Source organism: Panthera leo, chromosome A2 (assembly GCF_018350215.1).
Source record: "Panthera leo isolate Ple1 chromosome A2, P.leo_Ple1_pat1.1, whole genome shotgun sequence".
Lineage (NCBI taxonomy): Eukaryota > Metazoa > Chordata > Mammalia > Carnivora > Felidae > Panthera > Panthera leo.
In genome coordinates, this window is record NC_056680.1 from 155,832,464 (window position 1) to 155,901,716 (window position 69,253).

At 50.7% G+C, this 69,253-nt stretch overlaps 2 protein-coding genes across 3 annotated transcripts; one reads left to right on the forward strand and one right to left on the reverse strand.

The window, feature by feature from the left end:
• Positions 1 to 11,301: 11,301 nt before the first annotated feature.
• ZYX (zyxin) lies at positions 11,302 to 20,294 on the forward strand. The gene is made up of 10 exons (XM_042926922.1): positions 11,302 to 11,404; positions 11,555 to 11,774; positions 12,270 to 12,469; positions 12,622 to 12,714; positions 12,811 to 13,335; positions 17,323 to 17,443; positions 17,594 to 17,763; positions 17,899 to 18,077; positions 18,960 to 19,080; positions 19,703 to 20,294. The coding sequence occupies exons 2-10, from the start codon at positions 11,567 to 11,569 to the stop codon at positions 19,805 to 19,807; spliced, it is 1,722 nt and encodes a 573-aa protein (XP_042782856.1). The 5' UTR covers positions 11,302 to 11,404; positions 11,555 to 11,566; the 3' UTR covers positions 19,808 to 20,294.
• Positions 20,295 to 20,507: 213 nt separating this feature from the next.
• Positions 20,508 to 36,913, reverse strand: EPHA1 (EPH receptor A1). 2 transcript variants are annotated; one of them, XM_042926910.1, is made up of 18 exons: positions 36,786 to 36,913; positions 35,650 to 35,717; positions 30,951 to 31,232; positions 28,594 to 28,996; positions 28,196 to 28,351; positions 27,565 to 27,909; positions 27,284 to 27,411; positions 26,876 to 27,026; positions 25,880 to 25,976; positions 25,599 to 25,657; positions 24,711 to 24,836; positions 23,696 to 23,881; positions 23,473 to 23,534; positions 23,145 to 23,351; positions 22,806 to 22,955; positions 22,358 to 22,551; positions 20,816 to 20,971; positions 20,508 to 20,726 (listed from the first exon to the last, which is right to left on the reverse strand). In XM_042926910.1, exons 1-18 carry the CDS (start codon positions 36,865 to 36,867, stop codon positions 20,648 to 20,650), a joined length of 2,931 nt encoding a protein of 976 aa, XP_042782844.1. In that variant the 5' UTR covers positions 36,868 to 36,913; the 3' UTR covers positions 20,508 to 20,647. The 2 variants fall into 2 exon arrangements, with proteins under 2 accessions (XP_042782844.1, XP_042782845.1); XM_042926911.1 differs by lacking the exons at positions 20,508 to 20,726; positions 20,816 to 20,971 and having other exon boundaries at positions 22,438 to 22,551; positions 22,806 to 23,019.
• Positions 36,914 to 69,253: the final 32,340 nt, after the last annotated feature.

Sequence of the window (69,253 nt, forward strand, 5' to 3'; positions counted from 1 at the left end):
ATTCAAGGGAGTGCATTAATTGCGAGAGCAACAATCCTAGGGCAGGTGAGAATGAATAGAATCTAGGGCAAGAGTGGTGATGGCAGCTGAAAAATGACTGTTGGGGGGTGTGTGCCTGGGGGCCTCAGTGGGTTAAGTGTCAGATTCCATCCAGGTCATGATCCAGTGAGTTCAAGCCCATGTTGGGCTCTCAGCTGTCAGCATGGAGCCCACTTCAGATCCTCTGTCTCCCTCTCTTTCTGCACCTCCCCTGCACTCTCTCTCTCTCTTTCTCTCTCTCAAAAATAAATAAACGTTTATTTTTTTTAAATTTTTTAATGTTTATTTATCTTGAGAGAGAGAAAGAGAGCGAAAGAGAGACAGTGTGAGCAGGGGAGGGGCAGAGAGAGAGGGAGACATAGAATCGGAAGCAGACCCCAAACTCTGAGCTGTCAGCACAGGACCTGATGTGGGGCTCGAACTCGTGAACTGTGAGATCATGACCTGAGCCAAAGTTGGATGCTCAACTGACTGAGCCACCCAGGCGCCCCTAAATAAACATTTAAAAATGACTATGGGTGGGGCGCCTGGGTGGCTCAGTCGGTTGAGCAGTTGAGCATCTGACTCTTGATTTCAGGGAAGATCATGATCCCAGGGACACTGGATTGGGCTCCACACCAAGTACCGAGCCTGCTTAATTCTCTCTTTCTGTCTCTCTCTCTCTGCCCCTCCCCTTCCCAGCTCTCATGCACATGCATATGCACTCTCTAAAATAAATTTTCTTTAATGTTAAAAAATAACATAAAAATGACTGTGGGGAGTCCACTTTAGTAAGGGGGAGGAAGGCAGAGTGCAGCAAAGCAGACTCAGGTGGGAGGGTGGATGTCAGGGGAGCCTGGGCAAGATCTTTTCAATTTCTTCAGTTTTCTCAGTACAACAGGAAGCAAGGAAGCAAGGTCATCAGCTATGGGTGTGGATGGGGAAGAAGTTGAAGAGAGGGAAGATCTAGAAGTCTTTCAAAAGAGTGGGAAGTGAACGGGTAAGAGAAATTGCTATGCTTACCGGGAAGTAGAATTACTGAGTGGCACCTAAAGGCTTGTCATGAACTTCAAAATGAGACTGGTCAGAAGGGCTGTGTGCTTCCCTCCAGCCCCCCTGAGCTGCCCGGCTGCAGGGGTGCCTTTGGTAGAGCTGGGTGGAAGCCAGGTTTGGGTTTTGCCCAGTGAGTACCACAAAGTGAGAGGGAGGGACAAGGGAGTTGAGGGCAGGTGCAAGGGACTAGCTCTCATGATTGCCCAAGGCATTTCTTTTTCTTTCTTCCTTTCTTCCTTTCTTTCTTTCTTTCTTTCTTTCTTTCTTTCTTTCTTTCTTTCTTTCTATGTTTATTTTTGAGAGACAGAGAGATAGAGCATTAGCAGGAGGGGCAGAGAGACAGAGAGAGAGAGGGCCCGAAGAATCCGAAGCAGGCCCCAGGCTCTGAGCTGTGAGCACAGAGCCTGATGTGGGGCTCGAACTCACAAGCCATGAGATCATGACCTGAGTAAAGTCAGATGCTTAACTGACTGAGCCACCCAGGTGCCTCCCAAGGCTTTTAAACTGGGTAGGGAGGCAAGGGATACAGGAGTACTGATGCACAGGGGCACTTGTACCCCAATGTTTATAGCAGCACTCTCAACAATAGCCAAATTATGGAAAGAGCCTAAATGTCCATCAACTGACAAATGGATAAAGAAATTGTGGTTTATATACACAATGGAGTACTACATGGCAATGAGAAAGAACAAAATCTGGCCCTTTGTAGCAACGTGGATGGAACTGGAGAGTGTGATGCTAAGTGAAATAAGCCATACAGAGAAAGACAGATACCATATGTTTTCACTCTTATGTGGATCCTGAGAAACTTAACAGAAGACCATGGGGGAGGGGAAGGAAAAAAAAATGGTTAGAGAGGGAGGGAGCCAAAACATAGGAGACTCCTAAAAACTGAGAACAAACTGAGGGTTTATGGGGGGGGGGAGGGAGGGGGGGTGGGTGATGGGTATTGAGGGTACCTGTTGGGATGAGCACTGGGTGTTGCATGGAAACCAACTTGACAATAAATTTCATATTAAAAAAAAATCAACTGGGTAGGGAGGGCACGATGCAGGGGGAGGTAAAGAGAAAAGCTGACATAAACTGTAGTTCCCGGTGGGTCCAAGGATTGTTAAGGTAAAAGAAGGGAGTAAACTGGAAAGATAGAAGGAGCTGGTGGGAGAGAGGGTTGCTTTAAGCGGTTATTGCAAAGGGCTGCCACATGGTCTTCTAGAGCTGGGTTGTCCCCTGCATAGTCAGGAGTCATTAGTGACCTGTGGCCACTGAGCACTGAAATGGGCCTCATCCGAGTCCAGATGTGCTGTAAGGGTAAAATGCATGCCAAATCCCCAAGACTTAGTAGCAAAACAATAAAAAAGAGTGTAAAATATTTTATTAATAATTTTTAAAATATTGATTACATGTTGAAATGATAATCTTTGGATATGCTACATTAAATCTATTATTGAAATTACTGTCACCTGTTCCTTCTTTTCTTTCTCTCTCCTTCCTTCCTTCCTTCCTTCCTTCCTTCCTTCCTTCCTTCCTTCTTTTTTAATACTGCTGCCCAGGCTCTACCCTCAGAGATTCTGCTTGAATGTGTCTGGGGTGAGACCTGAGCATCATACTTTTTGTTTTTTTAACATTTATTTTTGAGAGACAGAGACAGAGTGCAACCAGGGGAGGGGCAGAGTGAGAGGGAGGCACAGAATCGGAAGCAGCCTCCACGCTGTGAGCTGTCAGCACAGAGCCTGACAAGGGGCTCAAACTCACAAACCGTGAGATCATCACCTGAGCCGAAATCAGATGCTCAACCTACTGAGCCACCCAGGCGCCCCAGTTTCTTTTTAAATTTTTAAAAAATATTTACTTATTTTTGAGAGAGAGTGAACGAGCAAGAGCACATGCAGGGGAGAGGGAGACAGAGGATCCAAAGCAGGCTCTGCGCTGACAGAGCCCAATGGGGGGTTTGAACTCAGAAACCTTGAGGTCATGACCAGAGCTGACGTCGTCGGATGCTTAACTGACTGAGCCACACAGGCACTCCTTTCTTTTCTTTTCTTTTTTTTTAATGTTTTTATTTATTTTTGAGACAGATAGAGACAGAGCATGATCAGGGAAGGGGCAGAGAGAGAGGGAGGCACAGAATCTGAGGCAGGCTCCAGGCTCTGAGCTGTCAGCACAGAGCCCGACGCGGGGCTCAAACTCACAGACTGCGAGATCATGACCTGAGCCGAAGTCGGATGCTCAACCGACTGAGCCACCCAGGTGCCCCTAGTTTCTTTTTAAATTAAATATATGGCTCACATCACATTTCTGTTGGTCAGTATTGGTTTAGGGTATTACCATGGGGATAGTGGTTAAGGCAGAGCAAAGAGAGAAGTTCATCTTTGTGATGTTGAAATGACCAAGACTTACTGGCAAAGTTGTTTTGGAGAAAGTGCCAGTGAGCTAGGACAGAACAGTGTTTGAGAAATGAGGATGAATGGCCCAGGGCAATAGCCGGCTGTGCCTCTCAGAGGGCAGTAGGTGGTGTAGTTTGATGACAGGATATTCAAAGCTGGGACTTTAGGGAGGAGGGAAGGAGAATAGTGTGGAAGTAGTAACGGGGATCAAAAGGGATATCCGTGCCACATCCAGGGCTCCTGGTAAGAAGTCCAGGGGGACACATTTTGCTGCCACCTGACAGGGCTGCAAAGGGAGATGTGTCCTCAGAGGGGATCCAGGTTAGAGCAGGTGGGGAGAGTTGCGGGAAGAACAGGCACATTTGCTGGCAGTGTCTGTGAGTTCTGGTTTCCGGAGGTGGGCAGAGGAGCAAAATGTGGGGGGAGCTGGGCATCTGGGGCTTCCTGCGGTGACTGACATATGGGGTGAAGGGGCTTAAGCAATCAGAGCAAATGGAGGCCAGGTGCTGAGTGTGGGAAGCGCAGGGGAGGAGGGGGTCTTTCTTCACTCCTATTGGAGGGGCGGAGGGGGCCGGGGGTGGGGCTTCCTTCCAGGGAAAGCACGCCTCCCTGTCCCCCTGCCCCACAAGTGCTGTAATGCATCAAAACCCAGCCTAGGCCCTCTCAACCACTCGCTAGGTGATTTTTTTTCAGCCAGTAACAGCTTCAGATTACTACTTGGAGGCAGACGACTTGTAAATGTGGGTACTCAGAGTTCTCTGCCCTCTGCTCCGGGTCGGGATGGCCCACTGCCCACCGTACCCCCTCTCATTCTTGGCAAGTCCAAAGCAAAGCACACAGCCTCACTCCCAGACCTGCACCTCACAGCCCTGAGCACCACACTCTGGGTAGGTACCAGCCAGAAGCTGGGCTGGGTCCATGACTCTTTCTCCTCAGCACCCGCCCTGCCCCCGCCCTCCTCCCCCCCATGAAATGCAAACCATCCCTAGGTTCTGCCGATGATTTCATGCCTGAACAGCCCTCAGTCTGTCCACTTTCGTCCGTCTCCACAAGCCTCTTCCTCGTGCATGAGTCTGTCCACATCTGTGCTCTTGTGTTCTTCTCCACATTGCCCCTACAGTGAGATTTTCAACATTCCCACCTTTTCATGCATTCTTTTCAACCTGAAACCCTGCAGTGGCTCTCCACTGCTCTCAGGACAAAATATGGTCTGCATTTCTGCACCCCCCCACCCCCCCCCCCATCTTCCCAACCCCCCCCCCCCACCTCCAGCTCTCCCAGGTCACGCTTCTGCCTCACCCTCAGTGGTCCCCCACGCCGGGCCTCCCTCTTCTCACGTGGCCAATAGCCATCAAGGGCTTTGCACTTGCTACTACCTCTGCACAGAATGCCTTCTCCCTCCGCTTCACCTCATTAACTCCTACTTCTCTTTCAGATCTCAGCTCAGCCATCCCTTTCTTAGGCTCCCCCACCAGATCACATCTCCTTTGGGCATCACATATCTTTCCCTTTACCTGCAGTTTTGCATTTATGGTTATTTGATGGGTATTTATCTCCCCTAGTAGAGTACCCAAGGACGTGGCCCCTTCATAAGGGCTGGCATCATGTCTGTTACTGCTCAGTATTATATCCCCAGCACCTAACAAAGTCCTGCACATAGTAGCTACTCAATAAATGTGTGTTAAATGGATGAATGAATGATTCAACATGATTCAAAAGCCCTTAAACACAGGGCCTTTCTGATCTAGTATGAGATTTCCACGGCTCTGAACTCAGCCGCAGTCAGTAAGTGTGTTCATCGCCCTGGGTTGGTGGCAGGCACTGGCTAGGCCGCCTACGCCCTGCTGCCACAGAGCATACGGACGCCTTTGCTGGAATTGGCTAGGTTGCTTGTAGCCTAGGCGAGTCCTCTGGTAGCATCTCACACTTGGGTACAAAGACTTATCTCTCGGCTAGCTCCAGCAGGTGGAGAGGTCTCCACAGGAAGACCTCAGAGTTCTGGGCGGATCCCCTCTTTCCGAGACTGAGGGTCCATCTGCCATGTTCAGCGTGGCTCTGGATGGGCAGGTAAATAGCGACAAGCCCAGGGGGGAGAAGGCGCCCCAGGAAGCGCCAGCACGCTCTGTGGCTTTGCTCCGGAGCTCAGAGCTCGTGCTCCCTTTGTCGGTGTGGCCTGGTACGGTTTTTTTTTTTTTTGTTTTTTTTTTTTTTTTTAATTTTTCAACGTTTGTTATTTATTTTTGGGACAGAGAGAGACAGAGCATGAACGGGGGAGGGGCAGAGAGAGAGGGAGACACAGAATCGGAAACAGGCTCCAGGCTCCGAGCCATCAGCCCAGAGCCTGACGCGGGGCTCGAACTCACGGACCGCGAGATCGTGACCTGGCTGAAGTCGGTCGCTTAACCGACTGCGCCACCCAGGCGCCCCAGTACGGTTTTTCATATTAGGCCCATCTTATTAAAGGGGGCGGGGGCGGTGGGAACCACCAGAGAAACATCGTGCTTCTTGTCTGGAGCAGCTAGGTTCTCTCTCTATAGTTCACCCCCCTGGCCCCTGAAATGTTTACTCCCTACAGTCAATCTGCAAGGTACAGTGACGAAGACTCAATCTTCGAGGCTAGACTGTCTCCGATTTTGGCTTTCCTGGGTTCAGGGAGAAGGAAGGCAGCAGACGCTCCACTAGGAGCTGCCTTGGTGCCAGCAACCCGCCTGTGCTGCTGTTGGAGCCCTGGGTCTCCTTTCCTGTCTGCCCTTCCCAGTTCTCTCGGCTGCTGACTCCTCGCCATCTGACCATCTGCTTACTCTGCCCCCACAACCACCGCGCATTTCTGCCTTGCTGATGCTCGCTGTGCTGTTGGGGGCCCATCTGGCTTAGACCTTGGGATGTACGGAGCCCTGCCTCCCTCCTGCTCCTCTGACCTCTGCTCCCTGGATGCCCCCTGCAGGCTCTGCTCGCTGCTGCTTTGGACCTGGCAGGATGAGACTTAAGGGGCGCCAGGGTGGCTCAGTCGGTTAAGCATCTGACTTTGGCTCAGGTCATGATCTCATGGTTCGTGAGTTTGAGCCCTGCCTCAGTTTCCATGCTGACAGTAAGGATAGAGCATGCTTGGGATCCTGTCTCCCACTCTCTGCCCCTCCCCTACTTGATCTCTATCTCTCTCTCTCAAAAATAAATAAATAGGGGCGCCTGGGTGGCTCGGTTGGTTAAGCATCCGACTTTGGCTCAGGTCATGATCTCACAGCTCCTGAGGTCGAGTCCCATGTCAGACTCTGTGCTGACAACTCAGAGCCTGGAGTCTGCTTCAGATTCTGTGTCTCCCTCTCTCTCTGCCCCTCCCCTGCTCACGTTCTGTCTCTGTCTTTCTCAAAAATAAACATTAAAAAAATTTTTTTTTCTAAAGTTACACTACCAAGATATATCTTTTTTTTTTTTTTTAATGTTTATTTATTTTTGAGACAGAGAGAGACAGAGCATGAACAGGGGAGGGTCAGAGAGAGAGGGAGACACAGAATGTGAAGCAGGCTCCAGGCTCTGAGCTGTCAGCACAGAGCCCGACGTGGGGCTCGAACCCACAGACCGTGAGATCATGACCTGAGGCGAAGTCAGACGCTTAACCGACTGAGCCACCCAGGCGCCCCTAAAAAACATTTTTAAAAAACACTTAAGAAAAGAGCTGGATGCTTAACCTCCTGGAAATGTTCTATTATACAAAAGTATGCTTATATATGAAATACATATAATTTCATATATAATCTCCAGAAGAATGTAGATGTAGTGTGTGTGTGTGTGTGTGCGTTACATATACAAAACATGTGTATATACACACATGCAGATGGACAGACAGCTAGGATTTGATGGCATCATGTGATGGAGAAGAAAACAGTGGCCCCAGTACTCAAGGTGAGGGATGGAGTCGGCGGCTGGCCTGCAGAGGGTGTTTGATGCACCAGCCTGGGGCTCTTAAAGGGAAGAAATGATAGATGCAAGGGTGTAAGTGGAGGGCAGGAGTGTCTTCAGATAATAAAGTATTTGCATTGCAACTTTTTTTTTAGTTTTGAAAGTCAACAAAATCCAACATCCAGTTGGCTTCAACTTCCTTAACTGAAAAATGGGATAATAATGTACATTCCTCATGGGTTTATTGTAAGAATAAAATGGGGTGATATGTTTAACATTTATTATTGAGAGACAGAGAGAGACAGAGCATGAGCAGGGGAGGGGCAGAGAGAGAGGGAGACACAGAATGTGAAGCAGGCTCCAGGCTCTGACCTGTCAGCACAGAGCCCGACTGGGGCTTGAACTCACAAACCGTGAGCTCGTGACCTGAGCCGAAGTCGGACGCTTAACCCACTGAGCCACCCAGGCGCCCCAGGGGGGATATGTTTAAAGTGCTTAGTTTTGTGCCTAGCTCCACATACTGAGTTTTATCCAAGTGAGCTATTATTATTGGTGGTGGTGGTTATGGTAGTTGTGTCCCTGCTGCTGCCACAGTGCCCAGCCCCACGCCAGGCACGCTGTTGACCCTCTGTCCATCTGCAGCCAGCATCTGGAAAGAACCTCATGATAGCACCCCTTGTTTGACTGCCTCTAACTTCTTGGTTTATGTTGTGTGCCCTTGAAGCAAATTTTCTGAGACCTGGTGAATATAAATCCTTGGAGGTGTGTAGAGATGTTTTAGGTAGCAAAGGTCCCTGTCTATTTTCTCACCTCCTCTCTCTTGCCTGGCCCCAAGCAGTTGGAAATGATCAGGTGGGAACATCTACTTACTTGCTACACTTTACACATACATACTACCTGAAAAAGCCAATTAGAACTGCTTACTTAAGAAAATCCCTAAGGGGTGCCTGGGTGGCTCACTCGGTTAAGCACCCAGCTTCAGCTCCGGTCATGATCTTGCAGTTTGTGAGTTTGAGCCCACTTTGGCTCTCTGCTGTCAGCACAGAGCCCAGTTCAGATTCTCTGTCTCCCTCTCTCTCTGTCCCTTCCTGCTGTGCTCTCTCTCAAAATAAATAAATAAAAATGTAAAAGAGTCATTAGGGCTTCTCCTGTTCATTGTGTGCATTTTGATAGCATCGACCCTGCAGTCATGCTTGAGACATCCTGGCCTAGTGAATGTGTCCTTCTGGGATGCTCTGAAGTGTTTCTACTTGTATTTAGAAAAGCTGGCTTAAAACTCGTAGGTTTAATGTTCAGCATCCCAAATGCTATTAGTTGTCAGTAAAACTAAGCCTGCCTACGCACTCTTCTATTCTTGATATATAAATAGGTTCAGCTGCCTAACAATTAAACGTACTATATTTTGCACATGCACATTCCTCAGGGAGACATTTAGAGGGTAGATGGCTTTTACTTTTGCGATGCTATCTGGAAACCATCTTCCTAACTTTCTTCCCCAAGTGGGTATATGGTTGACCCTTGAACAACCTGGAGGTTAGGGGCCCTGACTCCTGTGCAGTCAAAAATCTGCCTATAACTTTTGACTTCCCCAAACTTTATTAATAGATTATCATTGTCTGGAAGCCTTACCGGTAACATACACAGCCCATTAAAACATATTTGGTATGCTATATGTATTATATACTGTATTCTTACAACAAAGTAAGCTAGAGAAAAGAAAATGTTCATTTAATCTTAAGGAAGAGAAAAATACATTTACAGTACTGTATTTCTAAAAAAAAAAAAAAAAAAAAAAAAAGCATATAAATAGACCTGCATAGTTCAAACCAATGCTGAAGGGTCAACTCTATTTTGAAGGGTTGGCAATGAGACTTTTGGTCTGTAAAGCCCAAGACACAATCCCCAACATGCACAGGAAATCCAGTATCAAATTTCTAGCTGATCTTCATAGGGACAGGCCCAGGACCAGCTCCTACCTGTCAGAAAAGGTCTGCACTGCATGCTTAATATCATACACGGCCACACATGCTTGTGGCTGTGAGAAATGCCGGTGACAAAGACAGTAAGATGCCAGAGAAAAGAAAAGATCAGTGGGGTCTGAGAAGATGAAATTGTAGTCTTAGGTAGAATTAGTCATTTAATAAAGTTGAAGGAAGGAGCAGGGCTTTGCATATACCAAGGCCCCTGAGAGGTCTGCCTGCCAACCCTGAAGGGGAAACCAGCCTTCGATGAACCCTTCAGAATTTCCCTTCTGGGCAGAACTGGGACTTGAATAATAACACCAAGCATTATATGGTACTTTCAGATAGAAAGTTTTATTTATTTTTCCATACGATGCAATAAGGGAGGTGGACTAAATATCACCACTCTTTTACATAGAAAATGAAGCAGAGAATGAAGACACTTTTCACTTATTTTGGGCACTCAGGCTGGGTCTCTGAACCCTGACCTCACTCTGCTCTCTTGTATCCAGGGTTGCTTTACCTGACACCAGGGTGTAGGGAATATGAAGTCTCACATTACAGCCCTCAAGATAACCAGCTCTAGTCTAGACCCTGCAGCTTACCGGGTCTGACCTGGCCCCATCTCCTAAGCTCCCTGCTTGTTTTCTCATGGTAAATGTGAGGACTGCCTCTGGATGGTTTCTAGAGCATAGCCCAGAGGCTCGCTGACCAAGCAGGGGATAGCTCATTTGTAGGGCCAAGAACCGGAGATAAATACTGAGTATGGTGTGCCCGAGGGCACTGACTGCCTTAGATGGCAGAGAAGGCTGGCGGCACAGCAAGAGAGAAAAGGAAGCACCCGCGGGTAGATATAGTGGCCTTACAGGCCGAAATGTCATAGGTCTCCATACTTTGCAGGTAGTGAGTGTGTTGGAATTCAAGCGGCAATTTGGTAAATTTCCACGTTCAATTAAAGGTAAAAAGAGCCTAGGTCTTTCCCTTTGGCATAGCCAGGGGCACGGAGTCCAGGGCAGAGGAATCCGGTCGGACCAGTGGGGGGCTCCACCGAACGCAGGCTCCGTTTGCCCCGGGGCTGCCCCGCCGCGCAAAGATTCTCAGATGGGCGGGTCACGGTGGGCGCCGACGTACGGTCCGCGTCCGTCCTCCGGATACCCCCCCAGCCCCAAGTCCGCCGGCCGCCCTCGCCTCCACCCCGCCCCCCACCTCCGTTCCGGGTCTCTCCCTCCCGTGAAGCTTAACTGATCGGCAGGCGGGGGCGCGGGTGATGGGAATTCCTAGAAGCCTTAGGCGGCTGCCCAGGATTTAAAGTTAGGATCCTCCGAGGACACAGGAGGTTGGCGCTCACACCCCGCCTCCAGGTCACAGAAAGGCCCAGGGGGGCGTGGGCAGGGAGAACCCCACTCACCATCCCCGTCCACCCCGGATCCCGTTTCCACCCAGTCCTGCCAGTCCGGGCTGAGCCGGAGGGGACCGGGGACGAGGCTGGGCGCGGGGGGGGGGGGGGGGGGGGGGGGAGGGAGAGGGAGGAGCCCCGGGAGGTGGCGGGGGCAGGTAGCAGCAAGGCCGGGAGAGGAGGGGGCTGGGCCGCGGCGGAGGCGCAGTGGGGCCGCTTCGCCGCCTCTGGGGCACCCGTCGGACCTCCGCCGGCTCCGCCGGGAGTGGGGATAGTGAGTCAGATCTCGGGCACCCGCGGGTCGGGCGGGTAGCGGGGTGGGGGTGGGGGGGCGAGTCAGGAAATGACATCAGAGGCCTGTGCCTGGGGAGGGGAGGTCTGAGCCGGGCCGGGGCGGCGGGGGCGGCAGAGCGGGGGCGGGAGGACTTCGGCTGAGCCTCCGGCCTCAGGGCAAGAGCCGGGCCCCTTCCTGGGGGAGTTTCCTGCCGGGTCCGCCCTCCCCGCCTCTCCCCGCCCCCTCTCCGGGCCGCTCCTTGTATGGTCTGAGCGCCGCTCTCTCCCCGCCCCCTCCTTCCCTCCCTCTTCCCTGCGTCCCTCCCCGCCAGGCTGGAGGCTGCTCGGGACCCGGACGCAGAGTCCGCGGACCCGGCTGCGAGGCGGCCACCCGAGACGCGGCGCGCACGCTCCGGCCCGCGGTGAGGCGCGGGGAGCCGCCCGGCGGACGCGCACGGGGAAGGGCGGGGGCGCGGGCGCCGCGCGCGGGGGGCGGGGGGGGGGAGCCGGGCCGGCGAGGGGTCGTCTGCCCGGGTCGCGCGCCGCGTAACCTGGCCGCCCGCCCCCAGCAGCCCGGCCCGGCCATGGCGGCCCCCCGCCCGCCTCCCGCGATCTCCGTGTCGGTCTCCGCTCCGGCTTTTTACGCCCCGCAGAAGAAGTTCGGCCCGGTGGTGGCCCCAAAGCCCAAAGTGAATCCTTTCCGGCCCGGGGATAGCGAGCCTCCCCCGGCCGCCGGGGCCCAGCGCGCGCAGATGGGCCGGGTGGGTGAGATCCCCCCGCCGCCCGCGGAAGGTATGCGGCTGGGCTTGGGGGCTGGACCCCGGCAGGCGCCGGGCCGGGGACAGCGGTGTCGGGAGTTTGGGGGTGTCTGGAAAGGTTGCGGCGAAGGGGGCTGGGCGCAGCTAGCCTGTCCCGAGCAGATGTTCTTACCTCATCGCGGAGCTCATGGCTGGGAGCCAGGGCTCCTGGGACCGTTCCAAGTCCCCCGCCTGGGGGGTGGGAGGCGGGAATGTGGGGCACGAATCTTCCCCTCTGGGTCCGTTTTCCCAAGTGTAACGGGAGCTGCATCACTCCTGGGTCGAGCCCCCGCCTTTACTGACCCCGTGCTCCCAGGGCGTCCTGCGTCTTCCTTTGCTTCCCACACGCTCTCCGGCGAAGGGGGGGTGGGGGGTGCGAGAGGTCTTGGGTTAGGGGTTAGAGCTGTGGAAGGAGAGTAACTTGGGGAAGGGGTAGTGGGGGCCCCGCTGACTGTCCTCTCTCCTGTCTTCTCTGGTCTTCCCACCTCAGACTTTCCCCCGCCACCCCCTCCCATCCTTGGGGATGGCGACGACTCGGAGGGCGCTCTGGGAGGTGCCTTCCCACCTCCCCCTCCCCCTATCGAGGAACCGTTTCCCCCTGCGCCTCTGGAGGAGGAGATCTTCCCTTCCCCACCGCCTCCACTGGAGGAGGAGGGAGGGCCTGAGGCCGCCATACCTCCCCCCCCACAGGTATGGAAGCTTCGGAAGGGCGGCTACACTGGGACACCCCCAAAGGGAGCAGAGGAGAGTCCTTACCTCTGATCTCCCCTGCATCTCTGGCCTGATTGGGGTGGGGTGGGAACGAAGATCTGGGATGGGTGCTCAGACCCCGGACTCTCCAGCCCAGGGAGAAGGTGAGCAGTATTGATTTGGAGATCGACTCTCTGTCCTCACTGCTGGATGACATGACCAGGAATGATCCCTTCAAAGCCCGGGTAAGGGACTGGAGAGGGGGAGGGTGGGGGGAGGGGAGGAGGAGGGCAGGCCTGCTCCTCTAACTGAGCTTCTCTCCTCTCCCGCTACCTGTGCAGGTGTCATCTGGATATGTACCCCCACCAGTCGCTACTCCATACATTCCCAAGTCCAATACTAAGCCTGCAACTGGGGGCACAGCACCCCTGCCTCCTTGGAAGTCCCCTTCTAGCTCCCAGCCTCTGCCCCAGGCTCAGGCTCAGCCTCTGAGCCAGACCCAGTTCCACGTGCAGCCCCAGGTCAAGCCTCAGGTCCAGCTTCACGTGCAGCCCCAGCCCCAGCCCCAGCCCCAGCCTGTGCCTTTCGCGAACACCCAGCCTCGAGGACCCCCAGCCCCATCTCCGGCCCCAAAGTTTTCTCCAGTGGCTTCCAAGTTTACTCCTGTGGCTTCCAAGTTCAGCCCTGGAGCCCCAGGGGGACCTGGGTCACAGCCTAATCAGAAGTTGGGGTCCCCTGAAGCTCCCTCTTCCAGTAGCACAGGCTCCCCTCAGTCCCCCAGCTTCACCTATGCTCAGCAGAAGGAGAGGCCCCGAGTGCAGGAGAAGCAGCATCCAGTGGCCCCACCAGCGCAAAGCCAAAATCAGGTGAGGGAGGGTGGGGAGGCCAGGCTGAGACCAGGGGGCCAGAGAATGAGGGCGAAGGTGGTCCCAGTGAGGTGGGCGGCGTGGTGGGATAGGAGTTTGGAGCCTCTGAAGTCGGCCAAGCGGGTCAGTGGTAAGAGAAAGCTCTTCTGAGGAGGGCCTGGCAGGGTCTGGGTCTGGGTCTGGGTCTGGGTCTGGGTCTGGGTGGGGCCTGACTGGGCTTTGGGGGAGCAGAATAGGCTGTGAATCAAGGGAAGGATTTGGTGGACCCTCCCTTGCACCCTGCCCCCTAGAATGTTAAAGGGAGGGATGAGATCATCACCAGTTTGACCTTGCTTCTTCCCCCTTCTTAGATTCTTGTGTACATCTCTCTGCTCCTCTGAGCCACCCTCACGGCCCCAGGGCCCACCCCAGGGCCCATCTGGTGATAAGAGTCACAGTGGCAGTAAACACTGGCTGAGCCAGCATTTGCTGGGTGCCAGGCTCTGTGCTCTGTGCTCTGTGCTCTGGAGGGAAGAGATCTCAGAGGTTAAGTCTGAGGGAGTCAGATGGGCCTGGGATAGAATTCCCGGCTCACAAGACCCTAGGCAAGTTAGGTGAACTTTCAGCCTCAGTTTCCCCATCTTTACCATAACACCCCACACAACAGTTTTGTGAAGATTAAGTGAGCTCACTTGAAGCAGAAAGTGCTGGGGTCTGTATCTAGCTCTTGAATGCTCAAAATAGAAAAGTTATTCCTGTCTGACCATTTCTGCCTTCTGGTTGGGGGGCTGAGGTCTGAGTAGAAGGGCCCCTGAGGGTCGTCTAGTCCTACCAGCCATCAAGTTAACTGACGGCGTGGGTGTGTGTGTTTGTGTGCAGACACAGTGGAGGAAGAGATACTAAATGCCAGTGAGTTTTGCAGAACCTGGTGTTTCAGAGCTCCGGACAGGCGTCAACATGGGGGCCTGTGGGTTAGGAAAGGCATCATCGCACCTGAGTGCCTTGAAGGATGGTGGGACTTGAGGTTGGAGAAGAGCAGGAAGGGCATTTGGGTAGGAAGAGCATGAGCAAGACTCACGGGCACAAGCATGCCAGGGTGTTTGGAGAACACACAGTAGTCGGTTCCTGTGGGAGGATTGCAGAGCTGTACCGAGGGAGGGAGGGGCTGGCTGGAGGGAGGAGGAAATAATAAAATAGCACACCAAGGGAGCATGTCCGTCCTGGAGAGTCACGAATGGGTTCTGAGGAGTTGCATGGCCAGGCTGGAGGGCTGGCGACAGCCGACAGCCCAGCCGTGCTTTTGGAAGCTTTGGGAAAAGTTTTTTGGCAGAGGTGCAGGCTGGAGGTAGGAGGTCAGCAAAGTGAGGGAGAGTTCATTCCTGGGCAACTGTAGTGTTAATGGAAAATAAGGTCAAGATAGGAGAGCTGTTAAAAAGGAAGAGCCTCCAGGCTTGGTAGCCGATAAGCCTTTGGAAGAGGAGGGGTGTGTTGGGGAATGACAGTATTGCTGACCGAATAGAGAAGTCCAGAAGGGGAAATGGTTCAGACGGGAAGGGGAGGGGTCCAGCTGTCAGCCTGTTGAGCAACAGGTTCCAGGAGGGCTTGGCCTCAGCTGGGACTGTCATTCAGTTAGAAATGGAGGCCTGGGTGTCAGGTGGGGGCGGCAGACTCGAGGTGTGGGTGTACATGGTGTAGTGTGTGGTGCCCCGGGCGTGGCACGGGCTGCCGAGGGGCCCAGGGGATGCCGAGCAGGAGGAGCTGAGGGCCTGGGAGGAACCTCGGGTGATGCTCAGGTTGACCACGAGGGAGGGGGGCAGGCGGAAGAGGGGCTCCAGACAGAGTGGGGTCTCGTTGGAAGAGAGTGTGATGGCTGAGGAGTTCTTCAGTGGTGCGGGCGAGGACTGAGCCCAGAGATTTGACTATTCAGAAGTCCTAGATGGCTGTGGGGTGGCCTGTTGGTGCCCTGTGGTGGGGAGGGTGTGCGTGTGTGTGTGTGTGTGTGTGTGTGTGTGTGTGTGTGTGTGTGTATGCGTGAGAGAGAAAGAGAGGGAGAAAAGCAGAGGGAAGAAGCTGATGAAAGAGGGGTTTATGATGCCTGAGAGCAGGGGCTGCTGCTAGGATGGAGTCCTGGAGGGAAACACGGGGTCACCCCCCGCCCCCAGGCATTCCCAGAGAGCAAGGGCAGTGTGGCCACAGGGTTTTCTGGGAGAGGAGGGAGCTGGAGCTGGCTGACTTCCGTCTTCTCGGTCATGTAGGAGGTGAGGTCATCGGTGAGCCGGGAGCGAGGGGAGGACGCAGTTGGGGGCTCGAGGAGATGGAAAGGTTTGGAACAGCTGCTGTGGGGAAGGCGACTGGGAATCCGCAGGAGCCAAATACCAGACAGCCGGGCTGAGGCTGGAGGGCGCAGAGGGCGCTGCAGTGTTTGGAGAACCCACTCTGCAGTGTTCAGGGAGCCCTCCACCTACTTCCTGCAGCTTGGAGTCAGAAGCAGGAAGCAGGCAGTGGCATGACCCAGGGTTGAGATGGAGCCAGATGAACAAGAGATGGTGGCTGAGGGTGGCCTTGTAGAAATGAATGGTTAAGGGAGCAGACTGGGTGGGGAGGCGAGCCAGAAAGTTTCGATGCGTAAGACGCAGGGGGTGGGCTGGGAAGCAGAGGAGCCTTTCTGATCGGCTCATTCGGTTGGTGCGAATGGGGAAGGAGGGCGGAAGGTAATCATTGGGAGGTCAAGCCTAGGATCATGGCGTAAGATGAGCTTGACCAGTGAGTGGCAATTTCGAAGTGTTCCGTGGTGGAAGGTACCTGAGCTGGAAGCACGTTTGGAGCCACTGAAGTTGAAGAGCTAGAGGGCCGAGGGCCACGGGTGTTGAAGCTGTGGCAGGCAGAGAGGAAACTGTGGCTGCACTGAGTATGTCTTGAAGGGTTGTGCATACCTGCGGGGAGCTGATGTCCGTGAATGGTTCCTACTTCCAGAGAGCGGGACAGGCGTCTAAGTGGTACCAGAGAGCAAGGGCCCTTCCTCTGTCCCCAAGACGCCAGGAAGGGAAGATTGGGAGAGGGAGGGGTGGAGCTCACATTGTGGGAAGGGGCTTACAGGGGACGCTCTATGTGGAAAACGCCTGGAGCTCTGGATGCACACGGGTGGGGTGTGAGCACGATGGAGCCGGGGCCGAGGGGAAGGTGGCTGTGGGAGGAGGTAGCTCGGAGGCTTTGGGGTTCCAGTGTTACAGGAACCGAGGCGTTACTGGCAGGCGGCAGGTAGGACATTCCATTCTGCGGGGGCCGCAGTCCTGGGAAACCAGCCCCATGTTTCTGTGGGAGCCTCGTGGAAGCACTGGTAGCCCCTGCGGCAGCTCCCCCGGGACCGCTCGGGGTTCCTGGCAGTGCCCCCCACCCCCGGTCCGCAGCTCTCCCAGGACCCTCTTAATAGAAAGGGGAGGCGGGTGGAGGGAATGGTCCTACTCTGAGGCCTGCCGGGGAGGCCGCTTGGGGAGCTGTGGGCTGGGCTCCCAACGACAGCCCTGGGGGTTTAACCTGTGATTCCCGCCTGTGTTGTATCCGCACGCTGACAGGGGCCGCTCAGAGCAGGCGGGCCGGGTAGGTGTGTGTGCACACGGGTGCACACGCCATCACGTGCCGACCTCTTCCGTGGGGGGCCATGTCTGCGCATGCTCTGTGGAGTTGACGCGTGGCCGGGTGTGTTGGCTGCTTCGGTGACCTCAGCTGCTGTGTGTGTGGCCTCTGTCCGCTCAGTTGTTCTGGCCTGTCCGTGACTGCCCGGGGGGTGGGGGGTGGGCAAAGTGGGTGGAAGGTTCATCCCCTTCCCCTTATTTGCGTGGTGCTGGGGGTCAGGGAGGGAGAAGGAGGAGCTTTCAGAGTCCAACGTGAGCGTCTGGGAAATGCGCGGGGAGTCAGTCCTCATTGGAAGAAAGTGGCCAAGCTGGCTGGGGAGAGTTCTTGGAGGAAGATGACTGTCGAGAGAGGATGAAGAGAGTGTTGGGGTTTCAGGTCCGCTCCCCTGGGGCCCCCGGACCTCTGACTCTGAAGGAGGTGGAGGAGCTGGAGCAGCTGACCCAGCAGCTGATGCAGGACATGGAGCACCCTCAGAGGCAGAACGTGGCTGTCAACGGTGAGCTCACGGCCTCCCGCCGCTGCCCCCCCCCCCCCCCCCCCCCCCCCCCCCCCCCGCAGGCTCCTGGGCTCCGCCCCCCGCCAGAGCCTCCGATCCCTTGCCCCGCTCCTTCCTCCTATTGCCTTCTGTTTTCTCTGGCCTCTCCAGAGTCCTGTGGCCGGTGTCATCAGCCCCTGGCACGCACGCAGCCTGCAGTTCGGGCTCTGGGGCAGTTGTTCCACATCACCTGCTTTACCTGCCACCAGTGTGAGCAGCAGCTGCAGGGACAGCAGTTCTACAGCCTGGAGGGGGCGCCCTACTGTGAGGGCTGCTATACCGTGAGTCAGGGCTGGGCCGAGGGGCACGCCGCCCGGGCTCAGTCAAGGGCCGGGTGGGGACTTGGGGCCGACGCACCTCGGCAGCTGCCTTTTGGGTGCCAGTTCCTTGCCGATGTCCTGCTGCTACCTCCTTAGGACACCCTGGAGAAGTGCAACACCTGCGGACAGCCCATCACTGACCGCATGCTGAGGGCCACCGGCAAAGCCTACCACCCGCAGTGCTTCACCTGTGTGGTCTGCTCCTGCCCGCTGGAGGGCACCTCCTTCATTGTGGATCAGGCCAACCGGCCCCACTGTGTACCCGACTACCACAAGTGAGGACCCACCTCCTGTCTTCTGGGCTCTTCTCTGGCTGCCAGTCGCGGTCGTCTGGGAGCTGGGTTGCCTCCTGATTCTGAGACAGCCCCCAACCCCTGGCCTTCCTTTCTGGCCCCACATCCTGTGTGTAGACAGCAGAGACCAGTTCATCTGGATTTAGCTGTCCAGTGGCCTCAGACCTTGGTAGCAAGTCTTGGCTGCTGGCAAGTGCCCTCTGGCCTTTGGCTCGCTGAGGCTTCTCGTGGGTGCGGTCTTGCGTTCAACAATGTGTGCTGGAATGACTTCATTTCACGCAGGCTGGGTTCTAAAAGTTCTTTCGGAAATCAGCTTTTTGGAACTCTGGTTTTTCCCTAGAAACAGTGTTTACAAGGTGGCTACTTTCTGAGGCCAGTGGCAGAATCCCATAGCTCAAGGGCGGTGCAGGGAAGCTGCAGAATCCGACTCCCACCTCTGACGGTGTGTCTGAGGTGTGTGTTGTTAAGAATTCCACCTTAGGCGTCCAGAACTTCACATCCCTCCCTCCATACACCCCAGTGGTCTGGCAGAGAGACACCTGCGTGGCCGAAGGCTAGGGTCAAGGGTCCAGGGATGGGGGCTGGAGAAGGATGCCTCTGACTGCAGTGTGGATGACAGACGGAGTCAAGACCCAGTGGCAGAGGTTCCTGGAGTGGGTGAGGGGAAAGGTGGGAAACCCCCTTGACAAGGGCCAGATAAGGTGGCTCGTCTCAGGAACGCAAAATGGGCTTTTGTGTGGCGCAAAATGGGCTAAGTCTGCCCTGTTGCCACGCAACCGCGGTCTCCCTCCCCTGCGCTTTCACGGGCAGCCCTGGGTACCCCTTGCCCCGTGCTGACTCCTGCCCCGCTCTCGGCCCCTCCAGGCAGTACGCCCCCAGGTGCTCGGTCTGCGAAGGGCCCATCATGCCTGAGCCTGGCCGCGAGGAGACCGTGCGAGTGGTTGCTCTGGATAAGAACTTCCACATGAAGTGCTACAAGTGTGAGGTTGGCCGGCCCCCAGGGCTGGGAGGTGGTGGGACACTGCTCGCTACCAGGTGGTTGGTGGGCAGTGCCAGCCTGGAGGTCGCAGTTGCAATTTTGAGGGGGCGCGGTGCCCATACCTGTCCCCACCCAGATGCTCCCATCACTGCCCATGACGCAGGGAGGGGTTTCTGTGGGGTTTCACTGAGCTTCCGCTGTATTTCAGATAAACCAAGAAAGGGGGCGGCCAGTGGGAGGAAAGGGTGTGGGGCTTCGCTATTTTGGGGAGGGGGGATGTGCTTGGTGAGGCTAAAGGAGGAAGTGAGGGGAGTTGAGGCAGGTGGGGGAGGCCCCACATCTTTTATTGGGTGGAGGCCTTGGGAACAGCTCTTCCCACTGCTCGCCTTGGGCAGGAGAGGCCTAGGGACAAGAGTGAAAATGGGCAGTAGAAGAAGTGAGGATAGGGCTTAGGGGTAGGTGTGACTGGGGACACAGGCAGTGACGCTGGGCATCAGCCAAGGCATGGAGCATTTGGTCTTCCTAATTTAAAGGCGGAGGTGTCGGGGGGGGGGGGGGGGGGGGGGGGGGGGGGGGCTCGGGCGGTGCACCGGGGCCTTCCCAATGGCGGACTCTTCCTTCCTTCCAGGACTGTGGGAAGCCACTGTCCATTGAGGCAGATGACAACGGCTGCTTCCCCCTGGATGGCCACGTGCTCTGCCGGAAGTGCCACACTGCCAGAGCCCAGACCTGAGTGGGCACCGGCGAGTCCGTTCCTTCCCCATTAGCGGACCATCCACACTGAGACCCCCCTGCCCTCCACCTGCCCTGCCCCCCTTCAGTTATCTTCTGATGTTCAGCCTCTCCTTCCACACCAGCCCCTGCCCCGTATCCCAGGTGTCCTGTGCAAAGCCCCGACATGGCCTAGGGCTGCAGCGTCCCAGCTCTGGGTTTCCAGTCCACCGCCGTCCTGCAAGGACCACCCCCCCCCCCCCCCCAGGTGTGCCCCACCTGAGGGGGCACCAGGTTGAGCGCTGCTGCTTTCACTGCTGCACCGATGCCCTTGGCTGGTCCCCTAGCAGCCGTGCATTCTGCTTGCTGAGGGCCTGGAGACCCCCTGACTCGGGGAGGCTGGGCTGGGCTGGGCTGGGTTGACTGGCCTGGACACCCCCACCCACCCCCATGCTGCCGGGTTGTGGCTACAGCTACAGATAAAAAAAAAAACCACCTGTTTTCCAGAATTCTCAGGAATCTTTCTTGTGTGTACAGCCCTCACGGGTGGGATGGAGGAGATACAGGGATAAAAAAGCCTGGGGTAAAGGTGAAAACTCCGTTCCTGTTTATTTACAAAAATATATATGTATATGTATATATATTAAACCCTCCCCCAAGTCCCTTCCCCAATTACCTTTTCACTTCTACCCCCACCTCCCTTTTTAAAACAAAGGCTCCTGGGTCCAGAGGTGAGTTCCTCAGGCAAGGGTGGGCAGGAGCAGCACCGAAGGCCTACATCTTGTAGGATGAGGGGAGGGCCATGGGGAGCGACCATGGCCCCATCCTTGCTCTTTGAGGCCAGGGTAGGTGCAGGAGGGGCTCAGTCCTTGAATCCCTGAATACTGCAAAGGATGCGCTTCTGGTGTCCCGGCAGCGTGATTCCCATCTGTGCCAGGTCCCTGTGGGCGGCGAAAGGGGACTGTGAGTCTGGGCTCAACCCCCAGCAGCCCTCCCTGCCTGGGGCCCCCTCTCCCCCCGGGGTTCTCACTCGGCCGTCAGCTCCAACACACACTCCATGGTGTCCAGCCCAGCCGAGCGGAAGTGCAGAATGTAGCGTTTCATTCGTATGGATTCCAGCCACTCAGGGACGCTTCGATAGGGGATCCCATCGGAGCCACTCAAGCTGGGAAGGCGGAGCGTCACCCTGTGGGACAAGGGGTCCCTCGGTTGCACGGGACGTGCAGGGGCTGTCCGCAGCTTCCTGCCCCAGCTTTTCTGAGATCGGGGCTCAGCCTCTGAGCATCTGCAGCCAGCATTCAAGTTGGGTGTCTGAGCACAGAGATTATCTGGACTTTGTGGATTAGCCTGGCCGTTGTCTGCGAACTCATTTCCTGGCCCAAGTCCTGGTGTGCTCACGGCAACAGGCAGGCTGACGGTCCCGTGGCACTGATAGACTCAGGGGAGGTGACAGCCCTGGGAGCCCCCAACAGAAGCATGCCATCAGCCCATCTCCCACGGGAGTGGCCAGTCCTGAGTGACTGGTGGCTGGTTAAGACTCAAGCGTCAACCACCACAGTTGAGAGGAAGCAGACGGCAGGAGAGCGGAGGCTTTAGAAGCTAGGCATGGTCCTGCCGTTTTCGGGGCGGCCCCCTGACTTCTGGGAGCAGCCACGGCTTGCCCCCTCCACCTCGGCTGTTATTCTTGCACTCCGACACCCTCAAAGACAATGAGTGTTGCTGTGCTAAAGCCAGCCAGGGCCAAAACCATTAGCAAAGTAAATCTGCTGGGGGAAAAATATTCAACATTCCAGAAAGATTAGCACACGCAGTCTCCAGTATACGAGGGAGTTGTTGCTCCAAAAGATAGTTTCAAAAGCCGGAGCTTGGAGCATATTTTCTCCCAGAAACAAGGTTATATATGGTGGTGTGATATGGAGGCCAGCATGCCAGGGCTGGTTCACCCGATCCAGCATTCAGAGTCCAGCCGTGCCCATCTCCCCCACCTCACTCCTGCCACCAGTTCGTTCTCCACATGCCGGCAATGTTTCTGGTAAAACACGATGCTGACCATGTCCCTCCGACTTACAAGGTCGCTTGTACTCTGCGCTCAGGGTAGAGTCCAAACTTCTCAGCAGAGCTGGTCCCCCTTGCACTGACCCCACCATCTCTGCTGGGACCCTGCGCTATTTGTAACCGGTCTTCCCTAAGCTCCCCAACCCAGGCTGGCCATGTGCTCTGGGAGACCCCACGAGGCTGTCCCTCCCTCGGCCATGACATGCACACATCCCACTGTCTAGCACTTGCCGGTTACTCTATCTCCCCCACCCCAATCCCCACCCAAGTGAACAAGCTCTCTGGAGTAGTTATTGGGTCGTAGGCACTGTTTATATGTGCTTTCCATCTCTGTGCTTGCTTTCTATCCTACCAACCCAGACTTATCAAGGATGGGACGGCGTCTTCTCCCCAAGGGCAGACGCCGCACTCTGTCCCCAGGTCCACAGGCCTAGCACTCGGTGAATGTTGCTGAACGCCCATTTTCCTTCTGCCAGATCTGCCCTCCGAATCCCCTTGCCCTCTCCAATGTGGTTACCTGGGATCAAAGTTGGCAATGGTCCTCAGGGGGTGGGGGTTGGCAAGCAATTGCTCCAGATGTGCCTTCAGCTGGTGGAAGGAGGGCCGACGGGCTCGGTCATAGGCCCAGCAGTTCTTCATGAGTTCATAGAGAGGGGCAGGGCAGTCCACGGGAGGGGGCAGCCGGTACCCATCCTCAATGCTCTTCATTACCTGCAGCAGGGGAGCAGGGAGGGGCCCCATGAGAAGCCTCTGTGCACACAAGATCACTGCGATAGAGCCTCTTCCCACCCCCTGACCAGTAGGAAAGAGAACAGGGAGTAAGACAACGGGGACAGAGGAGCAAGAGTGCAGAAAGGCTGGGTCAGGGAGAAAGAATAGGATGTCTGCAGGAAGGGGCCACGGGAAGGTTTGGGGAGATGAGAAGTCAGTCAGGGGTGACATGGGGAGGACTACCCCAGGCTTACCTCCTGATTGCTCATCTCCCCGTACGGTTTGTCCCCAAAACTCAGAACCTCCCACATCACAATCCCAAAGCTCCACACGTCGCTGGCCGTGGTGAAGGTGCGATGGGCAATGGCTTCGGGGGCTGTCCAACGGATGGGGATCTTTCCTCCCTAACAGGGCATGTAGGGCAGAAAGGTGATGTGTTTCAGGGCAAGGAGGGGCGCGAGAAAGCACCTGTGCAAAGGGATGAGTCATTACTGTGTCCACAAAAGCGCGCGTCCCATACTCATACGTGTGTGACTGTATGTATGCCACACAGTTGCATGCGAGTATAGACGCAGCGAGCACAGGGCTCTAACCTGGGTTTCGTAAGTGCCATCAAAGTTGTCCAGAAGGCGGGTGAGGCCAAAGTCAGACACCTTGCAGCACAGGTTCTGACTCACTAAGATGTTCCTGGCGGCCAGGTCCCGGTGGACATAACTGTGGTCGCTGAGGTAGTTCATGCCTGACGCGATGCCCTGCAGCATAGCCACCAGCTGCCCAGGGACCAGCTGGTCTTCCTGCTCCTGTAGCAGGGTGAGCGGGCCAGTTAGGCACCGGGCAGGGTCTCCTCCTCCCAAACCAGGAGCCCAAACCCAGGCATCCATGGTGCATTCCCCTCCCCAGCTGGCTGTCCACCCTCCTCACCCTCAGGAAGGCATCCAGGGCTCCGTTCTCCATAAACTCCGTGATGATCATGATGGGCTTTCCTGAGACACAAAGCACAAGTCGGCCTGGCAGCCTCTACCCATCTCCTCCCAGAACCAGACTTCCTGCCCTTGGCAGCAGATCTCCCCTACGCTTCCGGTGCTCTCATGCCCTCCCTTCCTCCTCCTTCCCTCCCCATGCTCCTGGAGACCACTGCTCCTACTCTTGGTGACGACGCCTTCCAGATGCAAAATGTGTGGGTGGCTGAACTGGCCCATGATGGTGGCCTCTCGAAGGAAGTTCCACCACTGGCCGTCTGGAGATGTGTCTTTCAAGGTCTTAATGGCCACAGTCTTGCAGTCCCGGCTGGGGATCCTCAGGGTCCCTCGATACACTTCTCCAAACTCTCCTGGGTGGAAAGAAAACAGGCCATGGCCCGATGCCCCTGGGGGGACAGGTAGCAGTATCCTCTAGCACTCTGGTTCTTTTCTTCACTGGATCAGAAAAGTGGCTTGCCCTTTGTTGGACAGGGGCTTGGGCCGTACTTCCTAGGGAAGGGGCCAGGAGTCTGGAGGAGCGGTGCAGCCACACAACCTGTTCGGCACAGTGTCCCAGGTGAGCAGAGTTCTCAGCTAACAGTAGGTGCTCGGTAAATGCCAGGTGAGTGCGTGCTGTGCAGTGGCACCGGGCTGTGTTTATAAAGGGCGGGGTGGGCCGGGGCCAGTGCGCCAGTGACTGGGGAGGCTAACCATTGCCTCCTCTCGCGCGAGCTCCTCCGGTCACAGCGCAGCTGGCTTGGCTGCAGAGCCAGCAAGGACACTGCTGAGCTTTGTTCTCTGCTCAGATCTGTTTCCTCTAGTGACCCAAGGGATCAGGGCAGCCCAAGGACACTGGGCCCCTGGTGGGGTGGAATGCGGGGCGAGGGAGGCTCTGAAGCTCTCCCACGTTTGGGAACCATCTGAGAAGAGCCTGAGCCTGGGGATGACGACCCCTCTGCTGACAAAGATGATGTGTTTAAGGCTGTTCATCAGAAACTCCATAACCACCAAAGCAAACTGTGTAGGAAGCAGGGGCTGCTTGAGGACATCTGATAAAGGGGTTACAGCATGACCACAGCAATTCGAGGAAGATTCAGGGTAGAGCAGAAAGGAAACTCATCTAGGAGCTCTTGGGTCAACTGACGGGCCAGCCGGCTCGCAGCTCTGTGCTGCCACACACAGGGGACCTGCGGGGCTCACCTTCCCCTATGACAGTGTCCACAATCAGCCAGCCTGGATCAAGCTCCTGGGTGAAGTCCAGCGCTCCCTGGGCAGGGTCCTCATATGCTTGGAGGTCCACATACGGCTTAAGCCACAGCTTGTCCTCTGTAGGCAGAACGGGGGGCAGGGGGCTCACCACAGGAACTCGAACTTCAAGGCTCAGGAGTTTTTTTGTTCCCATAAGAGTCCTGTTTTGGCTAAAGTGGGAGAAAGTCTCCGTCCTTAGCAATGAGGTTCTTCCTCTGTCTACGCGCAAAGCTCTATGTCCTCGCCCCCAGAGTCCCAGAGCTGCAGGCCAGAACCTGGGGCTGAAAGCTGTTCACAGCCTCGAGTTACCCAATCTTTCCATGGCTTGCTGACCACACTTCAAATCTCTTGCCCTTCCTCCTCACCCCTGCTAGCCATACTCCTCCAATCACTCACACCTCATTCACATTCCCAGACAAGCCTCGCCCTCACCCTGTTACTCGGAGGGACCACTGCCTCCCCCTTTCGTGGGGGCACCTAATGAGGTGACCGGTAGGAAGTCCACATGCCTCGGAGGACTTCAGGGAGCCTGCCAGCAACCCCCTTCCCACCAAGCCTCGGCCAGCAGACCTGGCCAGCCAGGGTGTCGGAACAGTGGCACCAAGAGCTGACAGGTAATTGCACAGAGTCTCTGGGGGCTATCAGTACAAAGTTAATTAACCAAAGTTAATTAGGTAGCAAAACAGAAAAGCTCCAGAGACCATGGCCCCGACTCATGCTCCCAGAGTTGGCTTGGCAAATGTGGGTTCTTTGGTTCTATCCCACTGGCGCCTCCCAAGCCCGCGCCCCCCCCCCCCCTCCACACACACACACAGGCACACACAGGTGCCCTGGGTTCACCTCGGTTCACGTCAGTGACGCGATCACGGGGCCTCTGCTGGTGTCGCCGCTGAGCTTTCCTGCAGGGGTGAGGGAGCATTGCTTTAGAGTCCCGGGACTGCCGCAGGGGCCCAGGGAGCTCTGGCTGGGTTTTACCCACAAACCACAGGGGCTGGGGGCACAGGACGGGGTGGGGGAATGCTGGAGGGAGCTTTCATACTAGCGGAGGGGAGGGGTGTTGGCGCTGCATTCCAGGGCTTCTGGGGCCCCGGGTGGCAGCCGGCAAGGGGCAGCAACAGCACCTTGAGCGGAAGAAGAGCATCCCCAGCAGCAGAGCTACGCCCAGCAGCAGCCCAAAGATGATGGCCACAATCTCTCCTCCAGTCAGGCCCCTGGAAACTGTGGCACAGGGGGTGAGGAGGGCTGGAGGGCTCAGAGTCCACAGGGACGATGAAGGCTACAAGGGCACACCCAGGGGCAGGTCCCTCAGTGGGCCTCGGGTGTGTGTCCCCTGTGCGAGGAGATGGGGGAGTGTGGGGGGGGAGCATGCGGAGAGGCCTCACCCTGGGGCCCCTAGCTTTGGGCTGCCTGGTGACAAGCACGAAACCGGGGGGCTAGGAGGTTTGGCAGGATCCTGGCTGGCAGTATCCAGCAGCAGAAGGTGTTCTGAGGAGGGGCGCCTGGGTGGCTCAGTTGGTTTAGTTTCCCATTCTTTTTTTTTAAGTGTATTATTCATTTTTGAGAGAGACAAAGAGAGTGGGGGAGGGGCAGAGAGAGAGAGAGAGGGAGAGAGAACCCCAAGCAGGCTCCATGCTGTCAGCGTGGAGCCCGATGTAGGGCTCAGACTCACAAAACATGAGATCATGACCTGAGCTGAAACCAAGAGTCAGTCGCTTAACCACCTGAGCCACCCAGGTGCTCCCGGTGTCTGACTCTTGATTTCAGCTCAGGTCATGATCCCAGGGTCGCGGGACTGAGGTCCCAGGTCCTTGCTGAGTGTGGAGCCCGCTTAAGATTCTTTCTGTCTCTCTCTCTCTCTCTCTCTCTGTGTGTGTGTGTGCTCCTTCCCCTGCTTGTGCTCTTAAAAAAATGTCTGAGATTACTATGGGGAGGGGGCTTTGTGGGAATCCATGGGGGCTCTCTCCGCTGAGGCAGTTCCTATGTGTACGTGCATGTATGTGCATATGCACATACATAGCGGAAGAGGAAAGGTCACTGATTGGAGCAGTGTTTGAGAAGCCTCAGTGGGATGACGTGTGCATGTGTGTTTGGGGCAGAACACAGGATAACCCACCCACCTGGCGGGCTTGTCCGGAACTCATGGTCAGGGGAGAAAGGGCCAGGCCCTAGAGGGGTCAGCATTCGAACTCTGACAATGTACGTGGTGTCTGGCTGCAGTTCGGTCAGCAAGACCCTGGGTTCTAGAACCATCTGGTGCCTTTCTTCGTCCTGTGGATGAGAACCAACGGAAACTGGGCTGTGCAGAGAGAGACCTGGTAGAGGCGATGGCAGTCTTGGGATCATGTGGACAGGGGTGGCTTGGGGAATGGTCAGGGCAGGGCTGTTTGCAGGCTTTGTCCTGAGAAAGCCACACCGTTCACTTCGGCCAGTTCTCCCTCCGTCCCATCACCCAGGCTAGGAATGGCGAGTTGTGCCCCAGAACAGACACCCAGACACCAGGGACTGTTTCTCTGCCTCATCCTCACCTGATTCAGCACATGCAGCTCGTAGCTCAAGTTCCCCCCTGGACTGCGGGGCCGGGACCCTGCCCAGGTCAGTTCCAGCTGCCGTGGCTCCTTCTTTACCAGCCTCAGGGACAAGCCTGACAGTGACTCTGTGAGTCAAGAGGGTTCCAGGGGGTTTGGGAAGAAAGAAGAAAGAACCTAAGTCGCTTTTTGATTGCTTTCTGCCCATCAATCTGTCTCTGTGGTCCTGAGCCCTTCTGGTTTCCTCCAGTCCTGTCCTGGCCCCTGCCCAGGTCACTCACCTGCGTGCCCCATGCTGATGCTCAGTGAGGTGCTGGCATGCGTGGATGGGCCAAACCCCGACACTCCATTCTGGGCCTCAACGTTAAAGGTGTAGTTGGCGTAGGGTTCAAGGCCGTTGACACGCACGGCCGGTGCCGTGAGCCCGCTGGCTCCCGGGGAAAAGCGCACAGTTCCCCCGCAGGGTTGGCAGGGTCCCCCGTCCACTGCTGCTCCCCGACACTGAGAACACCCCACACTGTACCTCACATCCTGGCGCCCCCCCATATCTGCTGGGGGTTCCCAACGCAGGGAGAGCTGAGTCCCCAAAACAGAGAAGCTCAGGTTTCGGGGAACTGAGGGGGGCCCTGTAAGGAGAAGAGGGGCCATTAGGTGGAACTAGCTTTGCTCTCATCTAGCCTGCTGGCCCCTGCCTCCTCCCACCGCTGAAGGCCTTGCTGGGAGATTGGATTCAGACCCAGCTCAGCTCTGCATTCTTCCAGGAAAGTGGGGGGAGGGGGAGGAGCTCTAACGTCTGGCACTTTAAATGGTGCTCAATTTCTGAAAAGTTCCGGAAAACTTCGACCTTAACATGGGCTCACCAAAAGTCCTGCGCTTTCTCACAGATGGCCAGGCCCTCCCCTTTGGACTCACGTGTGCATGCCACTTGGGGGCCCTCCCCCAGGGCTCGGAAATGGCCGCTCTCACAGGTGCAGACGGTGGCCCCCTCCGGCTCAGCTGTGCTGTGTTCTGGACACTTGAGACAATGTGGTGCATCTGTGTCTGCCCGGTAGGAGCCGCTAGGGCAGGCTGGAGGGAGAAAGCAGCAGAGCCATGGTTGGCCAATGTGTTTACAGGCAGAATCATCCCCATTCGCCACCGCCTCCAATCCTCTGTACCAGAAGCACCCTGCATGTGTCTCCTGGGGTGCTCAGCCACACAGTCAACACTTCGCGGAGATGGAGCGTGGACCTCCTCCCCTCCCTCGGCACCTGGAGGCCCTCCCCCGAGTGGCCCCTGCAAGTGCCCACCACCTCCTCCGGCCTCCTTACCCAGGCATCCTTTACCGCTGCTGCCTTCCTCGTAGCCAGGCTCACAGTGGCATCGGCCCACGGGCACCAACCACTCACCCTCCGGACTGCAGTGCATGCGCGGTGCACCCGCCGGACCAGGGCTGGCCTGGGCATGGGGCAAGCAGGTCCCTGCCACTTCCACCAACCCGCCGGGTCCGGGCAGTGTGTCGGGGAATCGGGCCAAGCCCTGCACGGCCTCAGGACAGCGCTGGTAGAACACCCTTACAGACACCAGGGCCACGCAGGCACCTGGGTTGTGGAAAGCGAGGTAGAGGCCTCGGCGGGTCAGGCGGCCCAAGGAGCAGCGCTCCACGTTCAGCTTCACGGCGCCAGACGCGAGGTCTCGGATGGTGAAGCTCTGGTCTGCAGCCACAGTGGTCACCTGGGAAGGAGAGGTGTCCGAGAAGGGGATGGTAAAGTTATGCTTCACTCCCGCGGGACAGAAAACAGTTGTTTGCTCTATACTTTATAGTTCAGGGGAGCCTGGGTGGCCCAGTGGTTGAGCGTCCGACTTTAGCTCGGGTCGTGATCTCATGGTTCATGAGTTCAAGCCCCACATCGGGCTCTCTGCTTGTCAGTGCAGAGCCTGCTTTGCACCTTCTGTCCACCCCGCCGCTCCTCCCATGTTTGTACTCTCTCTCTCAAAAATAAATAAACATTAAAAAAATACTTTAGGGGTGCCCAGGTGGCTCAGTCACTTAAGCCTCTTACTTTGGCTCAGGTCATGATCTCACGATTTATAGGTTCCAGCCCCATGTAGGGCTCTAGTCTGACGGCTCAGAGCCTGGAGTGTTCTTTGGATTCTGTGTCTCCCTCTCTCTCTGCTCCTCCCCCACTCATACTCTGTGTCTCTTTCTCAAAATAAATGAACATTAAAATATAAAATAAATAAATAAATAAATAAATAAAGTATAGTTTACACAACTGTAAACCAAGGGCTTATTACTTGTGAGCTACTGGCTAAGTGTCTTATGTGTGTTATGCTGTTGAGTCCTTGCAGTAAACCTACGAGGTAGGATGGATTACCATCCCCACTTAACAGATGAAGAAACTAAGGCGAAGAGAGGCTAGAGACCTTGGACAAGATCACACAGCTACATGATGGGACTGGTAACCAGGCAGTGAGACGCTATAGCCCATATAATTTCCACTATTCGAAGGTGTTCCCAGCGTCTGTGCCAATGAGGTGATCAGTTATGAAGTGCGTCATCATTCATTTATTACTAATAACAAACTTTACAACATCTTCTCTTTGGGAAAAAAAAAAAAACAACGAGAGCACGTCCTATAATAATATGCTTCTTACGCTTTTGCATTCCGGTACGTCTTCTTGAGTAGGAAAGAGAGGGATAGTATTAGAGAGAGAGCCTGCAGAGAAGTGTCTCCCTACACAGCTCTAGGTAGACCCACGGGGGTGTGTCACTCGCAAGCAGCCTGGGTGCTGATAGCAAAAGTCCAAATACCTCCACCAGGGAATGCCGTTATCTCAACGGAGGCAAAGCCGCTGAAACAGATAAGGCCGGCACTATTATCATCACTATTTTAAGACAAGAAAACCTCTCAGAGGTTAAGTGCAGAGCGCAAAGGCCGGACGGAGCAGAAAAGGCAAAGTAGTTCCTCCTTATCCGCGGTCCGGCTTTCGCGGCTTCAGCTTGGCAGCTGTCAAAGACCGCAGGGCTGTCAACCACGCCTACGAGCAGAGACTCCTCCTCCTGACCTTGCGTCAGAAGGTCAATAGTAGCCGGGTGCGCCGGCTTCACGTCACGTCACGTCACGTCACGCCACGCCACGCCACGCCACGTCACGTCACGTCACAGGCTGACGACAGGACTCAGCGGTGCTTCGTTCCTCGCTCCCTCTCCTGGAGAGGCGTTTTGTCATCTCGCAGCGCCACGAGGAAAGGGGTGAGTACAGCACGTGAAATATTTTGAGACAGAGGGGGAGGGAAAGAGACTGTACTCTGATAACTTATATTACAGTGTACTGTTATCAGTGTTTTATTTTATTACGAGCCAGTGTTGTGTCTCTGGCTCCGTTCTGATTTATACGTGAAAGCTTAACCGCGGGAATGTATGTATCGGGGTTCAGTACTGTCTGTGCAGGCATCCCGGGGTGGGGGTGGGGGTCCTGGGAGGTATGTCCCGCAGGTCAGGGGGCCTCTACGCTACTCAAGTCCACCTCTTCTGATTGCTAGTCCCGCATTCTTGTCCTTATTGGACACCTAGATCCTCTTTGTCTTTCTTCTGCCACTGTCTCTTTTCCTGAGCTGAGCGGGGGCAGGAACCAGTGTTAGGACCAAAGTGGCAGGGGTGGGAGGTGGGGCGGGGTAGAAGCACCTTCTGGAACAAGGGCCGTCGGAGCTGAATGCCCACGTCCTGGTCGCTCTCCATGTACAGGAGGTTGAAGGTCTCCTTGCAGCCCAGAGGCCTGGCTCCCCCGGGGAAGCTCTTACAGTCCCTCACGGTGAACTGCAGCTCCACATGGACACGCGAAGCTTCCTCCCCCCGATAAATCCAGTTGGAGCGCAGCCAGTGGTCAGTGTCCCCGCCATCTTGCAGTGGGCAGTCCTGGTACATGTAGAGGGGTGTCCCATTCAGTATCTGCTGCACTTCACTCCACTGCGAGAAGGAAAAATCCGAGTTAGGCTCCATCCAAGTCATCACCTGCTCCCTAAACTCTGGTTTTCTAGAGCTGATGATGGGGAAGCTGGTGTCAGAGCTCCCCCAGTTCACCTGCTTGTCCTGCTCTCTTTCCACCCCCCCGGGCTCCAGGAGAAGAAGCTAAATGTTTAGAGTCAGGATTTATTTGGATACAGGATGGGCAAAACAATACCCCCATGCGATCTGCAGCCAGCCCCGATCTCTTCAGTGAGCCCACTTCAGCTGCAGAAGTATGAGCACCGCTTTTTTACCTCTCTCATCAGTCAGGATTGTCAAGTGCCCCAAAGGCCGACTTTTATGGCAGAAACTCATTCACAAAACCTTTCTGCCTATTTGTGTAGAAAAGAGGATACTACCTTTAACATTAAGGCCCCTAAGCTTTTGGAGGGCACGAACAAGCATAAATCTCTTCTGTATGGAAGGAACTCACCCTCTCCAATATTCCCTCCAGTTATGGTCACTATCAAAATCAACAATGGATGGGGTTGCTTGGACTCGTAGACACCATCTAGTCCACCCCTGTTAACTGCTTTTACATGAAAAGCATTTTATTTTTATTTATTTATTAAAATTTTTTTAAATGTTTATTTATATTTGAGAGAGATAGTGCACAAGCAGGGGAGGGGCAGAGAGAGAGATGGAGACAATATGAAACAGGCTCCAGGCTCTGAGCTGTCAGCACAGAGCCCGATGCGGGGCTCAAACTCACGAACCGTGAGATCATGACCTGAGCTGAAGTGGGATGCTTAGCCGACTGAGCCACCCAGGAGCCCCAAAAGCATTTTATTTTTAAACTTAGTAATAACAATGGCTAGCACTAATACAGGACTTACCACGCACCAGTCACTGTTATAAACACTTTCCATGATGGACACTGAGTCACAACGAGGTTAAGTGACTTGCCCTGTGCACTCAGTCATTAGGAGGCAGAGCTGGGATGTGCACCCAGGCACTCTAGGCTCCAGAGTTTATGCTCTTTTTCTTTCTTTTTTTCTCTCTCTTTTTTTTTTTAAGTAGGCTCCCTGCCCAGTGTGGGGCATGAACTCATGACCCTGAGGTCAAGAGTCACATGCTCCACTAAGCCAGCCAGGTGCTCCTATGTTCTTGATCATTTTATTTCTAAGGGCTAATTATTAAAGTCAAAGAAGGGGCATCTGGGTGGCTCAGTCTGTTAAGTGTCCGACTTTGGCTCAGGTCATGATCTCAAGGTTCATGGATTGAAGTCCCACGCGGGGCCCTGAGCTGACTGTGCCCTTGGGATTCTCTCCCTTTCTCTCTGCCCTCCCCCCCCCCCCCCCCCCCAACATGCACACACTTTCAAAATAAATAAGTTTTTTTTTTTTTAAGTCAAAGAATAAACTAATATAAAGTGAAAGTCCTCCCACCCGACTACCTCTTCACGGGAAGTTATTCTTAACAATTTGGAGTGAAGCTCCCCAGACCATTTTCAGTGCCTCTAGAGAAACGTTTGAATGTTTTTCTGTGTTTTTAACATAATTTTTTAACCTGTTATTTTGTAACCTACTTTTTGTTTTTAACAAATAAAAAGTCTTTGAAAGATGTTCACGAGAGTATAAAAAGATCTACCTAAGTCTTTTTAGCAATCCATAAAATAGTATTCCATTGTATGGATGTACTGTAATTTATTTAATTATTCTATTGTTGGACATTTAGGTAGCTTCTAGTTTTTTTTTTTTAAGTAAACGTGTAGATTTCTATAAGATTTCTGTAGAAGTGCTGTATTAAAAGGTAAATATTATAAACTTTGTAAGAAGATACTGTCAAATTGGCCTCCAAAAAGGATTTATCAATTTATACTTTCACCAACAATGCATGAGGGCTCATTTTTTTTTTTTTTGAGAAACTGGATAGTGAAGATCTCTTTACTTTTGGCCTCTCTTATGGACAAAACACAGCTTCCTGCCATTTTAATTTACATTTCTTTTGAGAAGGAGGCTGTGCATTTCTATTTTGTTCATTGGCTATCTGTATTTTTATGTAATTATGTGTTTGTAAACTTTGCCTGTTACCTTTTGAGTGTTCATTTGGATGAACTTTTTTTTTTTTTAATCATAGATGCTAATCGTTTGCTTGAAATATGTTTCAAATGTTTTCTTCCTGTCATGCCACTTAATTTGCTAATGATATCTTTGATGTTGGCCTACATTTAAAAATTTTACATAGTAACGTCTATCTCCTCTCCCTTTATGAATTCTAAGTCGTGTATTTTGCTTGGGAAGCTCTCTCATCCCAAACTTACAAGGATCTTGTGTATTTTCTCCTCATATTTCTGTGGATTTCGTTTTTAGGTTTAGATTTTAATCTCCTTAGAATTTATTTTTTGGTGTAAAGTATGAAATGGAGATGTAACTTCACATTCTTCTTCTTCCTTGTTATTTTTAAATTAACTTTTTTTAAAAGTTTACTTCTTTATTTTTGAGGGAGGGAGTGCATGTGAGTGGGGGAGGGGCAGAGAAAGAGAGGAGAGAGAGAATCCCAAGCAGGCTCTCTGCTGTCAGCCCACAAGGGGCTCAAACTCACGAACCCATGAGATCTTGACCTGAGCCTTAAAGAGGAGTCTGAGGCCCTTAGAACATCTTCTGTCAGGGCCTTCATTGCTACTCTCAGCTCTGGGAAAAAGTAGGGGAAAGCACCATCAACTGAGAACTGGGTGGGGTGTGGCAGGGGCAGGAGTATATGAGGTACATAATTTTGCGCTGTGTGAGGCAGTTCAGAGATTGGGCAGGGGGTGTCCAGCAGTGAAGGCATCCGGGGCCCGTTCTTAGCAGGAAGCTGTGATGAGGAAGCCCAAGGGGAAGGCATGGCGTGGAGGTCAGGTGGAAGGGTGGTAGGCGGTTAATGTGCAGCTCATTAGCTAGATTGTCATGGCTGCAGCTGGAGCCCGGAGGAGCAGATGTTCCCAGCTGTGACTTGCCTTTCCCGGTTCCAGCGGTGACAGATGGGGGAGAACCAGCTGCCCGGGATCAGCAACAAGGATCCTTTCACTTATCACTCGGGCTGCTGGCTGCTACATGGGTACATTCTGGTGAGCCTGAATCCGCGTGCATGTGTGTGAGATGAGGGGAGGGGACACGGCAGACATTGGGAGTCTGTAACTGCTCCCGTCTTCTTGCCCTCCCGGTGCAAATATATTATATATGTATGTGATGCACATGTATGCATATGTATGTGCGTGTATGCGTTACATATGCTGTTTGACCTGAGCTGCACAAGGGGCCTTGCTTCCACTCCAGCCCAATTAGGGAAGAGTTATTTGGGTGGGGGTGGCCGGGGCACAGCGAAGGCCTGTGGGAGCCAGCTAATGGACCTGCAGCCCTCATTGTGGAGTGATTAGCTGCTTTATGAGATGAGGCGCCTATTACGGCTGGCCTAATCCAGGATTTTCCAAGCAGCCCCTCCTGTAGGATACATTATGGTTTAGTCTATTAATTCTAATTATAGGCCACTCTGTGGGAGAACTAAGAGTAGAGCCAGGACCCTAGGACCCAGAGGGAAAGAAAGCAGGTGACCCCAATACCAGAAATAGAGGCTGCGTTCCTACAGGAATAGGAAGGCCAAAGGGGTCCAGGACCAGAGGGAAGGAGGCCCTGAGGCCAGGCTCCAGGAAGCTGAGACAGCGAGGGCAGCCTCCTGGGGTTCTGTGGCCAGCTCTGCTGAGTGATGGAAAGGTGTGCTTTGGGACTCACAAGAACGTCTCTCTGCTCACTAGGTCTTAGGAATATCTGTGGAGGGAAGGGACTTGGAGCAGGTTCAGACAGCTGGAATGCATGCTGTGCCGGGGCTGAGGAAAATGGACAAGGTGCCAAGCGCTCAGGGACCTCTAGTGGGAGGGCAGCTTTGAATTTTGGGGAGGCAAACACCCTTTGAAGAACTTGCTGAAAACTTTGGCTTTCCTATCCAGAAAAGAATATCCCCGTACATCTATACAATTTAGGATCCACTTCTATGGGGTTCCTTGACCCTTGACCCTCTGAAGTCTGTCTGTGCAACTCTATTGGGATAGATGGACCTCACATTGAAGATACATCTGGTGTTTTGGTTCTTAGCCCTCAATGATTGCATCCCTGGTCCCGTTCATCCCCTGCCTGGGGGACTGTGGTCTCATCACCTCCCAAGTCCTCTCTCTCTCTGGGGCAGGGAGGGGAGGAGCCAGGCATTGAAGCGTTCTTCTGGGGTGAAGCCTGAACCCCCCCCCCCCAAATGTCCCATTCAGGAGGCTCTGACTCACCTCCCTTCCCCCTCCCTGAGGAGACACTTCCAGTTTTTCCTGCTCTTTTCTCCGTTCCTCCACCCACCTCTCCGCCCATTTCCCACTGGCCTGCAGCTTTGAGCCTTCCCCTCCCTTGACACTTACCCCATCCTCTGGGGGATCCAGCAGCCAGCCCAGCTCTCCCTGTGCTGTGCTCGTGTCCATCAGAGTGACTGAAGTGGTGAGGAAAAGGTCGGTCACCCTTGGGGGAGGAGGACCCACACGTGCAACCCACATTCCTCATTCTGGGCCCCCAGCCCCAAGGCTTCAACATCCTGTTCCTAACAGCTGTGACTTCCTGAGGTTTAGAAGGGGAAGGAGGAGTGAAGAGCTCAGGGATTAGTCTGTCTTCCTCCAGAGTGTGAAGGGAGGAAGGCAGAGTCGGGCAAGGGTTGGAGGGCTGGATCCTTGACCAAAGTCAAGGCAGGAAGTGTTGGGAAGCGCAGCCCCACGTAAGGCCTGCACCCTCTCACTCAGCAGTGGCTGGTGCTGGCTGGGGGAAATTCAGCAGCTGCAGAATTGGAAGAGTGTGTGGGCAAGAGAGGATCTCAGCCCCTGGGGGTCCTGAGTGGGTAGGGTGTGGTCAGGGAACCTTACAGGGGGTTCCTGAGTGGGGAGGCTCCTTCCTACAGGCAAATGGCCTGCTCTGCCTGTGGTTGGGGGTGTGCAGTGACGGTACCAGGCGTAGCTCTTGAGCCTGGGAAAATGGGGGTAGTAGGGCCAGAGAGGGTGTACAGGCCTTCACCATTAAGATTTGATCTCTACATCTGGAAACTCCTGCATCCCGAGTTCGAATCCATTCCCCAGTGGCAGGTCCCTCTGCCCACCCCCACCCCGCGCCCCCTCAGGCTTAGGATGGCATAAGGGGACTTCCCACCCCTGACTTCATAGGGTCCGGATCTTTGGGTTGGGCACCTGAGACTGAGACTGCCTGAGAATGAGGGATCCCCACGAGTGCTGGGGGGGGCGGGGCGGGGGTCTGGACGCCGCTTCCCCGCAGCGGTCAGTAGGTCCCTCCCCACCACCAGGCGCAAACTGTTGATCAGGGCGACTGACCAGGGCCACCAGTTGTTTGGGGGTCAAAGACCAAAGACTGGCCTGGCCAGTCGATCGCCTGGCGGCAGGGCAAAACAAGAGCGCTGGAGAGGGGCGCGCGCGGAGAGGGCCTCCGCAGGAATGCCGGCTCCTGGAAAGGGTGCCGGCCGGGCCCCTGGGGGGGGGGGGGGGGCGGGGGTCGGTACCTTCCTTGGCGCGCGCCCCGGGGGGCAGCGGGGCGCAGAGCAGCAGCAGCAGCCCGAGCCCCAGGGGCCAGCGCCGCTCCATGGCGCCGGCCGGGACCTGGGACCTCGGCCCAGACGGCTGGGTCAGGTCGCGAGGACTGCGCGAGCTGGGAGGGCCGGGCGGGGGCGGGGGGCGGGGCCGGCACCGGGGGCGGAGCCGGGCCTCACCTGGATCACCTTCTTAAAGGGACAGTAGAGCAGGAAGGAAACTTGTTAGACAGGTAATAAACTTCAAAAACCGGAGGCGTCTGGACCGGAATGAGACTGCGGGCGCCGCCTGGTGGGTGGGATTAGGAATCGACTAACCCAGTTCGAATTAACCAGAATTAACCCAGTTCTAATTCTAATCCTAAACTCAACCTTTAACCTAATTCTACCTCTGACTTGAACTACACCTTTGTGTTTCTCCCTCTCTCTTTCTAAAGAAAGCAGTTCCTAGCAATGTAATAGCCACGGGGGAAGGCAGGGTTTTATGCTGCAGTAGGGGAGGCTTAGACGACCATAATGCAAGGTGGGCTACAACTCTGAGAGAAACACCTGGAGACTCGGAAGAGGAAGGAAGCCCAGCCTTCAGGGCAACAGTAGGTGAGTCTTTAGGGAGTAGGCCGTGTGAGCTGGGTTTTCAGTGGCAGAGATTGGGAAAGGCATGAGCAAGGGCCTGAGGCAGGGAGCCCCAAGGTGCGCTCTGGGAGTGGTGAATGGACCAGTTTGACTGCTGGGGCACAGGATTTGTCTTGGGAGTGGGGCAGAGAGTCAGGTGTGTCCAGAGCAGGGAAGGTCTTAGTAAACATGTTACCATGAGCTTTACAGAGCAAAAGAGGAATCTGTGAGGGGTTCTGAGCACAAGTGTTAAGTGGGAGCAGGTCCAGCCTGCTTGAGTCCTGTCTAGTTGGAGACAACCCACGTCCCTCCCACCCTCTTGGAGACCTCCTTACGTTATATTTAATAAATGTTTATTCACTTTCTACTTTGCATGCATCAAGCTCTGAGAGACTCAAAGAAGAGTAAGACAGTCCTTGCCCTAAACAAGCTGTTGGTCGGAAGAGGGCATAAAGCCAACACATTTGACTCAAATGACAGATAGGAGTAGACCCCAGCTGAGGTACAAAATGGGGGCAACAGTGGCTCAAATGGGAGCAATACATCTATTTAGGATGGTGGGGGCTCCGCTCCTGGGGCCTCTCCTTCCTTTACCCTTCCCTGGGTCCATCTCATTTGGGTGAATGATTCGTAGTCTTTGTATCATTTCAGTTGTTGCATTTTCAGTGACTGTGGTACATTACAGGTGCTTACTTTATTAATGAAAAATTAATACTTCTCGGGGTTTCTATTTGTTGTACAGATTAAGAATGAGAAGAAAATGGCTTGTAATTTTCTGGCCCAGACTATCCTCGTTGGCATGAATAAATAAATGTAATCCATGGATCTTGGTTGGAAAATTCACGTTGAACAGAAAAGAAACAAAATGGAAAGGAGAGTCCTCCCTTCTTCCACCCTCTAACTCCTCTCCCCAGTGTTAATGGCCACCAGTTGTGTCTTGAGATTCTCCCAGGATTTTCCCCCTAAGCACACACACATGCATGCTTTTAGAATGTATACAGAGGGGCCAGTGGATACACACTGTTCAGCACCAGGGGCCTCTTTCTAATGGTAAGTACTTTGGGAAGGAGGCGGAGGCTCCTGCAGGCCCACTGGGGTCAGAGCTTTGTGATTTCAGCAGGGAGGAATGGGCAAAGGGTGCACAGCCAACAGAAGGGGGGAAATGGAGCAAGCTTTGGACAATTGCTGCTAGGAAATAAGCCAGACTGTGGTGAGGTAATGCATGTGTTCGTTGCTGTGGTTTGTTAAAGTTACAAGACCCTTGGGACTGAAGGGGGTGGGGTGGGGGCTGCTCCTTGCGGGGAGAGGTGGCGTGAAGAGGGCTGGAAAGGAGCCTTGCTTTTGTTTTAAGGTTGCTTCTCTGTCCAGGTTCTGGAAGTGACACAGAAGGGGAATGAAAGCCCACCTTCTACCCCCATTCAGGATGCTCCCAGCTTGACAGTTCCTCATTCTGTTTGTGTGGGCTGAGGCAGGCCTTCGATTTCAGCCTCTGCCCTTAACTAGCACTGCTGCTTTGGTCAGGCTGTTTACACTCTCTGGATCTTAGTTTCCTTACATTCGAGTGATCTCTGAGGCCGGTTCCAGGAAAAATGGCAGGATTCGGAGTGAGAAGACATAGGCCAGCTCATTTAGCTATTCTGTGTCTCTGTTTCCTTAGCTGTAAAACTAAGGGGGGGGGGGGGGCGGGTGTGAGGATCAGAAGAGGAGAAAGCTCTTGCTAGCAGTAAGTTACCATACAGACACTGATGTGCTGGGACAGTGTTGGGGTGCGGCCTACTGAGTTTCTCCTGCAGGGAGCTCCTGGAGTAGAACAGTCTCTGTGACTGAGGCATCACATTTTTTTTTCCTTTTAAAAGCAACTTTATTGAGGGATAATTTGCATAAAATGAATTTCACCCATTCCAAGAGCACAGTTCAGTGGGTTCTGACAAAGGCATCCGCCCTCGTAACCACCACCTCACTCAAGATCCAGAACACTTTCATCACCCAGAAACGGTCCCTCATGCCCTTTGCTGTCAATCCCACCTGGGCTCCAGGCTTCCTGTCAATATAGACAAGATTCCTCCCCTGCCTGCAGGGGCCAGAATTTCCTGTAGTCTTCCGAGTCTGGCTTTTCCTTTCAGTACCATGCCCTGAGGTCTGTGCAGGTTGTGGGCATCAGCAGTTTGCTCCTTCTGGTTTGTCGACCACTGTTCCCTGTGTGGATGCCCTGGGGCATCATTTAACAATCCAAAAATCAAACCCAAACAGTCTCCCTCTGCTCTGCTTCCCCAGGAACTCCGGGCCCCTTACCTGACGAGGCTTCCCAGAGGGACACCCGTCTTCCCTCTTAGATGGAGAGAACCCAAGTTTTCTGACCCTGTAGTTCTCATTCTGTAGTCAAGAAGGATGGAAAGGAAAGCCTGCTCATCCCTGCAGCCTCAGACTTCCTGGCTTCTGGCTTCCTCCTGCAGCCCGGACCTTAACACTCCCTTGTTCATATTGTCCCATCCCCCGCCTGTCCCTGCTCCTCCTCTCCAGCTCCACCTGGCTCTTTGCTGATCTGGGATAAGGTGAAATTTCACCCAGCCTAGGTTGAGGCCTTGTATGTCCATAAGACTCTGGTTAAAACACAGCCTAACCGGCAGGGTAACCCAGTAAGCTGCCAGCAACACTATGAAAGCATCAGTGCACGTTGGTTTATCAGATGAATATCAGGTCCTGAGCAAGGGCCTGTGTGGATGGGACCAAACAGCTTTGTTTTGGCTGCTGCGGGCTGGCCTGCACTTGCAGGCAGCACGATCCAGGAGACTGTGTGGGCAGTGGGAAGCGAAGGAACAGCTCTCTCAATGCATCCGGGTGAATTCCGCACATCTTTGATCACAAGGCTAATTTGGTCCTTGCCTTCCCTTCTCCTCTGTGCTCTTACCTATCTGCTCTCTGATCCTGGTTTACCATCAGGCAGCAGGGGTGGGGATAATCATAGTTACCATTTATTACCGCACCTACGCATGCTGCCAGGGCACTTCACATACATTATTTCATTTACTTCTCACACCAACCCTTTGAAGAAGGTATTATTAGTTCTATTTTATAGATGGAAAAACCTGAGGCACAGGGAATTAAGTTACTTGTTCAGAGTCACTCAGTTGCAGAATCAGGATTTGAACCCAGGTCTGTTGGACTCTGGGGCCTTTGGCCTCCAGTTGAGATTCCAGAAGCAAAAGAAGTAGGCAGCGCTTAAATTTTGTTTTCCTACCTCCTTCCCTCTGTCTCCCCTGGCTTGAAACAGCATGGATTAAAAAAGCCTGTTTTCAAACTTTCTAAAATGGAATCATGTAATATGCATTCTTTGGTGTCTGAGTTCTTTCATTTACTCTTGTGTGTGTGCGTAAGAGTGTGCTGTTATTGTGTGCTATTTCGATATTCCCCTGTATAAAGAACAGCCTATTGGGGCACCTGGGTGGCTCAGTGGGTTAAGCGTCTGACTTCAGCTCAGGTCATGGTCTCATAGTTCATAGGTTCAAGCCCTGCATTGGTTTGGACTCTGTGTTGACAGCTCGAAGTCTGCTTGGGATTCTATGTCTCTCTCTCTCTCTGCCCTTCCCCCCTCCATGCTCTGTCTGTCTCTCTCAGAGATAAACATTAAAAAAAAAACCAAAAAACAAAACACCTTATTTTTAAAGACTTCTTGACTTTGTGGTTAAACATTCTACACTTAAATTGCCACACCAGGCCACTCCCATGGTTTATCTAGGTCTGGGTGTCTCTGGGTATCTGAGAGATGTTTGATCTTCCCAGAAGGTACTTCTGTTTTTGAAGGGGAGTTCTTGCTAGCCCCATGGTTCCTTTATTGATTAAATCTATTCAGGGGCAGCCTGTGAGCAATGCCACACTGCCGGATTGTCCCCCTTCCTTACTCCTTTGTATGGCCCTCCCGCCTTCCATCTCAGTTTGACAAAAGGAAAGCACCTGATTTATTTAAGTAGCCACAACTCTTCATATCAGAAGTAGGACTGTTTTGTGACAGAAGCAGGTGGAAGTTTTCCCCGAGATGCCATATTTCCAAAAATATCTATTGGAAAGTCCTACTATTAGGGCTCCAGGGTGGCTCAGTCGGTTAAGTGTCCGACTCTTGATTTCAGCCCAAGTCATGATCCCACGTTTTGTGAGTTTGAGTCCTGCAACGGGCTCTGTGCTTATGGCAAGGATCCTGCTTGGCATTGTCTCTCTTCCTCTCTGCCCCTCCCCCATGTGTTTTTTTCCTCTCTCTTTCCCTCAAAATAAATAAAAAAACTATTAAAAAAAAATCCTACTTTTGTCACTGAATCATGTGATTCATTCTGTGATGACCGTGGGCGTATCATCTGACTGTCTTGAACCTCAGCTGTCTCATCTACAAAATTGGGGAAATAGTGGTAATGATGCTGGTTCTCAGCACCTACATCATGGTGCATGAGGCGGGTACAAATACGATAAAGGATGCGAGCATATGCTCCTGGCTCTGTCGTGTAATGTAAGGGTACATCTTTTTCCTTTTTGTGTCCTGTGTACAGGGCTGTTTGCAAGATGGATTTGGAGAATCAGGGAATAAGTCTGCTGAAGGAAGGGGCAGACCTAAGTAGTATCAGTCCCTGAATTAAAAGGGTTGGTTGTTTGGTTGAAGCTCAGATCTCAAAAAGAGGCAAGAGAAGAATAAAGCAAGAGCTAAGAGAAGTCACTCTTGATCTATTTAGATTATGAGGCATTATGGGACTAAATATGACACACTTTTGGGACATACTGCAATTCTGCTTGTACTTGTTTTTCCTAAAATTCTATTTCCCTTTGCAATGTGAAAATCCTGCCAAGCATTTTGTTTGTTTTAGAGGCAAGCAGGTAGTGAAAAATCCATGAGCCTGTGCTGCATGCTAGCATGGGCCACGAAGAGGAAATTCAAGGATGAATTCAAGGCTGGGTGGTAGCAGCCACAAAGGAGATGGGGTGACTTCTGGTGTTGATGGGAGAGGCAGCGGGGGAGGGGTGAGGTGGGAATTCCGTTGGGGTTATGCATTCGTTCCATCCAAATGCATATTTAGGTAGAGCTTACCTCAACACCTTCCTCACCACCCCCCCTCAACCCCCCCATTCTTAACCGTTCTCTCTCCAGAGGAAAAATAAAACCAGTTTACAATTATCCTATTATTTCATTGATTTCTGGAGTGGCGACAGGAAACCTTGGACAGGTCAGTCGTGTGAAGAGGGTGTGACTCAGAATTCCTTGTACTAATATTTGTGTGCGTCTCACGACAAACCCCATGCTTCCACCTGAACTTGTTTGCTTGACCGCCTGAGAAGATAGCATTGCTAACCTGAGAAATTAATACGCTCCATTAATGCTTGGGCAGGTAGAAGGGAGGGAGGGAGAGGGAGAGAACAAATGTGTCTCAGTGAACGGGGACAGGTCAGAAATTTAGTAAGAACAAGTTGAGACAAGTGTTAAATACCAGAACCGCCCCCCCCCCCCCCCCACCCGGGAGAAGAGTGAGAGCTTGGTCCTTGTCAAAATGTTTATTGCCTAGACCACAGGAAGAGGAGAGGGAGTGGAAGACTATGTTTCAAAGTCCATTTTAGTTTAGCTAGTATGAGAGAGGAGAGGGCTGAAACAAACTGTCAGCTTTGTCTTCTGGATTAGGCTAACAGTTTATTTGAAAAATTTACAATTTTATTGCTGGTCTAGGCTGGGAGTTCTGGGAAACTAACCCCTAGAGAGGGTTGGGATGTAGACTGGCAAAATCCACACTTTCAGTTTTAAGCTACTGGTCCTGTGGCCCAGAGATAATGTTACATTGTTGTCCTATAAAAGAATTATTTGATAAGTGTGGATCCTATTAATTGGGCAAAAATTTGATTCCTTTTAAATTTTGCTTTGAAGAACTTTTTTTTTTTAATTTTTTTTTAACATTTATTTATTTTTGGGACAGAGAGAGACAGAGCATGAACAGGGGAGGGGCAGAGAGAGAGGGAGACACAGAATCGGAAGCAGGCTCCAGGCTCTGAGCCATCAGCCCAGAGCCCGATGCGGGGCTCAAACTCACGAACCGTGAGATCGTGACCTGAGCCGAAGTCGGTTGCTCAACCGACTGAGCCACCCAGGTGCCCCGAAGAACTTTTTAATAAAAGGGATTCTAACAGGGCAATCCATACTTTTTTCTAAGTTCCAGTTAGAAAGTTACTGTTATGAATGCATACACACAGAAACGTGCATGTTTGAACATACAGATACCACCACTTGTGTTAAAAAATGAATGTACCCTTCTCCCAATAGATCCCCCAGTTTGGAAGGTATTCAGGCCATGGGTCATAAAATATGAGCGCCACCTGGTGAGGAGAAGCAGGTAACTGCATCTGTATCTTCAAGTATGCCATCAGCAGGTATATTTATCCCATATGAAATCTTAGAATATCACAGGAATAATAATCAGCACGACATGAAAGTGACAGTGATTTTCATGACTGTGAAAATGGACAGCCCGCAGCGGCGTCCCCGCAGCGACAGCCTCTGACCGGAGGGAAGGTCCTGGTGGGAAGGAAGGGAGGGAGGGGCTAGTGATGGTGTGATGAGGGCGTGTCCTACTTTCAGGCTTTGGTTCTGGACACAGGGTGGTGGTGGTTGGGGGTGCGGGTGTGGAGAAAGCAGAAACCCAAGTTGCCTAGGAGGTGCTGGCTGGGAGGAGAGGGACCATCATTGTTTGCAAGGTGTCTGTCAGGTGCAAGCTGGAGAGAGATGTGTCTCCACTCCATTCAGCCATCTTACTCTGGAGCTGCTTGTGCCATCAGAGTGGCAACTGTTTCTTTTCATTTTTCTTCCTTTTCTTCCTTCTAGTCTCCTTCCTTCCCCTCCCTCCCTGTCTTCTTCCTTTTTGTTAAACAATAATTCTCAGGAAGAACCGTTTATTAGACCAAAAACAAAACCTGTACTTATACTACTGGATGTTTCATTTACTTAGAGAGTTGTTTTTTTTAAAGCCAGAATTTATTTTTACCAAAAAATGCTCAACAGCCTTAAAAAAAAAAAAAAAAAGGTCCAAATGCCCAAAGATGCCCAGATTTAATTGAAGATAATATGAGGCGGTGTCTGTTGGTTTCTCCATTGCTAAAGCCTCAGTTTGATCCCGGTTAATTATATACCCGAGTAATTCTTCTGGTTGGGCAATGAGAAGTTCCTCTTTATTTTGGGGAGGCACTGAAGGTTAACGGAAAGGAGTTTTAGGAGCCTTTAAATTCATATTGACTTGCAGTAGAACTCTAGGTTTCTGCCTCCTAGATACAAGACTGTGGGCATTTTTCTTACCTCTCTGAGACTTAGACTTCCTCTCATGCAAGCGGTTCATTTGCCTTCTGGGAGCACCTCCGTGTGTCGGGAGAGGGTGCGCCCAAGTGGAAGGCAGCTCCCATAAAACCTCAGGTGGAGGCAGAAGCAGACAGCCACACAAATACAGGAGGCTGATTTTGATAGGAACAATGTCCTCCTGCCACAGGAAAAGGTGGTCTCTGTGTTGGGCCTAGTAGAATGACTTCAATAGCGTAGTTCATTCATTCATCCAACAAAAATTTATTCCGCCTTTACTATGAGGTAGGCACTGTTCCAGGTGCTGGGAAATACCTGTAAACAAGGAAAACAAAAAACTACCTGCGCTCACTGAGTTTACATTTTAGGGGGAGGAACCAGACAGTACACAAATCAATAGGTTTTTCAGATAGAGCTATTGGGAGAACTAAACAGGGAAGGGGATATGAGGAGGTCTCTGTGTATCGATGAGGTGAACTTGGCGCAGGGAATTGAAGGAGAGGAGAGAATGTGCCATACAGATTCAGATCAGAGGGAAGAAGAACCCATTGTGGCTCCAAGGCCCTGGGTGGGCACGAGCTGAGAGGTTCAGTGAAGGTCAAGGAGACCAGTGTTTCAGATGAGAGCAGGCAGCGGGGAGAGTGGGGTTAGGGACTAGAAGGGATCAGCAAATGTAGGGCATTTCATACCATTTTAAAGACTTTTTGACTTTTCCTTTGAGTGAGATGGAGACCCTGAGAAGGGGGTCAGTCAATGAAGATTCACACTCGGACTAAGCTTTTCAAGGGGCCACTCCGGCTAGTGTGGGCGGGGGCAGGGCAGGGACAAGTTAGGAGGGTCGGTGTTGGCCCGTAGAGAGATGGGAGGGCTTGAAGCAGAGTGCAGGGGCTGGCAAAAGTCACAGAGCAGCAAAGGTTGTTTCACGCCAGGCTGGTGGCCTCCATTTGACTGTACAGGGTGGGAAGATGGCAGGCTAGGAAATGGGAGGCTGTGTGGTGTGATGGGCTCCTCTGGGGTGAGGAGGGAGAAATGGGAGATAAGCTCAATTAAGGCAGATTGGAATTGGCCTTGGTGATCAGCTTAGAGTTTGAACTTTTATTCTCTGCGTAACCCAGAGGCAGCAAAAGTAAATTTTGAGCATGGGAGCTGCGTGATCAGAGATCAGGGTTTGAGCTCTGGTCGACAATGGAGGAAAGACTACAGGTGCAGAAGGAGGAATCAGAAGTAATGGTCCAGATAATGTGGTATATCTCTCAATCGAATGGGGACCCCCAAATGTGGGACAACTGATCGAGTGGAAGCCAGTGGTGTGGGCAGTGAAAGAATTCACCCAACACAGAACAAAAGAGAAGGTTATTGAATACATCTCAAGGGAGCTGAGGGCTAGATAGCAAAGGAGAGACTGTGAGGCAGTGGTGAGGGGCCACAGGTAATAGGGTGGAGTGATGGGGTAAAAGAATGTATTGAATTTCCCCCATTTTTGGTAATCTTCGGAACTGTACCTGGTTGTAATTGGTCAGTTAGGGCCTGGGTATTTCGAGGTGGGTTGCTTAATGAGCCTGTTTGCATTCAGCTCGGTGGTCCCTATGGACCCTTTTGTCTTGATCCAGTTTCCATTGCTCAAGCCTGTTGCCTAAAAGTGGCCTCTGCAGGTAAGAAACAATAAGGGCTCGAACTTGGGCAGTGAGTGGAAAGGCTATATGAGTGACATTTTACTCACAGAATAACAGAGTGTGTTGGCCAGTTAGTCGGGGAGGTGAGGGAAGTTCACCATTTCATACAGACTCAAAGTGGCAAGAGTCACATTTTTGATTTTAGAAAACTGTATCTCTGTGGGAGTAGGTGTGCTGGAAGGAATGTCCGCCCTCTGGAAAATGCTTTAGAGAAAATGATCAATCAGTATGATATTGCTGTATATGATAAGAAACATATATTTGGTCTGGCACACAACTCCTAAAAACTTTGGAATTTCCTGTGCTAGGGGTGATAAAGGTATCTTTTGTCATTTTTTTTATTTAAAAAAATTAAAAAAAAATTTTTTATTACCTTTATTTTTGAGAGACAGAGACTGGGCACAAGTGGGGGAGGGGCAGAGAGAGAAGGAGACAGAATCCGAAGCAGGCTCCAGGCTCCAGGCTCCGAGCTGACAGCACAGAGCCCGACATGGGGCTCGAACTGACAAACTGTGAGATCATAACCTGAGCCGAAGTCAGACACTTAGCTGACTGAGCCACCCAGGTGCCCCCCCCCCCAATTTTTTTTTTTTTAAATTTTTTTTTCAACATTTTTTATTTATTTTTGGGACAGAGAGAGATAGAGCATGAACGGGGGAGGGGCAGAGAGAGAGGGAGACACAGAATCGGAAACAGGCTCCAGGTTCCGAGCCATCAGCCCAGAGCCTGACGCGGGGCTCGAACTCACGGACCGCGAGATCGTGACCTGGCTGAAGTTGGACGCTTAACCGACTGCGCCACCCAGGCGCCCCATCCCCCCCCAATTTTTTTTTAATGTTTATTCATTTCTGAGAGACAGAGCACGAGCAGGGGAGGGGAGAGAGACACAGAATCCAAAATAGGCTCCAGGCTCTGATCTGTCAGCACAGAGCCAAACATGGGGCTCAAACCCACAGGTCACGAGATCATGACCTGAGCTGAAGTCTGACGCCCAACTGACTGAGCCACCCAGGCATCCCTGTTTCTTGTCATGTTAGCGAGTGACATTTGGAAAGCTCCTAGTTCACCTGCAAGGGCTGGTTGCCAGGGGAGCCAATCCAGAGATCTGACTTCTAGTCCCACGCTGACTTCCTGGGAGGAGAGAGGGCCTGGTGGTCGAATTGATTGATGTAATCAATCATGACTGTAAAACCCAAAGTAAAGGGCTTTGTGAGCTTCCAGGTTGGTGAATGCGTGGAGACGCTGGGAAGTGTGTCCAGAGACAGCATGCGAGCCCCTTCCCACACACCTTGACCTCTGCAACTCTCCCGTCTGGCTCTTCTTGAGTCATACCCTTTTATGATAAACTGCTAATCTAGTAAGCACACTGTTTTCCTGAGTTCTATGAGGCGCCCCCTGGCAAGGAGGCAGGAGAACCTCTGATTTACAGCCCATCTGTCAGGAGTACAGGTGACAACTTGGCCTTGCTTTGGTATCTGGAGTGGGGGGCAATCTTGTGGGACTGAGTCCACAACCTGGGGGATCTGACACTATCTTCTGGTAGACTTGCCTGGTGGTGTGGGGAAAAGCCCACACATCAGAGTTGGGTGCAGAGTTATTGTTTGAATCAGAATGATTAGTTAGGATTTTGTTTGGTGGAGTGGGGTGTATGGCTGAGAAGACTGGGAAAAAGAGTTGGTGGTGGTAGGTAAGAGGTAGGAAACCAGGGAGGCCAGGCAGAGGCTAGTGTGGAGAGGACAAGACAGGAAGTCAAGACATGGCAGGTGCCTTCCGGAGTAGAACATGGATGAAAAATGGCCCAGACGCTTGAAGGGGACATTTATGAAGATTAGCGGTGAGGGAGGACTTGGGGTGTGGTCTCCTTCTCTCGGCTCCCCACAGAAATTAAGTCCTTATGTGGTGCTTTTGGATTCAGATTCTTGGTTTTCTTGGAAGCATAGGATGCTATGGACAGTTCCCGTGATCAGGTCAATCTTTTTGTTGGCTCTGATGCTCGGTAAGAGAATGAAATGGATGAAAATTTCAGCTATGCTGATTATTTTTCTTTTTCTCTATTTAATGTGTTCTCTTCCTGCTGTCTGCTCTTCTGAGCCCCATGTTTTGCTCTGTGCTCCTGCTCTGTGACGTAGGTTTTGCTTTTTATCTCCCCACAGTCTAGCTGGGTTGAAAATAAAGGTCACTGTCTGCCGCTCCTTTGCTATCCAGCTCTCTCCCCGAGTGCCAGAATCTTCAAAGTCCTCCCTGTGGGTCTGGCCACCTGCCTAAAGGTGGTATTTGTCTGGAAGAGGTGCCCCGTTTACTCAGTTCTTCCCTTGTCTTTTATTTCCCGGTGAGCATCTGTTGTGGTACCCTCTTCCTTTATCACTTTTCCAGCTTGAAATACAGCTCTTGCTGGTGTTTTGCAATTCTCAGAACCAAAGAGAAAACCAACAGATTGACAGAAAAATGGCATTAACCTCGTCATTACTGTGGTTTTTGTTACCTTCGTCGGTAAGTTGTGAGGAAGCATCGAATTGTAACTGGCCTGTAGGAACAGCAGTGAACAAGCATAATTATTGTCCAGAAACTCTCTTGACCCTTAGGGAGTCGAGAGTTTGACACCAAGAACCTTGGAGGTTCACACACAATGGAAGTGACAGAATGTCCTCATTTAATTGGGTAATCCTGACTCCCTTCTGCCTTTGATCCCCCATCCTTTCCTAGCCAGTCAACTCTAGGCAAGTCTTTGGAGGTCTCTTGGCTTTGAGCAGGTGGGGCAGGACCTTACCATGATCTCCTCACCGCCCCTCCTGTATCTTCAGTTCTATGAACTCTATTTATTAGGTCCCAGAAACAAAGTCACGGTCCATCCAGCATAATGTCAGAAGTCCCACTCTTCATGGAAGAATTCTGAGATGCGAAGGCAATACTAAAGAAATGAGACCATATAGAAGTCAGAATGCAGCTCTTCGACATTGCTGCGTGGGAGAGTTGTGGGAGAGGTGCCGTTTTCTGCACACCTCTCCAGGTGGCCCACGGGCAGAACACCGATGGCTCTTGGAGTTCTTATATGACCCGGAACTGTGCTAAGCACTTTCCGTGTATTTCCATATAGTCTTTGTAAGAAGCCTGTGGGAGACGTTCATGTGCAGATGAGGAGGCTGCACTGCAGGAGGCCTAGTGACCCGCTCAGGTTATACGGTTAGTCACGGTGAAGGTGATCTTCCGACGCGGGTGGTCTGACACCACAGCTCATGCTCTCTGTTTAAAGCCTGTGTATCTGTGTAGACGCCAGAAATTATTTCTGTGAAGAGTTTGTCAGTGGTGGTTAGGTTCTGGGGACTCTGCGGTTTGCATTGTGTAAAAAATCAAGGAGCAGTAAAGAATGCTACTAGCTGGACACCTGGGAGAGAGGGAAGGGCAGCTGTCATGGCACACTGGTCTTGTCATCAGGGAAGCTTCTCCAGGTGTCCTGGCCCCGAGCTGCCCGTCTAAAGCATGTCTCCAGAAGGAAAGAAGGTTCCGGGCCATCACTTAAAAGCTTGACGTTCTAAAGTTGAGGGAAAAAGCCTGTTCTTTGGAGATAGGACCCTCCTCTAAGTCTGGGAGCCACAGGGCACAGGTGGTGATGTGGGGACGTGGGCGGGCGCAGCAGTGGCCGGGATGGACAGCAACAGCAGGGAGCTGAACCCTGCACAGCTGTGTGGGGGCGGGGAGGCCCGTGGGGGGCCGGGTGTGGAGATCCACAGACCAGACTGGCTGGCAGGGCACGCAGAGCCCAGTGCCATTGAGATGCGTCATTTGTCCCCAGGCCTTTGCGACCTGGAGAAATAGCTGTTACTACTCCATACAAATGTGTTTTTTTTTTTTTTTTAATTTTTTTTTAACGTTTATTTATTTTTGAGACAGAGAGAGACAGAGCATGAACGGGGGAGGGGCAGAGAGAGAGGGAGACACAGAATCGGAAGCAGGCTCCAGGCTCTGAGCCATCAGCCCAGAGCCCGATGCAGGGCTCGAACTCACGGACCGCAAGATTGTGACCTGAGCTCAAGTCGGACGCTTAACCGACTGAGCCACCCAGGCGCCCCCAAATGTGTTTTATTTTATTTTTTTTCCTGTTAAGAACATCTCCTAAACTAGGCTGTGTAAACGTGTTCTTCTACTGCCCTGGCTGCCTTATCGAAGGGTGAGTTAAACATTTTTTTGTCGTACTTATTATTGACAGTGGCCTGTGAGCTCTGGAGGGCGGCTGTTTTTGCTGACCATCACCACCCGCCTCAGGCGGCCCTGCTTCTTCACAGTGCCTCAGGCCCTCTACCTTATCGTAGGGAGAGTTTCCCCCAACCCTCCCGCCCCATCTTGTTCTGTGTCTGGGGTGTCCAAATGCTTAATCCAGTCTTGGTCTGGAACAGGAGGGAGCCCAGTCTGGTTCAGCACTGCCTCGACGGCTGCCTAAAATTGACCTTTCTATACTGAATGGAAGCTTAGGACCTCCTTCGTGGCTATTGGAGATAATGTGGTGCCGTCCCCCGGAGTGGCACACTGTTGACTGGAATGCCCAACCTGGGCCAGGTTGGACCCAAGTCAGAGCTTCTGTCCCCGTTTCTTGTGCAGAAGGATGCAGTGATCCAGGTGTGGCTGACCAGTGCTCAGGGGGTCAGGGCGTCACAGGCTGGGCTCAGAGCACTGGGAGCGCCCGTCACCTGTGAGTCCCTCCAGCTGATCGTTCACAAGGGGCGCTCTGAGGTTCAGGCCAGGAACACACGGGTGACGGCCAGGACAACTTGGCCATCACTTTTTTCTTTAGGAAGTTCTTTTCAGAATTTTTATTGTACCACGTTTTTTAAAATGTGTATTTATTTTTGAGAGAGAGAGAGAGAGACAGAGAGACAGAGCAGGAGTGGGGGAGGGGGCAGAGAGCGAGGGAGACACGGAATCTGAAGTAGGCTCCGGGCTCTGAGCTGTCAGCACAGAGCCCCACGTGGAGCTCGAACTCATGGACTGTGAGATAATGACCTGAGCTGCAGTTGGAGGTCCAACCGACTGAGCCACAAAGGCGCCCCTCTACTTTATCAATTTTTAACTATTCTATGGCTACCTGCATTCATTCTCTGTGTACACATTCAAGCATTACAAATAAAATGGAAACCTGCTTTGATCACCATTCCTGATTCTGTCCCCTCGTTATAGGCTCATTTTGTAAACTTTCAGATGTTTTTTCCATGTGTTTTTCTCTATGTGTGTATATCATATATCATCATACATGGTTTTGTGGTTTTGCGTGTATGTATATTTATATAAATCGGTATCAACAGTACATGCTGTATAAATTTCCCTGAAACAGCTTTCTTCACTTAGCTGTCTTAGAGATTCCTCCATATCAGCTTGTATAGATGCAGCTAATTCTTACAACTATTGCAGAGTATTCCATAGTATAATGTGTCATTTTATTTAATTAAAGATACTCTGTCTGGACCAATGTCCCCTTTTTATAAAATAGTTTAGTTTAGTTTAAAATGTTGTTTATTTTATTCCCTTATTATCCTGAAATGAAATTCATAAATAATACGACTTACTTAAAACATGACTTAAGATCTATACAATGTTCTAACTGTGATATAATGCTATTAATAATCGCCATTTATAATAAAGTGATATGTTGACATGTAGATGGCTCGTGTGCACTGCCGATGACATCATAAAGTAGACAGATGCACCACGTATAGACTCAAGTGAATGCTACAGCCCCAAATGCAGACAGATTTAGGTGTGTTTGTTGTTGATTTAAGTACTTTGGGTGATGTTGCCATCGATTTCAGAATTTTTGTGAGATGACGAACAACTTGTGGTAAAGATTCAAACTTAACAAAGTTCCCACATGTCAGTTTATTTGGTAGTTCCATTCTTAGAAGAAAAGTCATCGCATATGAAAAATTGTGCAGAAATTACTCTGTGTTTATATATAGCCGAGTTAAATTCTCGGCTCAGATATTTTTCACCTACATGAGTGTCTGGCGGGACCCCGAAGTTCTTACTGGCCGGGGGACGTTCTTCATTGTGTGGGATACATCGTGGCCCCCAACAGTAAATGCCAGTAGTAACCCCAAAGACGGTACAAATCAAAACACCCACACGAGTTTCATAACTATCTTTTAGAGAGGGTCACAGTGTCCTCAGTAAGAGCTACTGATCTCTTGATGACTTTTTTCTCTCTAGATTTTTGCTGTTGTCAACAAAGCGGTGAAGAGTATCCTTATCTATGTATTTTTATGCACATTAGAACAGTTCTTCAGGGAAAGATGAATTCCCAGGTCATTTCAGCCCAGGTGCCCTCACACGCCAGCAGGGGCATCAAGTGCAGCTTCTCTAGAAGATGGCTATTTCAGTTTCACCTCTTTCCCGTTTTCCAGGTGACTCCCAGACATGGCTCAGAGCCGGTTCCGGTTCCTGGCTTCCTCTCCATCTCCAGGAATGCAGCTTTCCTGTGGTGTCGGTCATTGGTACCTGTCCCTCCGAGGTAGGTGGCACACTCATGGTTTCAAAGAGCCCACCTTCCTCCTCCAGAGAGGCTGTCCTCTGTACGTGCGTCTCGTCTACCATAATTTACCTCACAATTTCTGCTGTGAGGGGTGACCTCTGGTGGGGCACCCTGCTGGTGGGGATGCCACCACTTGCCCAAATGTCAAGTTCAAAACAGGAGTAAAATATCAAGAACTATTATTAGGTTGATTTTTTAAAATTAATGCATTTTAACCGTGCACATTGAAAATTATGAATAGCTTGAAGATGTTTCTCAGGGAGCTGGTGAAGCGGGACTTGTGCCCAGAGAGACTGACGGGGAAAAAAAGGAGGTAGAAGATCCCAGATAGCGACTGGGAAAGAGAGAGGAGGGCCAGAAATGTGGACGTTCAGGCTGGCAGGGCACTTTGAGGACACGTCGTCTAATTTTTAATGCCCATTCCATGAGAGAGACCCCTCTGAAAAGCCTCAGGTGCAGCAGGTGCGGCTGCCTGTTCTAAGAGAGAGAAGCAGGGTTCCAAAACGTGACAAGAAGCTGTTAAAAGACTTGGGATTTGTTCATAAGTAAGGGATAGAAAAGGCAGTTTTTTTTGTAAATGAGGAAAGACTTTGGGGCAGGAGTGTTGTGGGAATGAGTTTCCCTTCAGGAAAGGAAACGAGTAGACCGACAGCAAGGAGTTTGCGTTGTGTTTCTTTTGCTTTGTCTGCGTTATCTTTCCTGGGTTGTGCCTCTGTTACTAAATGACTGATATATAGGGCTTAGTATTGGACAAAAATGTTTTTGTATATATTGCCTCATCTAACGTTCCACATATTTGCAAGTATTTATTATTACAGTCGTATATACCAAGGTGGAAAAAGAGGAGGAGACAATTGTGGGTTACAGGTTGAGAAAGTGACAGAAATAAAATCAAGCCCAGGGCTTCCAAATCTAAAGTATGTGCCCTTTACAACAAACCAGGCCTGAATTAATTTAAACTTGTGGAATGTTATGGTGAGCATTGTATTTTTATAGCTTTCTTTATAGCTTTCTTTCTTTGTCATGATGTTTTCTTAGATTCTCTGATGTTTACCTGCATGGGTATATTTACTCATTGTCCCTGTTGGTAAATAAGAAATATTATGGGGAAGAGGAGGAACAGGAAGATGAGAAGACACTTGTTCAGTACTCCACACAGCAATCTTGATTCAGAAATTTGAGACTCAGTCGCTGAAAAATGGCAAGGAGATGGCTTGTTTGGGTTGTTCCTTTGGCCCCACCAGGCGATGGAAATGTGGCGCGATGATGTGGCGTCCTGATCTTCCATTCCGGGCAAAGGCTCTGTGGCAACAGCTTCGCTGTGTTTTTCTGAGGAAAAACACAAAGGTATAGACAGTGCATCTAATAATAGAGAGCAAAATCTAGAGCACATATGGTATCCTCGAATAAGATGAGATGAGAAAATGATGTATGCAAATATGCTTAGCATAATGCCAGCCACATAATAGGTTTTCAGTGAATGTGGTTCAATATGAGATTGTATTTCTTTCCTAGAGTTCCCTACTTCATACCTTGTTGATTAAAAAAAAAAAAAAAAAAATCTCTCCTCTGACTTTTATTACCATGGTCTGATGGGGAAAAATGAACCAATCTACTAAGCTACGTACCTGGGAGCCCAGTACCCAGCCCCTCCTGGGTCCACATCCCCTCACCCAGTGTTCCTGCAGCCATCCCACAGTGCTTCCCTAGCTCTACCCAGTTGGAAACTCTCCACTGCAATCCCTCTATTTCCTTCACTTCTGCACACGCAAAGTGATTGGAGCTTTCTGAGGGGATTGTCAGGAGTTGCTGGATGATTGGGAATGTGTTTTTAAACACCTCTATTGAGTTTTTTTGTTTTGTTTTTTTGTTGTTTTTTAGTTTTATTTATTTTTTGAGATAGAAAGAGAAAGGGAGAGAGAGAATCCCAGGCGGGCTCTGCGCTGACAGCGTGGAGCCCGAAGTGAAGCTTGATCCTGTGAACCGCGAGATCATGACCTGAGCTGAAACCAAGAGCCGGACGCTCAGCCGACTGAGCCATCCAGGCGCCCCTTCCTTTATTGGGTTTAAGAAGAAACCTGTGAGATCCCATATCGTGGTGGGAGCATAGTGGGTGTTATGTTCTTCATTTGCCTCTTTATTTTATCCACCAGTTCCCAGGACTGTCGCACCCCTGATCGTGGTATATAGGTCAGCACATTTTGGCCTCCTCCTAGGAAGCGTTTCATAATCTGCTACCACCAACACTCCCTTTATCCCTCATGCCCTCTGGAAGGTGTATGATGAATGCTGGGTGGGGGCTGTTTGAGGATCTCAGGAGGGACGAGATGGAGGGATGTGAAGAGAGAAAAGTTAGAAGAATAATCACCGTTTGAAAAATGGGAAATCTGAGATGATGATTTTTTCTAGAAGAATGATTAAGCCATTTTAGAAACATGACTCATATTTGACTTCTGCCCTTTTTCCTCCAAATGATTATGAAAAACACATACTTGGAAGATTTTAATAAGATTATGAGTAATATTAGATCATTCTAATTCCTGTTTATGGAGGACAGCAGTCCAATACTTAACTGCAAGAGGAAAATGAATCTGTGCTTCTAGGAAGCACTGCTGTTTACAAAAACCAAGGAGGATTAGTTTGGGTATATTCACTCGTAGGCCTCTGCTTGTTATCTTCTCTCATTTTTTTTTCTTAAGATTTCATCAAAGTTGTATATACATCTAGTTTAAAGAGCTAGATATTTCCACCATTTGTTTTAAGTTTATTTATTTATTTTGAGAGAGTGCATGGGAGGGGCAGGGTGAGAGAGAGAGAGAGAGAGAGACAGAGCGAGCGAGAGAGAGAGAGAGAGAGAGAGAGAGAATCCCAAGCAGGCTCTGCACTGTCAGTGTGGAACCTGATGCAGGGTTCCATCTCACAAACTGTGAGATCATGACCTGAGCCGAAATCAAGAGTGGGATGCTTAACTGACTGAGCCACCCAGGCACCCCTCTGCCAGTTGTTTTGAAAAACAGTGGTTCTTGTTCCCATTCTCTTTCAAACCGCTCTTTCCCAAAGCAGCTGCTTTCACTGCCTTTAGCTGTGTGTGTGTGTGTGTGTGTGTGTGTGTGTGTGTGTGTGAATTATATGCTTGTACTGCTACTTTTGATTTCTCAATCTCGGGCATACTTTCCACTATAGAACATGAAAACATAGTTCTTCTTCACCCTGTTTCCATGGCAGACCTTTTCCGTCTCACTTTTCAATGTAGTTTTATTGCAGTGTTGGCTAAATCGATGTTCAGTATTTGAAGTGTTATGACTGTCACATAATAAGAAATACACATTTGGTCCCTGCCTCTGGTTTCTGACACAGACCTACTAAAACCCTTGTAATTTCCTGAGTGTAGGGGTGCTAGGAGCATCTTTTGTTCCAACATATAGTCTTTGACCCCAGTTCCTGAGCAAGAGCTTCTAAGACCCTTGGAATCTCAGGAGCGATCGGAATGTTCTTTTGATGCAAATGACAAGACTGTTGGCTGGCAGCCCCTACCTTCAGAATATGGAGCTGGTGCCAGAAAGACCCAGACTCCTCTACAACGTTGGCACTTGCAGCCCCACCTCAAACCTCTGGAGACTGAGTCAATCACTGGTGGTCCATGATCTAATCAGTCGTACCTCCATAACCAAACCACCATAAAAACCCTAATCAAGGAGTTTCTGAGAGCTTCTTGGTTGGTGAACACACCCAAATGCCAGGTAGTGAACCCCAGCTCCACAGAGACAGAGAAATTCCTGCACTTGGAACTCTTCTGGGTCTCACCCTATATATATTTTCATCTGGCCATTCATCTAAATCATTTGTAATAAATGAGTAAATATAAGAAAGTATTTCTGAGTTTTGTGGTATCCTAAATCAAGTTATTGAACCTGAGGAGGATGTGTGGGAAACTCCAATTTAGGGCTGGTTGGTCAGATGTACGAGTGACAACCTGAGGCTTGAGACTGGCATCTGAAGTGGGGTGCGGTCTTGGGACTGAGCCCTTAACCTGTGGGTCTGCATGAACTTTGAGTAATTAGTGTTGGAATTGAATTGTAGGCACCCAGTTGATGTCTGGAGAATTGGAGAATTGTGGTATGAGAACCCCCCCCAACCTCCACCCCCAATTTGGTGTCTGCTGTGCGTAGAGAAACAAGTTTTCTTTTAAATGACGAGGTAAATGCTATTCATGGTGGACCTGTGGATTCCACAATTACTTTTGCTGTCCCTACAAACTTTTTAAAAAAATTTTTATGTTTATTTATTTTTGAGAGGGAGGGAGAGACAGAGCGTGAGCAGGGGAGGGGCAGAGAGAGAGGGAGACACAGAATCTGAAGCAGGCTCCAGGCCCTGAGCTTTCAGCACAGAGCCTGACGTGGGGCTCGAACTCACCGACTGCGAGATCATGACCTGAGCCGAAGTCGGACACTCAGCTAACTGAGCCACCCAGGTGCCCCTTTCCCTACAAACTTTTGTTTTCTGTTGAGTTCATAATTGCCTCATTACATTTGCTTTTAGCTTTCAGACTTTTCATCGGTGGTCTAAATCCTTCTCAGCAATTTTGGAAATGTTTAGTAGTCTAAGATTTTATTTGCCTGAGAGCGTCTCTCGTGGGGCCTCTCGTTTTGTTCCAGTTTGGAATTGCCCCTGATGCTTGGTGCACCTCCCTTCCCCCTGAGGTCAGCCCTTCCAGTTAGTGGTCCTGGGGACCACCTAGGCCTGTCTCCCTTCCTGGACCTTTATCGTCTGTACTCCATGCCTTCCTTTATCGTGATACCCTCTAGCTTCGGAGGAGTGGTTCCCAGGGAAGGATTACACAGAAAGTAAACTGTGTGAGACTTTGCTTATCTGAAAAGTCCTTATTTTTTCCTTGTACTTGAGTGTCCAGATAGGAATTTCTAGGTTAGAGATGATTGTTGCAGTGCCTTCTAGCTTCCAAAGTTACCTTTTAAAAGTCTAAAAAATACTCGAATTGCTAATATTTTGAAAGTGGTGTCTTCCTTACTTCTTGCCCTCCCAAGAAGCTTCTAGGATCTTCTCTTTGTTTTGTTTTTATTATTTTTTAAAAATATTTTTTAAGTGTATTTTTTTTTAGTTAGAGAGAGTGAGTGGGAGAGGGACAGAGAGAGAGGGAGAGAGAATCCCAAGCAGACTCCACACTGTCAGCGTGGAGCCCACCTTGGAGCTGGAACTCTCAAACCCACGAGATGATGACCTGAGCCGAAACCAAGAGTCGTCCGCTCATCCGACCGAACCTCCCAGGTGCCCCATCTCTTCTCTTTATGTTCGGTCTTCTGAACCTTTATGGTGACCCAGATACTTGGAGGGCCCTTTTAATAGGAAAGCTTATGTCCTGTAGTTCCGGGAATTTTTCTTCATGGTTATTTTGTTGACGAGGTTTTCCCTTCCATTTATTCTTTCTCTCCTTTTGGAATCTCTGTTAGTTGGATACTGGGTATCCTGGATTAGCATTCTCTTTGTTTTTCACCTACAGTTTTTTTTTTTTTTTTGGCTCTGCTTTCTAAGATATTTTATAAATTTTATCTTCCACTTTTTTAAATTTAATGTTTACTTACTGATTTGGAGAGAGAGAGAGAGAGAGTGCGTGAGTGGGGGAGGAGCAGAGGGAGAGAGAGAGAGAGAGAGAGAGAGAGAGAGAGAGAGAGAGAATCCCAAGCAGGCTCCACGCTCAGTGCTCAGTCCTGAGCTGGACACAGAGCTTGATCTCCGGACTGAGAGATCACGGCCTGAGCTGATACTAAGAGTCGGACGCTTAACCGACTGAGCCACCCAGGTGCCCCTTATCTTCATCTCTTATGTTGAGTTTTTTAAAAAACTTTTTGAATGTTTATTTATTTATTTTTGAGAGAGAGAAAGAAAGACAGAGTGTGAGTGGGGGAGTGGCAGGGAGAGAGGGGACAGAGGATCCGAAGCGGGCTTTGCACTAACACCAGAGAGCCTGTTTTGGGGCTTGAACTCACGAGTCGTGAGATCATGACCTGAGCCGAAGTCGGACGCTTAGCTGACTGAGCCATGCAGGCACCCCTCTCATACTGAGTTTTTAATTTCAGATATCATGTTTTTTATTTGAGAGAAATTTTAAAAATTAAAAAAATATTTAATATTTCTTTTTAATAACATCTTGTTATATTGTATGGTTGTGTTGGAGTCTCTGAACTCTCTGAGAATATGGATTTTGGGGAGGAAATGTTTTTTTCCTCCACGCATTGATGGTTTCCCCACAAATAGCTTTTCTGTTGCTTTATTTTTGTCTTATCCCCCACCTTTTCTCGGATACTGCAGACTCAAGCTGAGTGAATGGAAGGGCTGAGTAGAGACTGTGAACTTGTGAATGGAACTTGTTTGCTCCAGGCTTCACTGTAGAGTGAGTGGCTGGGCTAATTATTTGAGGAATCTCTGATTATCAGTGTCTTTAGATCGTCCTCTTGGAATGCTTGGATTTTTAGAAAAGTCTACACTCATTTCGTGCCTGGAATCGCCTGGAATCGGAAGGCCCGGGTGGTGGTGTTCTGGAAGCCAAGGGAGGGAAGAATGTTTGTTTAGCTGATGGTGTCTGTTTTCAGTGCACCCTTGCCTCAGATGTGTTTGGTGTTCACCCAGAAGATCCTGTTTTGTCCTTTCTGGAGAATAACCTCCAGTCTTTCCCTAGGGCTGGGGAGGAGTGGTTGCCCAGTTATGCAAAAGGGGAGAAGTGATCTGGGAATCTGAATCTTAAACTGACTTACAGCCAGTGCTTAGCAGTTTTTCTCCAGAGGCACCTGGTACTGAAAATCCTGAGTAAAAGTCAGGTCAGTTCTTGACTTTTCCTTCTGTTTACATAGGATTTGGTTTTCTCAGATCTGCTACGTTTTTGGCTACTCCTCCATCTACTTTCCAGTGTTGTTTTTTTTTTTTTTTTTCCTCCCCTCATTGTGTTAATATAGATTGAAGACTTGAAAAGTAGTTTCTAAAAATCTCTGTACAGTCAATTTAGAAGAGTTTGGGGAGGGGTGAAAGAAGATGCAGGGATTTAATGTCTTTTCCTCTTGATGACCTTTGATCTAGGACATCAGCTCCAAATTTGCTTTTTGTAGTGGAGTCCTATCTTATTATTTGTTTAAGTTTATTTATTTTGAGAGAGAGAGAAGCAGTGGGGAAGGGGCAGAGAGAGGGGTGGGGCACAGAGGATCCAAAGCAGGTTCTGTGCTGACAGCAGCAAGCCACAAAATCATGACCTGAGTCGAAGTCTGATGCTTAACTGGCTGAGCCACCCGGGCACCCCTGGAGGCCTGTCTTTAACTGAGATCTCACACAGAACTTGTTTGTGTGTGTGTGTGTGTGTGTGTGTACATCTGTGAACTAGATATAGGTAAAGCTGCTCTGTTGGAAGTGGAGGTGAGAGCCTGTGGCTGCACTTCTCAGTTCTCATCTTGCCCCTTCTCTACCATGAGAATGCCCTGCAAGGCATGGTTTGCAAACCTCTGATTGAGGAATTGAACATATCTATCCCTCTAGCAGATGTTGGACATTTGAGTGAAGTTTATGGCATTATGGAAGAGCATTGATTTATCCCTTTAGAGATTAATTTTATTGCTCCTCATTGCTCAAATGGTGCATGTCAGAGAAAAAAAAGACTATTCTAAGATTTTTTGAACTTGAATAAAATTGGACTCTGAACCTCCTTGCAGGCTTTTTTTTTTTTTTATGTTTATTTATTTTTGAAGGAGAGAGAGACAGAGTGTGAGTGGGGGAGGGGCAGAAAGAGAGAGAGAGAGAGAGAGAGAGAGAGAGAGAAAGAATCTGAAGCAGGCTCCAGGCTCTGAGCTGTCAGCACAGAGCCTGACGCGGGGCTTGAACTCACCGCGAGATCATGACCTGAGCCGAAGCCGGATGCTCAACCGACTGAGCCACCCAGGTGCCCCTAGGTGAACTTTTTTATAAAAATAGCTTTAAAATGCTATTTTTTTTTGTTTTCTGAGGAAAGTGCATAAATTTACCTGAAAATTAAGCAATATTTAATTATTTTTTCACATTTTGATAATTGAAGATGTAAGCTCTCAGATTTACTTTTAGAAAGCTAAGATTCCGCTTTACACTGGATTGCCACTAGATTCAATGTTTCACTGAAGAATATTTACCTGACTGAATGAGTGAGAAGGGGCCTGTGGGGCCAGAAAACTATTGGGAGTTTATTATGCATGGAAATCATGATTAAATTCGTGCATGATTTATCTTTGTGTTTATGCACAGTCTAGCCTTTAAAAACATTGTTATTTCCTTCCTGCTCCACCTTTCCCTGGCACAGGCCATGAATTACCTGTCGAAACCATGGAAGAATCTGGAAGTATTTGCACACCGCAGGTCACTCAAAGGTCCAGTGGGGAATGGACACCAAGATTGACAAATGCTGTTAAATGAAATATGTATTTTCACGTGTCAGTAAGGTGACTCAGCGCATTTTTTAACGTAATAAGAAAAAAATAAAAAAAACCCCTCCCTAATGAACAGAAGCCAAAACAATACTAGTGTCGAGTCAAAATGAAGGAAGTGGAAATAGGTCTCTTCAGAATTGTCCTGCCATTATGTGTTGACACCAGCATAATTTCACAGGGGACTCAGGCATCATGCTAAAGTTTTTTTGCCAATTGTGCTACAGAAAAGGATTCATCAGTTTTATTTTCAGGCAAGAGACACCTTTAGAAAACAGAAACGTGATCCAAACTGGTGAGAAACACCTCGTATTTCGACTGGGGTTGCACATCGGAAAGACTCTCAAAAACAATGAAAAGAGTTGTCTTGCTTGTGGCCTCCTTTGGAGGCCGACTCTGCATGGGACGCGGGACCTCTCTAGGATGCATCTTGTGGAGCCCTGAGAGGTGGATGAAGGGCTGCCAGTGGAAGGAAAGGCACCCTCTCCACCTGCTTGCAGAGGAGTGTGGAAACAAGAGAGAACGTCACCTTGTAGTGCCATCAACCGTAGAAAGGGAAGCGTCCTGAGAAAAACCAGTTCTGGCACAGGATCTGCTTTGATGACTGGGGAAGTCCTGAGGTTGACTGTGAGCGCGCCGGGGACACTCGGTTACACGTGATCCCAGCAGGGCGTGTGTGCCATGGCCTCAACTTGCTTCTTGATGACATCATGAAGCCGGCCTTTCACCAGAGGATTCCAAGAAGAGCCACAATATTGTGAAATGTGCAGGAGCCATTCAGGGCTGCCGTCTTCAAGGAGAAGCCTGGGGAAAAACACGCAAAGAACTAAATCAAGTCACTGAAGCCGTGTTGCACAACCATTGATCAGAGTGGATTATCTGTTCTGTGGCGATATTTTGAGAAAATGGAAGCAGCCCTTCAAGTAAATGCCATATTTGAGACGGAGCCAAACCTCTTTTCCCTGAGGTCTCTGTAAATGTTTATCTTCGCCGTTACTGTCTTTCATCTTTCACAGTAGACCTCTCACTGTGGAGTCTTGAAGTGAGACCATGTCAATTGTGAGTGGCCTTGGGGAGGACCATGGCTCCAGGACCTTTGATATTGGAAGGGGAGACTCCTTTCCCTCTTCCTCTACTTGCACCTCTGCTTCCTTCTACCCTCCTCTCTTCCTTCTTTCCCCTTGGCTCTTTTCTTTTTTCTTTAAAAAAAAACTTTTTTTAATATTTATTTATTGTTGAGAGACAGAGACAGAACATGAGCATGGGAGGGGCAGAGAGAGGGAGAGACACAGAATCCAAAGCAGGCTCCAGGCTCTGAGCTGTCAGCACAGAGCCCGACACGGGGCTCGAACTCACTGCGAGATCATGACCTGAACCAAAGCCGGACAGGTAACCAACTGAGCCACCCAGGCACCTTCCCTCCCTTGGCTCTTTTCTTTTTCGTGTTCCTAAGCATTCTTGCCCCTTTAAAACCCACCTTAGTTGGTTTCTTCTTCATTGCTCCCTGATCTGAACCAGTGTCCCTGTGTGGTTGGTGGTGGAGACAAAATGTAATGTGTGCAACCACCTTGTAAATGGCAAGGTGTTCCTAACAGGTTGCTTGTTATTCTCTTATTGTCCCCTCCCCACCAAATCCCCACCCAATGGGCTCATTCTGAGCTCCTTTTGTCATCCGGACTCTTGCTTCCCTGCCTCCTGTTGTGTCTGTTCAGGATCTGCTCTCCCAGTTTCCCTTCTCTTTCTCTTCTTCTCACGACTTACCTTCTTTGGAAAAGAGTTAATTTTGGTTTGCCGAGCACATTGAAGCTAAGACATTAATGGCTAACAGATTTGATGCTAACATGTCGGGGAAGGTCACATTTTAACTGGAGACTCCTCAAACTTCAAAATAGAGCCTCCAGTGAAATTCTGGGCAGCATGAACAGTCAGTGGAAGAGAAAATGAGCCTTTTCCTGGTGCTTGTGCATATGAAGAACTTCTTACTCCACCCATTCAAGATTTGGGCCTTAATGTAATGTGTACAGGCTACTGAATAAAATACCAAACAGGGACATGAAGGGTCCAGGAAGTTTTGGTTGGGGGAGCCAAACAAGGATTAGAGCATCTTTTAAGGAAAAGTTAGGAAAGAAACAGTATGGTTAAGAAATAAAGTACAAAGTATGAGTATTTTCAATCACCCCTGGAGCCTCTCTTCTGTTAATATCTCCCTGCCTTGGACTCTGGTAAGGAACAGGCAAATACAGGTTAGGCAAATAGACACAGGGAGTCATTGAGCTGGGAGTGATTCTTACGCCAAGAGAGATCACAGGGATCCTCTTTTCAAATCCTGGGGGACTGGAGGTGTTTGCTGGCAGGTAGGCTTTTGCATGAATCCAAGGAGAGAGCTCTCTGATCCCTGGTCTCAATAGGGTGGCTTGGCCAGAGAAGCCGTTTTTCCCTGTGGATGCATCCCAGTTTGATCAGAACCTCCTGGAGAGGATGCCCTCACCCGCATTGATCTTCACGGTCATCTTCTTCCTGGAGTCACTGGCTGCAATGTTGCAGAATGGCTTCATGGTTACTGTGCTGGGCAGGGAGTGGGTGTGATGCCGGTTGCTGCCCGCGAGTGACATGATTGTGGCCTCCTTGGCTGCCTCCCGGTTCTGCCTGCATGGGTGGCCATCCTGAACAACCTCTTCACCTTCTTTGATTTTCGTTCCATAATGGACTATTTCAGCATCCTCTGGAGCTTCTTCAACACTCTCTCTTCCTGGCTCACCACCTGGCTTGCTGTCTTCTGTGTAAAGACCTCCATCTTCTCCCACCCTGTCTTCTCCTGGCTGAGGTGGAGGATTTCTCAGTCAGTGCCCAGGCTGCTGCTGGGCTCCCTGCTCATGGCTGGTCTGGTGGTCATCTCATCAACCATTGGGACTATATTTCCTGTGCAGGTGACTGCCTCCCAGAATTCCCAAGGAAACAGGACCCTGGCTGATAGACTACAGAGCTATTGGCGCTTTTTTCATCCTCATGCAATGCTTATGTGGTTGATCCCATTCCTTCTGTTCTTGGCGTCCACGCTTTTGCTCATGTGCTCCCTGCATCGGCACTTGGGGCAGATGAGGGATCATAGACTGGGTCCATGTGATCCCAGCACCCAGGCTCACATCATGGCCCTGAAGTCACTTTCCTTCTTCCTTGTCTTCTATACATCATATTTTCTGTCCCTGATTGTCGTTACTATGAAAATCGCAACCTTCCAGGGTCACTGGCGCTGGGCCTGGGAAGTGGTGACCTACACAGGTATCTGTCTGCACTCCAGCATCCTGATGCTAAGCAGCCCCAAGCTGAGAAAGGCCCTGAGGACCAGGCTTTGGAGAGCTCTGGACAAAGGCGGGTTTATCTCAAGTTATCAGTATCAATTACCACTACCAGTAGATAAGCCTGTAAGTGGCTAGAACCCCCAAAGTTTGGGCACTGTCCTTTTCTCTTTTCATTTCCTTCTTACTTTCCTGTTCCTTCCATGCTGCATTAGCTTTTTTTGTACCCTGTTTTGTTCCTGCACTGCTCCAGGTCCCCAGTTTGGGTCCGAAACCCCTGTGGGCTGGGATGGTGGCCTCATTGCCTCACAGACCTCTCGTACCTTCTGTATGAGCAGCCATAACAGATTTTTCCAAGCATCATTTTGGTCTGTACCTCTTTACAGAGACCTGTAATGGTTGTCGGTTATCTCTGTGGTCAACCTGAAGTGTTTTTTAATGGTGGCATAGATTGTCTCACACCATCCCACACACCACTGCCCTCCTTATTACTGCTCTGCTGTCAGCTCGGTCTCTCCACTCCAGCCCAGTAATTTGGCCCATCTGGAACTTCCTTCTTTCCTTTGTCTGCCATTCTTGGCCATTCCCTTCTTTTGTGCCCTGCTTATGACTGATTCCACCCAGCCTTTTCAATGTGGTCCCATGAAAGGCTGAGGGTATATATGAGTTTTGTGCCATTCTAGGCCCTGCCCATGATTTTGTGTGTTTGCTAAATGTTTAATTAAAAGGAATTGTCTGATGTGGAAATGCTTTTAGGTTTTGGCCAACAGAAGACAGAGAAGGAAAACAAAATATATTTGCTGTAGTTCTTAATTTTGATAATCCTGCCTTTCCTCTCTCTTCACCCAGGAGGTGGGTCCTGAATGCCAGTGCCTAGCATGGTAGTCTCCACATTGGGTGTTTGCCTCTCTGAGTTGTGTGCACAATGATCCACTGAATGTGCAGAGAAAAGTGGGGCAACTCTAATTTGCATTTACTTTTATTTCATCCTTTTAGTTCCTGGTTTTTTTTTGTGTGTATATTTTATGATATACAGAATGTATTAGTAAAGTAGTACATGCAAGTAATTAAATAAAGGCACATATGCTTGGATGCATGCTCATAAACTTTTTTTTGGCTGATGGAATTTGCTTTAGAAATGTATGGAGACCAAAAAACTAGAAAAGGGTTGGGTAGGGGCAGTGAAGGCAAGAGCATCAGGGGTGTCTGTCTCTGCCATCCCTTCTACTCACCTGGAAGCATCTGGAAGACTGCCTTTCCCCGTGCAGAGCTCCAGAACTTTACTGAATGTCTTGGGTGGGGAGGGAATGGTGGTGCAACTCCCATGTCCCGTAACATGTTCACAGCCCTTTGAGTTAGGCCAGGTCTCGTGGGCTTATCTCAGGACTTCTTTTTTTTTTTTTTTTTTTTTTTTTAAATTTTTTTTTTTTTTTAACGTTTTTATTTATTTTTGAGACAGAAAGAGACAGAGCATGAACGGGGGAGGAGCAGAGAGAGAGGGAGACACAGAATCGGAAGCAGGCTCCAGGCTCTGGGCCATCAGCCCAGACCCCGACGCGGGGCTCGAACTCACGGACCGTGAGATCGTGACCTGAGCTGAAGTCGGACGCTCAACCGACTGAGCCACCCAGGCGCCCCTATCTCAGGACTTCTTGATTGGTTTATGTTCTTAGCCTCCCTCTCCTAGCTTTTAGCTCTGAAGAGTCCCCCAAACATTTGGTGGCTCCCATCTTGACCAAAAACACAACCCAGTAGCTCATCCTGATTTTTGAGGGTTTCTGTGAACTCTTCCCGGCCTGCCTTTTCATCCTGGTAGGCCACCATTCCCTTAGCCATAGTCAGACTTACCAGATTATTCCTGAGACATAACGGTAGCTCTACCTCCTTCACTGACTCACATCTCCTTTGCAACATACAAGACGGCGTCTTTGTTGTCCCGCAGTGAAGCCTCTGCTGCTGCTGCTGCTGCTGCTGCTGCTGCTGCTGCTGCTGAGCTCTTCGAATTCTTGGGGTGGGAATAGGAGGCTGTGTAACATTTCCAACTGCAGCCTGGGAATCCTCCCTTTTCATCCCTGTCAGAGAGAGTCCTGAGGTACGTGTTTCCCACGTAGAGAATGTACTCGGGATTCCTGCCCGTACCACCCCCATGATGACACATATAAAGACCAGCTGTGAAAACTTGCAAATTCTCAGATTTGGCTTCCACCTTAGAAGATAAATTTGAATGTGGGAAAATAAATTGCAACGAATGAAACCAAAAAGCACAAACAACAAAAGAATCACCATAAAACACTTTGCATATTTATATACAAACGATTATTTACCTATTGGATTAACTTAATCTGCAATAAGATGTGGCCAGTTAGTGTTGTGGTTGATGACTGGTACGTGAAAACACTTTGAGGGCGGGTACCTAGTTTACTGTTGTAGCTCCAGTGCCTTTCACAGGGTCCTTATGACATAGGAGATGCCTCATGAATTGTTGTCGAGTGAATTAAAGGTTAGCACACGTCCTTCCCATAGTATAAGCTATCAAAGATGGAGGTGGTGGGTGGGAAGGATGAGATTCCATACTGAGAGGTTTGTGGCTGGCCAGACTCCGGAGCTGTGAACTCAAAGTTTGCCCCATTGCTCCAAGGTCCAATAGGCAATGGCCAAATGTCAGCCAGGGGAATAAGGCTAACGAAGAGAGCAGTTGGGAATTTTATCTCCTGAACATTTGCATCTTCACAGAAGGACAGGGTGAACAAAATACCTTAGTTCCCCATCTCTCCTTTTTCCGGGAACCTAGTATTCACCATAGCAAGGGCTCTGTGTTGGAAGGAGATTTCCACCTGTGTCTTTGTCCCAGGTGGACTGGAAAGTGGAAAGAGATGTGTTTTCTGCATTCTAGTCTCCCTTTGTAGGGTTCTGTGCATGGAACTGGAAGGACACGGTGCTGGCCAGAAGAGGGGTGCACTATAAAATACTCCCACAGGCTCATGTTACTTGACCCTGAGCCTTCAATACATACTGCCATATATGACCCCAAACTATTTCTGCTTGCCTGTCTCCCTGTAGACACATTAATCAGCTAAAATTCACCTGGATAAGTAAGTACTCCCTTAATTGCTGGGTGTTTTTTGTTTGTTTGTTTTGTTGTTTTTTTTTGTTTTTTTACTCTTTGAAATCATTCCTATGAAAAATATAATCTTTGCTTATTCTGCCTTCCTCTGGCCAAAGTAGATGGTCCAAGATTTGGTGCTCTGACCTCTGCTGCATCCCTGATGCTCTCCTGACCTTTCCTTGGACTACTTGTCCCTCCACAGGATGGATGGAATGACAGGTAGTTATTGTAATAACAGTTGTCATCATCACCCTAATTCTGTCTTGTGCTGGTGCAGATTTATAGTAGAGAGATATATCCACATGTATTTGTGATCCATATATTTTATAGGTGAAGAAAGAGGGCTTCAGAAATGTTAAATGACTAGACTGAAGAGCCACAGATAGTGATTGTGACAAGACTCAAAATGTGGTCTCTGACTTCAGCTGGGGGTGAAGGAGATCAGAGTCAAGAATGTGTTCTAACTGTGGCAGAGATCCCTGGTCTTAGAATCAGCTTGGGTCTCGGTCTTTCTTCCATGTAACTGTGACCTTGGCTGAGACTCTTAATCTATACTTTGAGGCCTCATTTCTTTCTTGTATAAAATTATTTTCATGTTTTATTTCACTCTAAAAACTGAGATTCTAGTCATAGATTCTTGTTCAATCTTGAGTTAGAACAGATGATACTTGTGGCTCCTGGGTGGTTCAGTCAGTTAAGTGTCCAACTTTGGCTCAGGTCACGATCTTGCGGTTTGTGGATTTGAGCCCTGCGTCAGGCTCTGTGCTGACAGCTCAGAGCCTAGAGCCTGCTTTGGATTCTGTGTCTCCCTCTGTCTCTGCCCCTCCCCCACTCATTCTCTGTCTTTCTCTGTCTCTCAAAAATGAATAAAAACATTAAAAAATTAAAAAAAAAGAACAGATGATACTTGGGGCACCTGGCTGGCTCAGTTGGAAGAGCGTGCAACTCTTGATCTTGGGGTCATGTGTTTGAGCCCCATGTTGGGTGTAGAGCTTTACTTTAAAAAAAAACAAAAAAGGGGCGCCTGGGTGGCTTGGTTGGTTAAGTGTCCGACTTCGGCTCAGGTCATGATCTCACGGTCCGTGAGTTCGAGCCCCGCGTCGGGCTCTGTGCTGACAGCTCAGAGCCTGGAGCCTGTTTCAGATTCTGTGTCTCCCTCTCTCTCTGCTCCTCCCCTGTTCATACTCTGTCTCTCTCTGTCTCAAAAATAAATAAACGTTAAAAAAAATTAAAAAAAAAAACAAAAAAAAAGAATAGATGACACTTTTTGCATCTTACAGATGGTGAAATTGAGGCTCAGAGGGGTTAACACCATACTCAGTAACTCATGGTGGGGTGGGGGGGCTTGTACCAGTTCCTGCCTTGGTGCCTTATCCAGGATTCTTTCTGCCACATCCCATTCGTTTCATTGCTATCCTGGTAGGGGTTCTCTCATGAAATGCCACTTTAAAGGTCACATTATAAAATGTCGTAACAAA

Coding starts and splice junctions, on each gene's coding strand:
- ZYX (XM_042926922.1), top strand. CDS start 11,567: ATGGCGGCCCCCCGCCCGCCTCCCGCGATCTCCGTGTCGGTCTCCGCT. Junction 17,444..17,593: donor GCAGAACGTGGCTGTCAACG/GTGAGCTCACGG, acceptor TGGCCTCTCCAG/AGTCCTGTGGCCGGTGTCAT. Junction 19,081..19,702: donor TGAAGTGCTACAAGTGTGAG/GTTGGCCGGCCC, acceptor CCTTCCTTCCAG/GACTGTGGGAAGCCACTGTC.
- EPHA1 (XM_042926910.1), bottom strand. CDS start 36,867: ATGGAGCGGCGCTGGCCCCTGGGGCTCGGGCTGCTGCTGCTGCTCTGC. Junction 27,027..27,283: donor AGCTGCATGTGCTGAATCAG/GTGAGGATGAGG, acceptor TCTCATCCACAG/GACGAAGAAAGGCACCAGAT. Junction 22,956..23,144: donor ATGGCACTTACGAAACCCAG/GTTAGAGCCCTG, acceptor ATGCCCTGTTAG/GGAGGAAAGATCCCCATCCG.